The sequence below is a fragment of the Giraffa tippelskirchi genome, chromosome 3, assembly GCF_054371585.1.
Source record: "Giraffa tippelskirchi isolate mGirTip1 chromosome 3, T2T-mGirTip1v1.2.pri, whole genome shotgun sequence".
Lineage (NCBI taxonomy): Eukaryota > Metazoa > Chordata > Mammalia > Artiodactyla > Giraffidae > Giraffa > Giraffa tippelskirchi.
Window position 1 is genome coordinate 72,674,206 of NC_137277.1, and position 72,089 is coordinate 72,746,294.

At 38.1% G+C, this 72,089-nt stretch overlaps 1 protein-coding gene and 1 long non-coding RNA gene across 3 annotated transcripts; one reads left to right on the forward strand and one right to left on the reverse strand.

Annotated features, from left to right (window-relative positions):
• Positions 1-12,642: 12,642 nt before the first annotated feature.
• On the reverse strand, positions 12,643-33,529 carry ZC3H15 (zinc finger CCCH-type containing 15). 2 transcript variants are annotated; one of them, XM_081581059.1, is made up of 10 exons: positions 33,339-33,529; positions 24,767-24,868; positions 20,501-20,612; positions 19,705-19,857; positions 19,175-19,266; positions 17,854-18,036; positions 16,550-16,696; positions 16,135-16,236; positions 15,210-15,333; positions 12,643-13,461 (listed from the first exon to the last, which is right to left on the reverse strand). In XM_081581059.1, the coding sequence occupies exons 1-10, from the start codon at positions 33,411-33,413 to the stop codon at positions 13,271-13,273; spliced, it is 1,281 nt and encodes a 426-aa protein (XP_081437185.1). In that variant the 5' UTR covers positions 33,414-33,529; the 3' UTR covers positions 12,643-13,270. The 2 variants fall into 2 exon arrangements, with proteins under 2 accessions (XP_081437185.1, XP_081437186.1); XM_081581060.1 differs by having other exon boundaries at positions 20,501-20,608; positions 24,763-24,868.
• Positions 33,160-44,325, forward strand: LOC145542381 (uncharacterized). The gene is made up of 4 exons (XR_014079818.1): positions 33,160-33,574; positions 33,801-33,949; positions 36,652-36,735; positions 42,918-44,325. It is a non-coding gene; the product is annotated as an uncharacterized LOC145542381 (long non-coding RNA).
• The last annotated feature ends 27,764 nt before the right edge of the window (positions 44,326-72,089 follow it).

Consider the following 72,089-nt stretch of genomic DNA (forward strand, 5'->3'; position numbering starts at 1 on the left):
ATGGTGATTGCAGCCATGAAATTAAAAGACGCTTACTCCTTGGAAGGAAAGTTATGACCAACCTAGATAGCATATTAAAAGGCAGAGACATTACTTTGCCAACAAAGGTCCGTCTAGTCAAGGCTATGGTTTTTCCAGTAGTCATGTATGGATGTGAGAGTTGGACTGTGAAGATAGCTGAGCTATGAAGAATTGATGCTTTTGGACTGTGGTGTTGGAGAAGACTCTTGAGAGTCCCTTGGACTGCAAGGAGATCCAACCAGTCCATCCTAAAGGAGATCAGTCCTGGGTGTTCATTGGAAGGATTGATGTTGAAGCTGAAACTCCAATACTTTGGCCACCTCATGCGAAGAGTTGACTCATAGGAAAAGACCCTGATGCTAGGAAGGATTGGGGGCAGGAAGAGAAGGGGATGACAGAGGATGAGATGGCTGGATGGCATCACCGACTAGATGGACATGGGTTTGGGTAAACTCCAGGAGATGGTGATAGACAGGGAGGTCTGGTGTGCTGCGATTCACGGGGTCGCAAAGAGCTGGACACACTGAGTGACTGAACTGAACTGATCCAAGGTAAACAGAGGAAATATGGGGAAGAATTAATTAGGGGTTTGGTAGTTTGTGAACCCCCACATTCTTACCAAATTTGGTCAAGTTTCATTCAAAAATTTCCTATATTAAAGAAAAAGTACACATCTAAATTTAGATTTTACTTCCACTTCTGGCCAAGATGACACAGTGAATCAGATATGCCTCTGCATATGTGAAACAGATCGCCAGTCTAGGTTCGATGCATGAGACAGCGTGCTTGGGGCTGGTGCACTGGGATGACCCTGAGGGGTGGGATGGGAAGGGAGGTGGGAGGGAGGGTCAGGATGAGGAACACATGTACACCCATGGCTGATTCATGTCAATGTATGGCAAAAACCACCACAATATTGTAAAGTAATTAGCCTCCAACTAAAATAAATTAAAAAAATAAAAATAAAAAAATGGTTTTCAAGATATAAATATTAGACAATAGGCAATGATTTCTGAGAGATGGGAAAAGAAGAGACCCTCATGACTTTTCCAAGCTTACTGCCTGTAGTTTCTAGTTACAGGGTAAGGAAGAGGAAACCCAGAAGGATTTGGAGTCTAGGGAAGCCCAGGCAGCTAGAATTTGCAAGGCAAAGTGCGAGAGGTGAGAACCACACACCACACCAAGGGTCCCTTCTTAGGTCTTCAACTGAATACTAATGAGCAGCCCATGCATGTTAGGAAACTACCTAAGGCTGGAGAAAAAAAAACACACACTTGACAGTTTTAGAGAGAATTAATACTTGAAGCTCACATAGGCTACAACAGTTCCTGTTTTCACCTATCAGACAGGAAAATCTCATAAATTCATGGGGCATCTGGCACAATACTCAGAAAGGTTTTGCCTCACTTGTGGAAAATTAGACCTGGACTAAATCTTCCCAAGTAACTTAACTGCATACAAAACAAAGCTTAGGAATATTTAGAGAAATACAAAAATATCAGCAGTCAACAAATTAAAAATATCTATCATCCAACCAAAAATTAAGGGAAAAAAAGCAGGAAAATACAACCCATAAGGAGGAGAATATTCAGTCAATCAAAACTAGCAAAGATTATGACTAGTAAGTGAATGGAAAAAAGGGAAATCATATGAAATATTCAACCTCCCCAAAAGGGAGTAAAAATTAAAAACGGACACAAAGAAATAGAAATAGAAAACAGTAAGACATTAGACTTTAACCCACTCTTGTGAATCCTATTATTATATGTAAATGGTTTAAGCACTCCAGTGAAAAGGTAGAGAGATAAGATTGTATATAAAAGCAAGACCAACTATATGCTGCCTAAAAGAAACCCTTTAAACAAAGACACAAATAGGTTAAGTGGAAAGGAGGAAAAGATATGCCAAAAGGATACACAATGACTGAAAAACATTACTGATCAACATGACCTAACAAACACGTAAAGAACAAACAGCAGAAATGTACATGGGACATTCACCAAGATGAACTATACTCTAGGCCATAAAACAAGTCTCAATAATGTAAAAAGAATCTGAGTCATAGAAAGTATGTTCTCTGACCACAATAGAATTAAGAGTCAATTCACATGGTCAAAGGGCAATTATAAAGTATTTTGATCTGAATTAAAAAGGAAAACTTATGGGATATATCATATCAAAACATGAAACTGAAGAGTGAAAGTCACTCAGTTGTGTTGGAGTCTTTGTGACCCCACAGACTATACAAACCACGGAATTTTCCAGATCAGAATACTGGAGTGGGTAGTCTTTCCCTTCTCCAGGGGATTTTCTCAACCCAGGGATCGAACCCAGGTCTCCTGCATTGTAGGTGGATTCTTTACCAGCTGAACCATAAGGGAAAAAATATGAGATGAGATGTAGCTAAAACAGTAATTAGAGGGAAATTTATAGTACTCAATGACTAGATTCAAAAAATATCAAATCTGGGAGTTCCCTTGTGGCCTAGTGGTTAGGACTCCAGGTTTCCAATGCAGTGGCCATGGTTCAATCCTTGGTCAGGGAACTGAGATCCTGCAAAACGTGTGGTGCAGTCAAAAAAAAAAAAGTATCAAATAAATAACCTCAGTTGCCATGTTAAGAAACTAACAGATAGCAAATTAAACCTGAAGTAAGGAGAAGAAAAAAATTATAAAGATCAGAGTAAAAAAATCAATGAAACAGAAAACAGAATTACACAGAAAAAAATCAAAGAAATAAAAAGCTGTTTCTCTCAGACAATCAAGTTGGTAAGTCTCTAGCAAGACTTATCAGGAAAAAGGGAAGACACAAACTGTTAACATTAGGAATGAGAGCTAACACTGCTTCATATTCTGCAGTAGTATACTAAAAGGATAATATAGGAAACTATGAAAAACTTTATGCTAATACACTGAAAACACGGTATGTACAAATTCCTGAAAGCATACAAACAAAGCTCATATAAGAGATAATCAGAATTTGTAATAAAAAGATCTTCCCTTAATAAAGATAACTATCGGTTCAGATGGTTTCCCTGGTGAATTTCAAGGAAAATGTAATATTGAACACATACCTTCCAGAAAATTGAAGAGAAAGAAATACATCCCAACACATTCTCTGACAGTATTACCCTGATACAAAACTCAAAGACATTACAAGAAAACTACAGACCAACTCATCAATTATGAACACAGACATAAGTATTTTAAATAAAATTTTATCACATTTCAGAGTCAAGTAGGGTTTATTATAGAAATTCAAAGTTGGTTTCACCATGTTGGTGGTTGGTGGTTTATTAGCTAAGTCATATCCAATTCTTGCAACCTCATGTCAGGCTCCTCTGTCCATGAGATTTTCCAGGCAAGAATACTGAAGGGGTTGCCATTTCTTTCTCCAGGGGATCTTCCTGACCCAGAGATTGAACCCAAGTGTCTTGCAATGCAGGCAGACTCTTTACAGACTGAGCCACCATATTTAAAAAATTTAAAAGCCATATGGTCACTTCACTAGATACAGAGAACTACTTGACACAACCAACATTCAATCTTGATTAAAACAAAACAAACACCACCCACCCCCTAGAAGGGAACTTGCTCAATCTTTTATAAGTATTATATGAAAAACCTACACCTAACATCATTACTTAGTGGTGAAAGACTGAATGCTTTTATCTAATATTATGAAAAGGCAAGAATGTTTGCTCTTACCTTTTCTATTTAATACCTTAATTAAAGGTCCTAGCCAGGACAATAAGGCAGGATTTCTTCAATTTCAATTTTTTAAAAATAGAAACAGATGGTAAGTCAGGCTTTGTGAGGCCATTTGGTCTTTATGGCAACTACCCAACCTGCTACTGTAGCATGAAAGCAGGAGATAATGCATATATAAATATGTTTGAATAAAACCTTATTTATAAGAACAGGTTTGCTGACTCATGAAATAATGGAAAAAAGAAAAAAAAAAAGAAAATGTATCCAGATTGAAAAGGAAGAAAACTATCTTTATTCACAGATGGTTATCAAATGGTCGTCTATGTAGAAGACTGTTAAATCTACTTAAAAAAAAAAAGTAGAATGAGTTTAGCAAGGCTGCAGAATACAATCAAAATGCAAAAATTATATTTCTATATAGTAGGGATGAGCAATTCTAAATTGAAATTTTAAAAAGTATCATTTACAACAGCATCAAGAAATGTGAAATACTTTAGTATGACAAATACTTAAATACCACAAAAGATGTCTGAGACTTGTATACTGAAAACTACAAACCTGCTAAAATTGAAAAAGACCTAAATAAATTGAGAGATACACCATATTCATGAATCAGAAGATTCAATACTGAGATGCACATTCTTTTCAAATATGACCTATGGCTTCTTTTTGTCTGTGCTGCACTGCTTGTGGGACCTCAGTTCTCCAACCAGAGATTGCATGTAGGCCATGGTAGTGAAAGCCTGGAATCCTAACCACTAGGCCATCAGGGAACTCCCCCATCTACAGATTTAATGCAAGCCCAATCAAAATTCCAGCATCATTTTTGGCAAAAATCAACAGTCTCATTCTTAAATGCACATGAAAATACAAATAACTTTGTAAAAGATGAACAAAGTTGGAGAACTTATTCTAATTTCAGGCTTTAACAGTATAAAGCTACAGTCATCAAGAAAGTATGGTACTGATGGCGAGAGAGAGATAATAACCCTTCCAATAAGTGGTGCTAGAATGATTACATTGTTCAGTTCAGTTCAGTCGCTCAGTCATGTCCGACTCTTTGTGACCCAATGAATTGCAGCACGCCAGGCCTCTCTGTCCATCACCAACTCCCAGAGTCTACCCAAACCCATGTCCATCGAGTCGGTGATGCCATCCAACAATCTCATCCTCTATCGTCCCCTTCTCCTCCCGCCCCCAATCCTACCCAGCATCAGGGTCTTTTCCAATGAGTCAACTCTTCGCATGAGGTGGCCAAAGTATTGGAGTTTCAGCTTCAACATCAGACCTTCCAATGAACACCCAGGATTGATCTCTTTTAGGATGGACTGATTGGATCTCCTTGCAGTCCAAGGGACTCTCAAGAATCTTCTCCAACACCACAGTTCAAAAGCATCAATCCTTCGGCGCTCAGCTTTCTTCACCGTCCAACTCTCACATCCATACATGACCACTGGAAAAACCATAGCCTTGACTAGACGGGACTTTTGTTGGCAAAATAATGTCTCTGCCTTTAAATATGCTATCTAGGTTGGCCATAACCTTCTTTCCAAGGAGTAAGCATCTTTTAATTTCATGGTTGCAGTCACCATCAGCAGTGATTCTGGAGCCCAAAAAAATAAAGTCTGACACTGTTTCCACTGTTTCCCCATCTATTTCCCATGAAGTGATGGGACCAGATGCCATGATCTTAGTTTTCTGAACGTTGAGCTTTAAGCCAACTTTTTCACTCTCCTCTTTCACCTTCATTAAGAGGCTCTTTAGTTCTTCTTCACTTTCTGCCATAAGGGTGGTGTCATCCACATATCTGAGGTTATTGATATTTCACCAAATGCAAAAAAAACCCCCAAAACTTTTATTCATACTTTGGACTACATGAAGACATTAACCCAAAATGAATGAGATCTAAATTAAAACTGATCGCATCAAGTGTTACTAAGGATGTGGAACAAGCAGTACTCAACTGCCATGGGAATGTAAATTGATGCAATCACTTTGGAAAACATTGTGGAAATTTCTTAAGAAATTAAACATATGAACCAAACATTCCACTTGCATTTACCTAAAAGAAATTACATGTTCATACAAAGACTTGTATGTGAAAGTTCATAGTAACTTTTTAAAATGATAGTTCCAAACTGGGAATAACCTCAAATTCCATCAACAGTTGAATGGATAAATAGTTATATACATACAAAGGAATACCACTGACTAACAGAAAAGAATGCACTACTGATACCTGAGACATGGATAAATCTCCCAATAATTATGCTGCATGAAAGCAAAGAGAAAAAAATAGAGTACTATTGCATATTATATGATTCCATTCATACAAAATCTTAAAAAATGTAAATTAACTTAGTTATGACTATTTGCTTGGGGAGGGAAAAATTATAAAAGGGCATGAGGAATCATTTGGTGGAGATGAACATGCATATTGTATCTTGATTGTGATTATGGCTTCACAGGTATATACATCTGTCAAACATTAAATGTTACATTTTAAACATGTACAAATTTATTGTATTAATTATGCCTTCTCAATGAAGCTGTTTAAATAATTCAGTAAAGATCTATGAAAAGCCATTTAGTTTTATCTGAATCAAGGAAATAAAATGCTGGCAAAATTTTCCCACAAGAAAGCCATTGCACAACAAATTAACTGTTCTAGTGTCCAAAATACAGTTCTAGTTCTCACAGAAGGGCTTATTCTCAGTTCTACAGGCAGTTATGATGAATCATATTTATGTATGCATTTAAATCAAATATAAAAATATAAGTGCTGGAATAAACTTGTTAGTAGCCTAAGTTTGCTGACAAAAACCTCTGACATCCTATTGGTCCACTTAACTTTTCTTCTGATAAGGCAACTCATCTGTGTTCATACTTCTGTCACTTCTAATATTCTTTTTTAAGATAAACAAGGGTATCAACTTTCATCCTTCATAGTTTTGATTTTTATAAATATCATCAATCAGAAACTACTTCTATAGTAAACCTACAAATTAAGTAATCTTTTTAGTTACCTCCAATGGTGAATGATTAATAATTTAAAATAATTCTTTGCTGCCAAAGATCTTCCCGGGAAGAAAAGGAGTGAGGTGGGTATCAAGGGATGAATGGGGTCTCCTGTATATAAGCCATTCCATACATCAAATGGTTGTTGAAGGCTATGTATTAGATAGTCGAGAATCTACCCTTCCCACTAGAAGACTGCTCTGGAGAAAAAGTTAAAAAGACCAATCAGTAATTTAAAAATTGTAATAATTATTTCAAAGTAGATATAATTCTTTTTAGTTCTAGTTTTAAATTGAAGATAAAGAAGTTGAAGCTATTAGTGACCGCCTCCACCCCACCCACCACAGAGCTGAAAGATAACTTTGGAGTAGAAAAGAAGCTAATATTTACTTTTCCTTTATGATTGGTGTTCTCTTTAGACTTTCCTGGTGGCTCAGATGGTAAAGCATCTGCCTACAATGCAGGAGACCCGGGTTCAACCCCTGGGTTGGGAAGCTCTCCTGGAGAAGGAAATGGCAACCCACTCCAGTATTCTTACCTGGAAAATTTCATGGACGGAGGAACCTCGTAGGCTACAGTCCATGGGGCTGCAAAGAGTCGGACACAACTGAGCGACTTCACTTTTCTTTCTTATGATCGGTAACCAGTGCAAGAGGTGTAGGAATAGCATTATCAGACAGAAAAGGTCCAGAGAGTGAACAAACAATGTGGTCAATCAGCTGACATGCAGGTGAATGAGTGAGAGCTGGTTTACTTATGATTATCTACACAAATTAACTTGCTTCTCAATCACATGTTAATTTGAAAAGTTATCAAAAGGATTTAGTTACTAAAGTCTTAACTTTCATTATCTATTCAATATGGAGTAAAACTTCAAGGATGAATATTCCTACTAATGCAGTGGATTCTATTTCTCCCACATTTCTTAAGTGAAATATACACAATATGAGCTTCCTCAGTGGCTCAGTTGGTAAAGAACCTGCCTGCCAATGCAGGAGATGCAAGAGATGCAGGTTCAATCCCCGGGTCGGGCCTATCCCATGGAGGAAATGGCAACCCCTTCAGTATTCTTGCCTGGAAAATTCTATGGACAGAGGAGACTGGTGGGCTAAGTCTATGGGGTTGCAAAGAGTTGGACATGATTGAGTCTGCATGCATCCATGCATGCATGCACACACACATACAATATATGCAATGATGCACAATCATGAGGTGATCCACACAATTAGTGTATTATACACCTTTCAATTACACATTCTTTGATACATTTCTATACATGGTGTCAAGTTGTAAATAGATTACTCAAAATAAGTACCAAATAAACATAGTAACAGCATCACAAAATTCTTAAAATATGTAAAATAGTACTGATCTTTGTCATTGAAATACAGTTCCCTAAAAATTAGGTAAGATTAAATACAGTTTAAAGGATTCATAGGTAAAGAGAGACACAACTGCACATGTAAAATGAAACTGGTATACATATGCTCCTTTGAAAACATTCACATACCCTTTTCTCAAGATTAAGTGTCAAAAAAAGTGGTCAGGTATTAACTGTCTTCTGAATCATAGCATAAAGCTAACTAGATAGGGCTAACAAAATTAAGTCCTAGTGCTTAAGTCCCTAAGTACCACTTAATTTTACATACATTTGTTTCAAAACCAATATGTGTCTCTGGGAACCAAGTATAAAATAACCACCTTTGTCTGAAAAACGTCCATCACAATACTTTCACAAAAGACATTTTTATTTAAAAAATCTAAATACTCAATGAAATGTAAATACAAAATGACTGAAAAGTTTGCCGACAGTCTGATAGAAAAGCCATTCCTATTAACAGTTATGTACTTGCTATTTCAGTTTCATATTTCATAGCCTTACACAGCTGTGACTTTCCTCTTCTAAAATGTATACTCAAATCAGGCACAAAGTCTTAAGCTAAGTCATGCTACAGTGCCTACGAGAAGTGTCTTATTTATGAAAAGGCACAAAAACCTATTAATTGAATGAATAAATTGCCTATTAACAGAAAGCAATGCACAGCGAAAGGGTCAACATACAACATTAAAATGGAGGGGGAGTATTTGGAAATGCATTTTGTACTAATGCCATTCAGGTTTGTGTGTGTACATGTGCGCTCAGCTGTATTCAGATTTCTTTCTAAAGATACTATGAAATTTTGTGAAGTGAAGTGAAGTGAAGTGGCTCAGTCATGTACAACTCTCTGCGACCCCATGGACTATAGCCTACCAGGCTCCTCTGTCCATGGAATTTTCCAGGCAAGAATACTGGAGTGGGTTGCCATTTCCTTCTTCAGGCAATCTTCCCAGCCCAGGGATTGAACCCAGGTCTCCTGCACTGCAGACAGATGCTTACCGTCTGAGCCACCAGGGAAGCCATGAAATTCTGTGGATGGTACTAAATTCTAGCTTAAAGTTATCTTTGTAGTTTTTATTAATTGAGAAACAATGTATTATCCTTGTTCAGAAAACACTGCAATTACCAATGGGATATGAATCTGAAAAAAAGACAAAAATCCGAAACACAAGATTTTGGTAGTCCACCTACTACCTCTCACATGGTATTCCTTGTAGTAATACATTCATTGCTACATGTACCTAAGTTCATACAGTATGAACAGTGTGTACGTACCTGGGAGCTTTAACGTTAACAGTATAAGAATCAGTATACATATATGTATCTGTATAGATATCAGATAGATATCTGTATGTGTATCAGAATCCCAGATCTCCACTTTAATATATAAAGACCAGTCTGTAGCCTGTGATCCTGAAAGCTCTTTATACATTTATACAAAGTTCACTACACACAATATGAACAGAACTCATTCAGTACTATTAATTATCTGTAATAACTTCTGTCACAAACTCCCTTTTGTGCACTCTGTATGTTAAAACCTGAGGATGGATGCAATGCTTTATGATCTGCTACATGTAAATGTGCTGTAGATTCCTTTTTATCACATTCTAAACGACTTAATAGTCTGCTGCTGCTGCTAAGTCGCTTCAGTTGTGTCCGACTCTGTGCGACCCCATAGACGGCAGCCCACCAGGCTCCACAGTCCCTGGGATTCTCCAGGCAAGAATACTGGAGTGGGTTGCCATTTCCTTCTCCAGTGCATGAAAGGGAAAAGTGAAAGTGAAGTCGCTCTGTCGTGTCCGACTCTTAGCGACCCCATGGACTGTAGCCTACCAGGCTCCTCCGTCCATGGGATTTTCCAGGCAAGAGTACTGGAGTGGGATGCCATTGCCTTCTCCGGACTTAATGGTCAGGATGGCCTAATTCAAATATTAAAAAAATATAACAATTATGCAATTTTGCATCAGTCCATCCATGGTAGGTCTATTCAGTTCAGTTCAGTCGCTCAGTCGTGTCCGACTCTTTGCGACCCCATGAATTGCAGCATGCCAGGCTTCCCTGTCCATCATATTATATAAATTATCTGTGCAAAAAGAAGTTAATATTATAATTTAATTAGTTTGCATTAGAAAGATTTTGGCAAACATGGGATCATGATAGCAACAATTATTGAGTACAGGATAAAAAGCGTTGACTGATGTAACCTCCTAGATGTTAAAGAAAATAAAAAGTTCTTATGTTTGGGAAAATGATCTCATTAACAAACTAAAGGGAAACAAGGGTAAAGCCACAGTTCTTCTGTGAAGGGCTTACATTATAAGTTCCTAAATCACACATCTTTAAAAATGAAGCTAAGTCATCAAATAATTAAGATTAGATTACAGAGACTACTGTGTTAACAACAGAAATTATACAAAAGAGCAATGTGTAAAAAAAAAAACTAAAGTTATGTGTAAATGGTCTTGAAAAACAAGTGCCAGTGTCAGATTTGTTGTATCAAGACAGCGTAACTGCACTGTCAACAATACAGGAACACTTTGGAGATACTGCAGGTTCAGTTCCAGATCACCACAATAAAGTGCATATTATGATAAAGTGAGTCACACAAATTTATTGGTTTCCCAGTACATACAGGTCTTCCCTGGTGGCTGAGACCACAATCTGCCTGCAATGCAGGAGACCCAAGTTCAGTCCCTGGGGGTTGGGAAGATCCGTGGGAGAAGGAAATGGCAATCCACTCCAGTATCCTTGCCTGGAGAATTCCATGAACAGAGGAACCTGGCCGGCTAGTTTATGGGATTGCAGAGGTGGACACGACTGAGCAACTAACACTTTCACTTTCAGTACAAATAAAAGTTTACACTGTAGCTTATTAAGTTATTAAGTGTACAATAGCATTACATCTTAAAAAACAAAAACAGACATTAATTTAAGAATAACATGTGGAAAAATAACACTGATAGTCCTGTTTGATGCAGGGAAGCCACAGGCCTTCAATTTGATAAACATCCAGTATCTGCATTTTTAAATGTACTTCACTGAGCAAGTCTATCGGCGCCATTTTTCCAATAGCATTTGCTTGCTTTGTGTCTGTCTCTGTGTCATGCTTTGATAATTCTTGTAACATTGCCAACTTCTGCATTATTATATTTGTTTTAATGACCTGTGATAAGAGATATTTTATATTAATACAGTGACTTCCTGAAGACTAAGATGATGGTTAGCCCTTTTTTTTTAGCAGTATCTTTAAGGAAGGAATGTACACTTTTCTATAGACATAATGGTACTGCACACTTAACAGACTTCAGTACAGTGTAAATAAAACTTTTTTATGCAACAGGAAAAAAAATTTGTGTGACTTGGTTTAGTGGAATATTTTGCTGTACTGCACTTGTCTGAACTGAACACTCAAAGTATCTGAGGTATGCCTGTATATGATTTAATTTTGCATTCTGATTTTTTTCAGATTAAATTTTTTTTTTTGCATTCTCTGAGTATATTTTATTTTCTAATGGAAGACACAGGCAAATTAGATGAACGCTGTCCTAAACGTAAAGTATTGTGGGTAATGAAAATTACTTTCACACTATAGCATTTTCCTTTTAACTCACTGATTAAAGAAAACTGGTTTTCAAAATCAAATGCTTGCTGTAAGGAAATAATACTTCAAATTGAAATGTTTCATTATTAAAGTATTTAAAGCTTTTAATAAAAAGAATGAAATAAATCTTTCATAGAAAGTATGAAAGTATACTTCCACTGTAGATGGGAAACTTGGCTCCTGATAGTCTAAACCTCAATAGTACTGAACTGTCAAGAACTCAATTTCTCTATCAACTTTGATGTTATCACTGATAAGATTTACAATCATGTTTTCTTAGCTTTCACAATTCAGAAACACTTTAACTTCTCTATGCAGACAAAGAAACTAAGGTTCAGAGATTTAAAAATTATATACTTAGGGCCTAGGTCACCTGACCTTTTGCCGCTATTATCTTAATTGCCTTAAAGTCCATTAGATTAGCAAATAACAAAAGCAGCACTGTATTCATATTTGAAAATATATCAATGTCAAAGGCCCCCAAGCCCACTTTTCTGGTGGATTTCTTTACACTCTTTCAAACAAGGTTATCAAACTTCATCATATACTACTATAACCCAATGGATCTCCAAAATGATGCTTAAGTAGTATTTGGTACAGGTACTGCTTTACCTGCACTGCTAGCACATATGCATGTAGGTGATACTTAATTAGGTTGATGATCTATCAATTCAGTAATTACCCTTTCATATTACACCATCAATAGTCTCTTTTTGAGGCTAAGTAACTGTGTTACTAAACGCATAGTAGTGCTATCAGCACTCAGTCCTGTAATCGGTATTAAGAGAATCCTTTAAGTGTCTGTGTCTTTTGTGATAGTTAATTCTAATAGATATTTAGTAAAAATTCTCAAGCTAGAAATAGTCAGAAGACTTTCATAGAAAAACATTAAAAAAAAAAAAAGGTCTGTATTTGGAATTTATTGTATCACTGTTTTTATTTACAACTTTATTGGCAAAAAAGAAAAGGGAGTAGTTTCAAACAGTTTAACATAGGGCATTGCAGTTGATCCTGTCAGATTAATGAAGTTTCATTTTAAATGTCCATCTAATTGTCCAAAGATATACAATACTGAATCTGCATATGCAGTTTCCTTGATGAAGTACAGGCTCATATCTTAGGCAGTCTTTTAAACATATAAATACAAAGGAAATAGAATCACTCATTAAAAATTGCATTAAATGAAGGATAATTTAAATTTATGTTGTCCTTGTAACAACACATGCCCAATGAAAATCAAAAGCTGGAAAAGCAGTTTACACTTCCTACTTGAGTGGACAATTACAACAATCAATCATTTTCTGCAATGACCATTTATCTTTAATTTATCATGAACTACTCTGAACTTACTATGAGATGTAGCCAAAGTCAGAAGACAAGATGTAGGGAGAATATTCCTTTTTTGGAGGAAGTAAGCCCTACAGAATCAGCATGGGAAACAAACATCCTGTTGAAGAGTTTTAGGTGGAAAAAAATTATAATGTAGTCAATTTCAACTCATGCTGAGCTGGCTCAATTTTTTCACTGACTTGTTTGGTGTCATTCTTCTAAATCAAGTGTGTTTAATTCTTCTTCTAGTTCATCCAAATCTTCGCCAGTAAACAGATTTTCATCAACAGGAACAGCATCAATGGCTCCATTTTCCTGTCCTTCCCCTTCGTTGTCCTCTTCCAAATCACTTCTCTCACCATTTTCAGCCCTACCTCCGGAAGCTTCACTTAATTTGTTTTCTAAAAATAAAAATTAAAATCAATAAGGCCTAGAAAAAGAAAACACTAGTCAATTAGGAACAGTTACAGACTGATATACTTCTTTTCCTTTTTCCATGAAAGCCTTCCTTAAGATTACTCTAATAAGAACTGATTTTTCTTTGAGCTTATCTGTATCACTTTTCTAAACCTACTATAAAATATGTCTTTAACTGAAGACATTTAATACATTAATGATTATTTAATACATCTGAGGGCAAGATTTAGCTTATACAACTCTGTATTCTCTACATGACCCAACAATTAGGTTTTTAAAGTCAACTTCCATGTATTTTGAAACGATTATGTGATCTAAAAAATGTTTATGATACAAGCAGCTACTGACCTTTTGGTTTTACAAATAGTTAAGTCACACAAGTTGTAAAGGTGTAAATGAGTGTGAATGCAGGAACATTTCATCTTGTCATCAAATTGTGGGAAAAAACCCCTGGGGCTATGCAACTACTTCTTTCAGGCTATAGTTATTAAGACTGACAAAACAAAATGCTTCCCTTTACCAATAATGAACAGAAGAGAATTTTCAACAGCTTAAAGTTATTTCATACTCTCTGATGACAAATTCTTAGGAATTAAAACCTCTGAGGTACTTGCAATTGTGCCTATTACCAACAAAGCCCTACTTCTAAAAGGAGCAAATTAGTTTGCGATTGGCATTAAGACAATAGTCTGACAGCATTCTCAAATCTCAGGAGGGCAGGCCAGTTTTTCCAGTTATAACTTGTATTCCTTTACTGTAAAAGTAAGGTTTAGTTTTTTTCTCCCCTCAACTTTTGTCTACGCTTTTCTTTCACAGCAGCTGTGCCAAACTTTATTTTTTAATTCTCACTCAAGGCACAATTAGATATAAATTGTATTAGCAATCTTTTATTTCCAAATATACGTAAGCCAGCCTCCTTTCCATTCTTATTCTTAATCAAACTTAACTACTTACAGTTCCAGATGTTGATTCTATATCTAGCATGGTTTCATCTTCAATATTTCTGTCTTTTTCAGATCTTTTTTCTCTGGCCAACAGATAATATTTACATTTCCCATATTCTAAAAGACGCTTCTCTCATGACCATGTCTCCCTCTAAAAGTTCTTATAAGTGAGTGATTTATATTCACTTTTTCTGCTCATTCCTCATACCACTGTAGTCCCAGTGAAAACTGTGTCCTCTATTCTTACAATTCTTTCCCTAGTCATAATTATTTCTAATTCTCATCCGACTTAATCTTCCTGAAATTCTGTTCTTCTCAGTATCTTTCCCAGGCTTTTTCCTTTCTACTACTGTAAAACATTAATGTTTTCAGCAGTCTGTTCTAGAACATTCTTATCCTACGTATTGTGCCTGGGTGAAATCATTCACTGTTAGCTATGAATGCAGATGACTTTCAAACCTTTTCCTCCTGGGAATGTCTACATAGTATCCTAGACAACGCCACTTTTGATAACCAAAATATGTCATACTCGTGTGCTCCCAAACTGAACTCATTAGCTAAATGTTCAAACTCATTTTCATTCCCTTCAAGTTTCAGTTAATGGGTTCAATATCCAACCAGCCACCCATTTCCACAGTCTCCACTATTTACTACCTTTATATTCAGCCAAATCATACGTTTATGTTACCAGTTTGGTACCTGCAGCCATCTAAGTTTGCCAAGACTAGTCTAACCTCCTTTAGACAGTTTCTTAGTTTGTAGAATTACACAAAAACTAGCATACTTACCATCCTTTTCTGAAGTATATGTGCTGAATCTTTCAAGACTGGCTACAGTAATACCTGTCTCATCTACATCTCGTGGGATGTACAGGCTTAAATCTATGTCATTTACGCTCACTGAATCATCAACCTTTAAAAACACATAGAAAAGGAGTGTTACTAATAAAAATATTTTTCATAAATTACTTGTCCTTTACCTCTGACATTTATCTTAATAATAGAAAATTAATAGTGCCAAGTGAAAACAAATGACTATTGCCAAAATTCACTTCTTTTATAAACTTTCTGAGAAAGGAATAGAAATGTCATACTTGAAGCTTCTTCCTGACATCATAGTTTTACATACACATTTTAATTTTTTAACTCAAAGGCAGAAGTCAGAATTTTATGATAATCATATGAAAAATCAAACGCTATTTGCTATTTTATTAATCAATATAGTTTATAGTTAAAATATTAACATTAATAATACTAAGTTTATCTATCATCAATAATTCTGCTGCTGTCTTCTGCTCCCTTCTCTGTACTTTTTAGTGTCTCTAATGATTTTTTACTATAAAGTATTAAACGAAAACCTTTTTTTTTTGAGAGGGAGAGTAAAACATTTTACAGCTAATACACTCAAGCATTTAACACTATATTAGGCACTGTCCCAAGCTGTATAAAGAAGTATAATCAAATATGAACTCACTAACTCATTTAATTCTCAGAAGTAGGGATTATCGTTATGGCAGTATGTGACTGGAAGGATTATCATTATGGCAGTATTACGGATTAGAGTGGAGGCCTAGAGTGTAGCTAATTTCCCAGGGTACAGTAGGGATTTGAACCAAGGCCTCCAAGTTAGTACTTTTAACTATACTGCTCCGTTGTCACTCTCTATTGTTTCTCTCAATCAACATGAGAAGATAAAGTGCCAAAGCGTCCTTACCTCATCACCACCTGTTCCCTGGGTGTAACGGGTATCATCTGCTTCCTCATCATCATCGTCAACCAGTTCAGGACGAAATTCAAACACCTCACGACCACTAATCTATTCAAATACACACATATATCAGCTCAGGAGAAACTTCAAACATTTCTTAGTCACTGATTTTATTTTTAAAAATCCTTTGTTTTTTTGGCGGTCCCACACAGCATGTGGGATTTTAGTTCCTCCATCAGGGACTGAACCCAGGCCCCTGGCAGTGGAAGTGTGGAGTCTTCACTGCTGGACTGCCAGGGAAATCTCTGCTGGTCATTGATTTTAGACAAATACATAATTAAATAGAGATAAAATCTTCCATAATACAGAAATTATAAAATCAACAAAAGAATAGAAGCCTATTTAGGAGTTTGGGACATACCACTAATGCTTTTCCAGCTTTGAAGTCTGCTTTTCTTCTTTCTATATCTTGCTCAAGTTTATCAATCTTTTCTTGTCTTTTTCTTTTTTTCCATGCAAGAAAAGATTCTAGAGTGATTTTGGTAACATTTGGACCTAGGGCAGAACGCTGCAAAGATAAAAAAGTTAATTTTCTCCCCCTAAAATTATCTATGATAATATCTAATCATTTTCTCTTAGTTCAATTAAGTCCTTGCTATGACTGTTATGAAGACATTAAATCTGGAGTTAACTGCTTTATCTTTACTTTACATGGCAAGGAGCAAAATGAGTGTCCACAGATACAAACATTTCTAAACACTATAAAATATATTATTCTGAGCTAGATGTCTTTTCAAAATCGAAGGTGAATAAAACTTGTCATGAGAAATAGTCTTAAAGTCAATTGATGAAAACAATAAATACGAAAAGCAGCAATATATCCAAGTTTCATTTGTGATTCTCAAAAGATGAGGTTTTAGATAATATGCAGCAGAACTAGGATACAAATAATTCCAAATATATCTGACTCCAAGTCTACATTTTTTATCACAATATATTGCCTCCTGTGTGAGACACCAAATGATATGTCCTTTTAAGAACAAACATATATAACTTCAAAGTTAGACATTTATAAAACATATTTAGACCACCCATAGCAAGGCAAAATGGATACCGTTTGAAGCATACAACCCTAAATCTAATATTTCCAATAATCTCAACATTTTCATGTCACTGCCAGGAGCCTTATCTGTTGACTCAGTAACCCTATCTGCTAGCTCAAAGGATAAAATTCTTGTGCTGAACCAGAGATGAGCAGATGAAGAGTCCTTGAGTCCAGGAATGATGAAACATACTTGAAAAGCTGTAGTGGAGCTGTCTCCTTTCACATGTTAAAATAACCAATAAATAACTAGGTAAAATGCCAAAAAAATAAAGACATCAAGGAAAACATCTAAAACTTCAAGTTCAATCATTCTGAATACTGACTAAGCATTTTCATGAATTGATGTACCAGTAAATGAATCTTATGAAAACAATTTGATAAGCCAGTGGCTAGCACTTAACAAAATTGTTTCACAATCCTAAAATTAATATCATGATTATGGCTAGGGTTACATTTTTGACATGTAAGAGTAATGAAATAAAAAGTAAGGAAGCTTTGAAAAAAATTCATATTATTTTTTCCCTTTCATAACAACATGCTATTGTTGCCCCCAAGTGGTAAATATTAGAATTTCACAATACTGCTTTAGAGTTTTATGGTAGGAAAAAGAGAACAGCTACCTCTCTTTCAATTAGATCTTCTAAGGAAATTTCATCTTCTTTCTCTTCTTTCTTTTTATCTTTTTTCAAGACAAATCCGGGAGGAAGTGCGTGACGATACATGCAAATATCACCCCCTCCAGGACAGACCCAAAACCAGCCGTATTTGTTGTTTTCAATAGCTTCAAGGAAATGCTTGCATACCTAGAGAGACATTATTATTCACAAGTAGTGGCTCAGTGTGGTCCGTTTCCAAGGTAAATGCTTAGGTATATGGAACAGGTATATTCAAGTTACATCTTTTTTAAGCTAACCACTTAGGTACAGAATACCTTGTGTACAGAAATGTAAATATACATTAATCTTAATATCTAATACAATGGTAACTTTCCTTTAGAGAGGATTTGTATAACATATTTATTTTTGACCTTCTCTAAACTGAATTATACAAAAGGATTTGCTGCCATTTAGTCTTTGTAAATGCAATCCAAAGAGTGGTTTTTAAATATGAGAAATTAAAAATGGTTACAAGAAAATAAAAACAATAACTTTGTTTTGGTTTGATCTTTTCTAAAAACCACATGCAGTAAAGATACAAACATTATTTCAATTATCTGAAATTATAGTCAATTTTATATAAGAAGGGAGCAAGGCATGAATGGGTGCAAGATGCAACTGTACTGAAGCTTTAGGTAATACACTTTACAAATAAGTAGAAAAATTAACTAATAAGCAATATTCTTTTCCTAAAAGTCTACAAGAGATAAGTAAAAACAATATTCAGAATTTTTCTAACACAGCAAGGTTTTTCACTTGCAAATATACTACAGAATGAGTATGTGGACGTGAATGTAGCATCTGAGAAATAGGGCACTGACTTGTAAAAGTACATTTCCTAGAATAATACTAGAACCATTATGTACCAAAAACTCATTTTGCAATTCATACGTAATATTTTTACCTTTACGATTAAATGTCTCCCTACCATTAAAACAGAATAAGTTATGAATTAGACAGGGTAGTTTAACAGTTCTTCCTCCATTCATTTGGCACAAAAAGTTAAGAATTCTTAGATGAAAACGTGTATTCATCCACGTTTGAGAAAGTAAAACCATCTCAGAAAATAGCATTTGAAGAACTTTAGTCACATGATTTTCAAGTCACTTTTGAACAAGAATTATGTGTAACTGACACTTGTATATTCCAAACATAAAGCTTGATCACCTTATCTTTATGAAAAGATCCAGTATAATCATCTAGTAGAAAACAGCAGAAATATATTGCCACATAACTCTCCCTAATGATAAATACCAAAGCAACTCAATTCAAGAAAAGGACATACTATTTGAGTTTTTGGTTTTTTCTTTTCCGCCTCACCGTGCTTCTTGTTCACAACTTCTTCCAGTTTTTTCTCATCCCAATTATCCATAGTATCTAAATAGAGAGAGACGTGGAGACTAAATACTGTAATTTTGTTTACTGTCCCCAAAATACATTGCATATATCCTTACACAAGAAAGCTGTATTATAAAACTCATGACCTAACACGTTTCCTTTAAAACACCAAAGGTAAGAATAAACAGTGTTGTGAGATTTTCACCAAATCTAAGTAGTTCAGGCAAATGAGAAGGTAGTACCAGAAGAAAGGGTGAAAGAAGAATACTAAACAAGCCACTGGTTTTTAAATATCTTCATTTTCTTAATCAAAGGCCGTAATATGATAAATTCAGATTTTGCATAAAACAACAAACTATTCTTCAGGACAAACACAGTCCTACTAAGACCGAAATGGTTTTCAAGCTACTAAATATTTTAGTAACAACAAATCAAAAATACATTTACTGTTAAGAATATATCTTAAAAAAAAAATACCTTTTTCAAGTTCTTCATCTCTTGCATCAATGTAAACACTTCGCTTTTCACATTTTCTCTCCAGAGTCAAATCATGAGAGAACTTACACTTATCTCCTTTAGTACACTGTCCTTGCTTGAAGAATGCACATACTACGGATTTGGGATCTGCACCTAAGTCAAATAGCACATGGTATTTACATTAAAAACTTTCAGATAACAAAGTACAGCTTCTTTCTAAGATATAATTACTTTTGGTTAATTTGTTATTTTCTGTTCACTGGTTTGAGAGGAAATACCACACATATAGGTGAATATTAAGACATTTCTTTGAAGTTCTTTCTATAGCCTATTATATCTGTATTTGTTTCCTTTATTCTTACCAAAAAAGAGAGCAAGGGGGTAGGAAATCAAGTAAGTGCATATGTTATTCTATAGTTACTTGTCTAGTTGGAGTCAATGAGGTAAGAGGCAAAAGAGAAATATAAATATAAATGTACTTGCAGTGTCAAGAGTTTGGGATTTGCAGTTTTTATAACCATAGGTTTGCTTTGTCTACTACCAAAGATCAGAGATTATAAATCAACTAGTAGACTGCCAAAATTCTTAATTTTCCCTTATGGGGGGTGGGGGCGTTACTGGCTGGACTTAACAGTTGTATGACACAGCTATGCACATATAAAAAGGAATGATAAGAATCGACATCGATAATTTTGACAGAGTATTATTTTCACAGCATATACAACTGAAGAAAACATTTAAGAGTTTTCAAATATGAATCACATTGGTAAAAACACTTCTGAAATTTAAAGTTTACCTTTACTTATTTTTTGAGCAGCAACTACAGGTTTGAACAACTCATTTAGCTCTTGCAATTCTTTCTTCTTGTCATCTTTCTTCAACTTCTTTTCAGCTTCACTTTGTGCTACCTATAATATTACCAGGTGTGACATAATAAATTTGATGTCATATAATAAAACTGTTTTCACTACACAGTAATATCTATATCACTGACATAACAAAGACAATCACATATTACATGTATATAGTTCTTACTTAATATCAATGTTACAATGGCCTTCCAGTATATATTAAATGGTGTGTCAAACTAGTAAATGAAATTGCTAAATCTTGTAGAGCAATTGACTCATAAAAAACCTATACATGGTACCATGCTGAGTTAAGAGCATACTCAAAGCTTATAGCGATAGCATTTATTAAGCATATGCTACATGCCCAGCATTTTTAGCAAATGGTTCTCACCTGGGAATTTCTTCTTATGACAACAACCTACTCCTCAGAAATAAGTAGGTGCATTTTGAAGATCAGATATAAACATCCTAAAATGCCCAGTCCCACACAATAAAGAATTGTACCAACCCAAATACCTGTAAGTACCCTTGGGAAAAACACTGGGCTAGGTCAATGTGGGAGACCAAACAAAACAAAACAAACATGACATATGACATAGTCCCAGGCACACAATTTACATACCTAATATGATTAGAGGTTTCATCCAAACATTTATATGTCAGGTCCTATGTTAGATGACAGGGGATACAAAGATGAAAAGACAAAGATGCTTATTTAAAGAAGCTCAGAATCTAGTGGGAAGACAGACATGTCAGCAACTATAAAATAATACACCGTGCTCTGGAAACAAAGAATGTTTATATGCCTAAGAAAATTAGACTGAGCTAATACTTTATGGATGAATTCTTTTGATAAGCAAGAAATGCAGAAACAGAAGCTCCAACCAATGCATAGATGAATCGGGTATGATAGACATCAATGAAAAATGTGGACTGTATCAACAGGTGGACAGGGTGAGATTCAAGAGTTTAAAGTAAGCCAGTGACACAATCAGACTGCATTTCATAAAGATCACAATAACAACTTTATGAAGAGTGGACTGAAAGGAGTCCAAGAATGAAGGCAAGGAAAATTAGGAGGCTAATGCAATTGCTGTAGCCAAGAAAGCACAGGAGCTTAAAACAGGCATTAGTAGCAAGGATGGAGAAAAGGTGGAAGAAAGCTGTTAAGGAGGTAAAACTGTTAGGACTAAGTGACTGACTGGACATGAAGTATCAGGGACAGGGAGGAGTCTAGGATTATCATTTGTATGGTTAGTGATGCTAAACAAGACTGGGAATACAGGAGGAACAGGTTTCATGGCAGGAGGTGGAGATGAGCTCAGTTTTAGACATACTTGGTATGAGATGCTGACAGGGCAGAAAGGTGGAATTATTTAGAAGGCAGCTGGACATGGATCTTGATTCCTGGACAGAAGGTCTGCTTTGAGATAAAGATTTTAGAAATAGCTGCTTAGAGATAATAAACTTTTGGTGTGTATGAGATTATGCCCGGACACCATAAAAAAGTATAAGAGCAGAGAACAGTACCCTGAATAATATCAATATTAAACAAGCCAAAAGAACCTAAAAAGCCTGTTAAAGGAAGAAAGAAACATCAAAGAAATAAGTAGAAATCCAGGACAATAAAGTATTAAAGGGAAAGGAAATTTTAGGAAAGAACTGGCCAAGTATCATAATAGGGTTAAAGACATTCTAAATCCTGGCTTTGATGATGTGGTCAGATATGTTTAAACAGAACAATGAAAAAAGTTTTCTAAAAATAAAAATTTAAGTCACTTATTTTTAATAAAAGTATTCTTTGTATCAGACGTTTGTGGGGACCAGAACCATTTTTGTAAGTATTTATGTTAGAAATCAAACTATTGTTAAATAAAGTATGATTTGTGCCCCTACTTGACAAACATACCTTGTGACACGGAAGAGCAGGTTCAAATTTAAAACACTCAGGTTTCATGGAGTTCCACATGGAGCATGGCAGTAAAGCAAGAATCAATCCCTGGCTCCTCCTCTTTCCACCCTGAGTTTCATCCCACCACATGTGTGCAGGGAGACAGAAGGTACAGAGAAGGACATGGTTTGGATCCAGACTCTGTCCATACTCCCAGCACATACCCTCGCTTTGACTACTTCAGCCACACAGGCAGTGAAGTATATCCTAAGATGGACTCAGACTAAGTGACTTTGAGGCCCTGAGCTGGTGTGGGGAGAAATATGTCTAGAGGAGACACAAAGTAGGGTCATCCTCTGCAGCACACGGTTTGTGGGGATGGGGTGGAGGGGGAAGGATCTTTTGCCTGGCTCTAACAGTAAGACTGCTGCTCATTTCCAGTGTTAAGTATGGTGGTTAGATACCTCAAGTTCACAGATAAAAGGCCAGTTACCCAAGAGATTATCAAAAATGTATTAATGAAAGTACTCTCAAGTCTACAAGACATTTTATGGCTTTCTCAGGTTGATGAAATTTTAAATTACCTGTCAATATACTTCCCACTGGAAGAAAAAACAGGAAGAAGCATCATGTTTGAAATGAATCCTTACATTATGCCAGAAGATTTACATTATCTTCTCATTTAACTATCACAGAAACCCTACAAGGGTAACTGTCCTTTCACTATACTACAAATTGAAGATCAGTGTCATTAAATAATTTAAGATCATAAAACAAATAAGATAGAGGGATGCACACTCAAGCTGATCTGATTCCGAAGCTGAGCATACATTTTTATTAGACCAGGCTACTCAGTCAGCAATGTAGAAGATCAAGCTTTTGGCTCTTGAGTCAAACCATGTATAAGAGAAAGAAAAATGCTGGAAGTACTGATCTGTAGACAGAATCAGTGATGGAAGTTAACCATCTTATGAATATATATTCTGGTATTTTCAGATGGAAAAAGTGTTTCCAAATTAAGGAAAAGGAGATAGGGTGGTGAAAAAAGTACTTTTTAAAATGTTTGTGTCTATAAAATCCTAAACTCAAAGTGAAAGATCTACATTAAAAAAAGAAATGAGAATACAGAGATTTGAAGAAAATGTGTCTAAAGTTTTTTGAATGAGTTGCTAATTTATCAAAATAATTCCAAAATTCATCTGGAAAAATAAATGCCTAAGAACAGCCAAGAAAAACAGAAAAGGAGTAACATCTTAAACAAAAGGACTTGCCTTATCAGCTAACAGAATATGTTACTAGGCCACTATAATCAAAATCGATGTGGTACTGGTTTAGGGAAAGACAGAAAAAAGAATCTAGAAATAGATCTGAATATATATGAGACTTTAATGTATGTCAATAGGGTTGTTCAAATTCAGTGAGATAAACGATGCTATTTATTTGAAAGGAAATATCATGCAAAATAAATTTATATGATAAATTACAGACTGTAAATAGCCAGGAAAAAAAATCTAGGAAAAACACATAATCTAATGGCAGGGGAGACCTCTTCAACCATATAAAAGAAAAGCTAGACATATCTGACAGTACAAAAACTCAAAACTGTTGCACAGCAAAATGTAACAGAAACATCACAAATTATATCTCTCTTACAAGTTGACAATAAAAAGACAAAAAACCAAAAAAGCAAAAGATTTGAATAGAAAAGTCAGAGAAGTACAGACTCAAACAGTCAAAAAGCTGAAGAAAATTTTCAAACTCACTAGGAGTAAGGAAAAGAAAAATGAGGTATCACTTTATACTTAATCAGATTGGAAAACATTAAAAAGAGCTTTAGTACCTATAACAGATGCACTACAAATGAAACTGTGAAGTATTACAATCTCCATGGAGAACGATCAGGCAAACTTCTTATTAGAAGTCCATTTCCCTTTATTTAGAAATGTGTTACCAGATAATTTAAGCTACATAAATAAAAAGCACAAATGCATGTAAAAACACCTGTATAAGAGAATTTCTTGTAAAACTGTTCTTAAAGTCAGAAAGCTGGAAACAAAGTGATTACTTATAAAGAAGGAAAAGATAGATATAGTACATCCACATCATAGAACAGTATGCAGCCATTAGAATAAATTAGAGCTATATAAAAATGGTTTGAAAGAATATCTAGAAGGTATTGCTGAGTAACCAAGACAAGATACCCGTAAGTTTACAGAGTAGGATTCTGTTCTGAAACACAATTATAGCATCAAACATTTTTATCTGCAACAGTGTTGCATTACATCCATATGAAGAAAATGCAGAAATTTAAGTTACTTACCTGACGTGGATTCTGTTGACCAAATTTAACTTGATGAGTGACAGCCTTGATAAATTTCTGTTGCTTTGCTCCTTTCTTATTCTTCAGACCAAAAGTTTTGTCCTAAATGAGAAACAGTATTGCAATGTTAGCAATTTATATTAACGATACATTAAGATTCAATACATACATATAATTATCATCATTAAACTTGTTAGTCTATGATGCTTTTTCTGAATTGTTTTAGATATGCCGAGTTGTTACAGCGGGATAATTAGTTCAACAATCAAATTAGTTTAGGAAAATGCTTATTCAACAGGGTTTCTAATTCTTAAGCACAGGATATCTGAAAACCTTTACTCAGAGGGGAGGCAGCCATCCTAAATCTTACTTTACCTCAGAAAGCATTTTTCTCACCAAAAAGGAGGGATTATGAACTTACTAACACATTTGGGGGAATACTGCATAAACAGATACATTAAGTTTTGAATTCGTTTCTTGGGTAATAGAACTATCCTCTCTAAACAATTAAAGAACTCAAATCTAAAATGCATGCATTACTAGCTGTTGCTAAAATGGAAATATTAAAACTGAAGTATCCCTAACTAAAAAGCAACACTTTAAATTTGGAATATCATCAAATAGTACTTTGGGAAAGCTATTAATACAACAGCAGCTATCACTTGTGGAATGCGCATTATGTGCACTAAATGATAGTCTTTGACTACTTATGCCGCAGTAGGGTGAATAGTGTCCCCCTCAGATTCATGTCTACCCAGACTTCAGAATGTGGCTTTATTTGGAAAAAGGTCTTTGTAGGTATAATAAATTAAGACGAAGACACACTGGATTACATATCCAATGACTAGTATCTTTATAAGAGAAGAAAAGGGTAAACAGGTTTAGAGAGAAGGCAATGTGCAGAAAGAGGCAAAGAGATTACAGTGATACAGTTTCCAGGCCAAGGAATGCGAAAGACAGCTGGAAGCCACCAGAAACTAGGAAATGGCAAAGGAAGATTCTTCCCTAGAGTATTTAGAGGGAGCACTGTCCTGCCTGCACTGGATTTCAGATTTCTAGCCCCCATATCTGTGACAGAATAAATTTCTGTTGTTTCAAGTCACCCAATGTGTGGTAATTTGTATGAGAATCCTAGGAAAGTAACACAGGAGACTAGACTGAGTGAGCTTCACCCTGAGGTGAAAAGCCTATCAGGAAACCACCAAACACTGGTATCCGAAAGTCTTTTTTTCCTGTCTTCTCTTGAGAAGGATCTTTCAGCTAGGACAGCAACAAGCCTGGCTAGAGGACTGGAGAAGAGAGCAGGTAGGAGAAGGTGTCTCTTAGTTTACGACACAGACACCTTAGTGGCTCTTTTCAGGCTCACATTTTAACCATGCCTTCCACATCCTTTGTGCCTAGTTACAGAAGCAGAGAGGCCTCCTGATTTATAACCTCCACCCTCTTTCTTGCAGGGGTAATAAATAAAAACTATCAGCTACTTCTGTACTTTAAATCCTCAATTTTCAGCCACTTGCCTTCTCCATTACCTAGTACCTGCCATGGTTGAGTTTCTGCAAAATTTTGCAGAGCAAATCCACTTACTTCTCAATGGCACACTCCTAGGTGGGCACTCAGGCCCAACTGCTCTGTTCTACAGTTAACCAATCAGTTAACCAATTCATCATCCATTCACTATCAGTTTTCGTATGCTGAGATTCAAAATTATAGATGTCTCCTAATTTCAAGTCGGAGTTTGGATTTCTTTCATACTCTTGTTTATAAGTGAGTTTCCAAAAGGAAGAAAGAGGCAAAAAGGTCTTAAATTCACTTGAGATCTTTTGAGAGGCATTCAATCTGAAATAAATTAAGTGGCTATTTTAAAGCCTTTATTTTATTTCTAAGAGCAGGGACAGGGTAGTGAGAAGAAAGTTATTATAGGTAGAGAATACTTATATACCTATGCGAACAAACTGGGAAGTGGAAAAAACTAATAAAACATATCTTTCAATTCTCTCAAGATCACAAAGTTCAAGAGGATTTTAGTTCTAAAAGATTATTTCTCGTTGGGAAACAGCATTTATCTCCTCTATATCCATCCATATAGCAAAACTTCAGGTTTCCCACTTAAATGCCTATGCTTTAATATTGCATTATATTACAATATTCTACATGAGTTTCCTACAGCCTATGCATATAAAAAAAGGTAGTAGGGGGCATATACAAGCTGATATTCTCTGTATTTTTTTAAAAATATGGTTGCCTTCCCTTGTTTTTATAGAGTTTAATACACAATCCAATTAGAAGAAAAAAATAGTTAACGGTAAAGTGACATATGGGGAGATGACTGCATACAGTAGCCAGGTGTGAAATGTCATAAAGTACTTTCCTTTTACAAAAAAATGAGGTCTCATGAGAGGATGGAAAACCTCAGATTAAATTATTACTAGCATGAAAGTGCAACACCATCTACATATGCCTCGCCAGAGAAGAGCCTATCTGGGGTTCAGTTCATGCTTTCTGTATTAATACAGAGGAGAAGCAAACTAAGAATTAAGCAAGGCCAAACAGAAAGATAGATACTGATATATGAAGATTTAGGAAAGAAAAAAGTCCTCTAAGGGGTGCTGGCCAGCTAGAAAGTAAGTACTCATGACAAAAGCTTCTGGTAGAGGTGTATAGGCTCCAGATCCCAGAAGAAAAACAGTTTTTCAGGTTTAATTACACTGCTTTAGCACATAATCAACCAGTCTAAAGAGATAATGAATGAGTTGTATTTTGAAAGTCTCTAATTAGAACTTGGAAATTATTTTTTCCAGAGATAAAGGACACTTATTTACATCTAGCATTCACTAAACATAAACTCCTGAATATATAACTTTATTGAATCCTCTTAAAGATCATATTATCTCATTCTGCAAATGTGGATACTGAAACTCAATACTTTTGAAGTAACACTGCTAATAAGGGGCAGGCTGTACAGTGTAATGATTTATAGAGTATAAGCTCTGGAGTTAAGAGTGCCTAAGCTCCAGTACCAAACAGAACTGGGCAAATTACCTTTGCCAGTTTTCTTATTTGTAAAGTGGGTCTCAACTTACTAGCATCTCAGGACTGCAGTGCAAGTCAAAAGACTTATTACAAGGAGGTGGAGCACAGTGGTTAACAGGAAGGACTTGGGAACCAAAATCCTAACTATGCCACTTGCTGCCTTAATAATAACCTTGGGCAAGTAATTTAACCTGTTCCTCTTTCTTCAAATGCAAAGAGGTTAATAATACTTACTTCAGTGAGGGAATTAAAGCAGCTGTGTAAAATTTATCACTTGTAGATGGCTTGCTTCTCTTCCTTTCTTTCCCCCAAACACTGAGATCTGTGTCTGGTTCAGGTATTATTTGAGTCTAAGCAAAATTCTTGTTCTTTCCACCACGAAAAACTACTTCCCAGAGAAACCAGTTAAGTTACTGGGTCGGTTGGTACACAAAGTTTTCTGAATACTACACTGTGGACCTGATATACCAACAGTACCTCTTGAAAACAGGATAGTTTGCAATTTGGAATACTTAAAGCCTCCCTCTCCCTTCTTCTGGAATATAAGAGAGACCCTTATCTCAAGATTAACCTGGATTTAAGGGTTGAGGGATAGCAGATGGGAAGACTAGAGGTTACACTCAACCCTAGGGAAATAGTGGTTCTCATTAGATTAATAAGGTCCCAAAGGTAAGGTGATAAGGAACAATGTGTGTTTCAGGCATGGGAAATAAAATATAAAGGAGTTTAGAGATCAGGCAGTAATTCTAAAAGGATGGCTCCCAGAGGCTTCAAAAGCCTTAACATTCAGTGAACTCCAAACCTGACTTAAAACTGACATTTTTCCCCCCTTCTTTCCCTTAAGTAATCCTACTTCTTTTACAGACCAGCCTCTACATCTTAAATTAAGATATCTGAAAAAAGGAAGAAGGTGTGAGGGCAGGTCAATAATAAACAGTGCTCAAAGATAACTGGAGTCGTCCTTTTGTTCACCAGTGTGAGCAAAGTCCAGCACTGGTCTACCTCATTAGTTTCAGCCCCACATGCATTCTCAGTATATTTTTTTTGTCCATCTATGCAATGGATATTCTGCTTCTGGTTAATCCAGCTTCAAGTAATAAACAGTTGACCTTAGCTGAAGTTTTTCACTGGCAACAAGAATCACTTCTCTTTCTCCATCCTTTACACACCTGGATCCTGTCCCTCTAAGTCTCAATTACTACTTCTTTGCTGCTACAAGGCCTTAGCTGGACATCCTTTATTTGCTTGCCTTAACCCAGATTATCTCCCCCTTTCCATTAACAAACCTTCCATTTCCCAAAGCTGACTTCAGTTTATTAAATTTTAGCCAAAGAAAGCAAATAGTATATGCCATTTGAGACAACTGTATGAATGTTTAACAGAACCATAACCCTTTCTGATATACTCATTTCAGAAAGAAAGCGAAAGTTACTCAGTCCTGTCTCTTTGTGACCCCACAGACTGTTAGCCAACCAGGGTCCTCTGTCCATGGAATTCTCCAGGCCAGAATACTGGAGTGGGTAGCCATTCCCTTCTTCAGGGGATCTTCCCAACCCAAGGATCAAACCCAGGTCTCCCGCATTGCAGGCTGATTCTTTACTGTCTGGGCCACCAGGAAAGCAAATACTTATAAATGCAAATGAATTCATGAAATTTTGGGGAGTTTAAACAGGGAAAGAAAAAAAATGCAGGCACTATAAGTTAATTATTTCAAGTGACAGAAAGTAAGCACTGTATAAACAGTGCAGGTCAATCTGATTCATTTCCCTAACTAGTTCTTTTTATAGTAATGAATTAACAACAGCTGTTATTAATTGAACTTATGTCAGGTACTTTACATGTCATCTCATTTAACCCACAGTTCTGGAATGATAGGAATTAGCTCCAAATGAGAAATTGTGGTTTAGATAGGTCAGGTAACTTGCCTAAACTAGTTTGAAATTTTAGTGCAAAATATGGGACTCAAACCCAGGTCTATTTGGCCTCAAGCTGGTGCTTCTTTCATTAAATTAGGCTGCCTCTCATGCCTCTTTTTACTTCTTGAAGTTCTCAAAACCTATGTATGCTACTGTTCTACAGTGGGTGTCTAAGACGGTGGCAGTGGAAGCAACAGAGGTTCGATGCATGAGACAAATGCTCAGGGCTGGGGCAATGGGATGACCCAGAGGGATGGGATGGGGAGGGAGGTGGGAGGGGGGTCCAGGAAGGGGAACACATGTAAACCCATGGCTGATTCATGTCAATGTATGGCAAAAACTACTACAATATTGTAAAGTAATTAGCCCCCAACTAAAATAAATAAATTTATTAAAAAATAAAAAAATAAAAAGGCATCACCATAAAAAAAAAAAAAACAAAAACTGCTGCTTAAAAGCATATGTTCTACTTAACTATCAATTTTTGGTGAATTTAGAATTTCTGGTCATATGCCTATAAACTTTCCAAAATTAACCAGACTCTGAAATGTTACTAACCTTTCACATGTCAAATATAGGCAATACTTTTTCCACAAATATTACAGTAATAAAAATCAATTATCAGTAGGAACCAGGTTTCAACTGCCACATGTTCATTGTAAGTTTGTTGCAAAGTATACTTTACTGTCACTAAAAACAGAACTATTATATGACTCAGCAATTCCTCTCTTGGGTATACACCTAGGAAAAAACCAAATCAAATAACTAATTTGAAAAGATACATGCAACCCAGTGTTCACAGCAGCATTGTTTACAATTGCCAAGGTGTAAAAGCAACCTAAGTGTCCATCACAGATGAATAGATAAGGAAGATGTGGTATATATACTGTGGAATACACCTCAGCCATAAAAAAGAATAAACTGTTGCCATTTGTAGCAACATGGGTGGGCCCGAAGGATATTATACGAAGTGAATTAAGACAGAGAAAGACAAATCACTTATATGTGGACTTTAAAAATACAAAAAAAAAGACTATAAAAAAAGCAGACTAGTGGTTAGGGGGGCCATACAGGGGTGGAGTGTGAGGTACAAAATATTGCGTGAGACAGGCTCAAGGATGTAGTGTACAACATGGGGAATAAGGTCAATATTTTGTAATAACTGTCAATGGAAAGGAACCTTTAGAAGTTGTATATAAAAAATGTAAAATGTATAGAATTAAAAAAAAACATTTTACTTCATCTTAACTTTTAAAGGCTTTGGTAATAAAAAGCCTATTAACAGTATTCAAATTGTACAAAAAAATGAAAAAATTGCTCTTCCGGATGACATGGAATATACTGTGCCCTAACCAGGCTGAATAACATAGTATTCTCTACAAATCTAGTTTCGCAAAAAAAAGATAAAACTTAACCTACAATTTACAATATTGTGGTTCCTCTCTGGTGGTAGTAAACATCTAAGCAGCACACTACCATTTAAAAAAAATCACTCATTGTATATCAAATGTGGGCAGAAAGGCTTAATCCCACTATTCTAGTATTTTTGGCTAAAGATTACAGCTATTTTCCATTTTTCTTTGGTTAAGTCTTCATCAGTGAAACTAAAGTCCTCTTCTCTTTACCTTAAAAGTAATCTTGTTACAAGATGAATAAATCCATAGCTATCATTTTTAGTTATGGGAATACTATAATTTTCAAATACAACTGCTTAAAACAAAATTAAATATTTATTTAAAAATAAAAATGTACACAGATAAAACTCAATAATGCATAAAGTATACTTAAACTGTCATGTAGCATTTAATTTCATGTCTATATGTGAGTTTTTCATGGTTGAATGTGTTAATTCAACCTCAGTAAAGGAAGCTAACAAGTGAAATGTCATCCCTAAAATGCCCTTGGGTTTACATAGCACCAAATGCCATCAGGTAACCATCCCCAGAGATTTACCAAGTGTCAAGAGTCCAGATTGTTCAAAAAGGTACAGCAGACACAGGTATGATGGTGACAATGACTGTTTTCAAATCGCTAACTACGCTATTTCATGACAGTTCTTAAATAGCACAAAGACACAGATGTGAAGGTGACAATGACTGTTTTCAAATCTCTAGTTATGCTACTTCAAGACAGTTCTTAAATGGCACAAATTGGCAGTAAGAATATATGTTCTGCTTCAGAGCTGGGGCCTGGCCAAAGCTACCAGAATTCTAAATAAGCATGTTAGTTAAATCCAATAAACACACTAAAAATTTTGTGAAATTTTGACAAACACAAGTTCTGATTAGGTTTACACAATGAAACCCTGGGGGCTTTCACTGCTATTATTTTTCAAGGCTATAAATGCTGAATATTAAAATAATCATTTACAAATAAATATCTCATTTCAAAACACCCAACATGTTTTCGTGTTCTAATGAAAAGTTAACTATTCCAGAAACGGCTCTCCATTAATTATTCAGATATATCTCATGTAGGAAAATGGTCATGACTTTTCCAACTACTTCTAACACACACAAGGAACTGTTTAATTATGAGAGTGATTAATAGCAGGAATTCGGGGAAGAAATACCTTGTTGTTTAGTAGCTATGTCGCGTAGGACTCTTGCGACCCCATGGAGTGTAGCCCGCCAGACCTCTGCCTATGGGATTTCCCAGGCAAGAAACTGGAGTGGGTTGCCATTTCCTTCTCCAGGGGATCTTCCCGAGGCAGGGATTGAACCCGCGTCTCCTGCATTGGCAGGCGGGTTCTTTACCACAGAGTCACCAGAGAAGTCCATACGATACGTTTATGTTATCTCAAACACAGTTCACTCTCTTAAGGAAATTCACTGATACAGTCGTTAGACTACAAATATAAAACATTTAGGAACGTCAATAGCGTCCCTCTGCCATTAAAACGCAATAGGATCAGCGAACTAAATGAATTTACATATATATATATATATACATAACAAATTCAGATACAACACAACACAGCTAGTGATAAGAAACCTCATCTCCCTTAAAACGTCTTTCGATTTAATTTAATCCAGAACCTATGTGACAAGGGTCAGGTACAAGACGGTGTGATACGATATGAAAGAAATCTCCTCTCTTCAGGTAACCTGAAACTGTTTAGAGGTGGATCGAAAAATGTCACGAAGAAGTAATCTGTTGGCTTGAAGGAAGTAACCAATACTCCTAGGTGATGGGTAAAGAAACACAAAACACAAAGGCTCGTAATAAGTCGACCTTCCAGAAAGAGTGTGGTCCGAGACAGTTCAGCGTGTTTTTCTTTTTTAACACAAGCCTAGAAACGTCTTCAATTTCGGTGACTAGAGAAGGACACAACCCTGTGACGGCACTGGGGTGGGGGTGGGGGGTCGTTTCGCACGGGAGTCGGTGAAGGCGGCTGTGTGGGGCGGAGAAGCAAAGGCTAAGTGCGGGGGCGCCCGCGGCGTCACTATAGCGATGAGAGGCAGCGAGCGTCAGCAGGAGGCTGGAGAAGGGGCTGTGGGCACACAGAGCCAAAACAAGGGGCACGTGGGCCCGGAAGACGCGAACAGGAGTCGGGGAGCGGGGAACCGGGAGGCTGCTTTCCTGAGAACTCGCGGCGTGAGTGGGGGAGGGGAGTAGGTACTCACTTCGATAATCTTCTCCTTCTTTTTCTGCTCCGCCTTTTTGCTGCCCCCGGCCTGAGCCTGTTTCTTGGGGGGCATTGCGGAGACAGGTCGCGCCGGCCAGACTTCAGCGCAGCTGGACTCCCTCACGGACTCTGGCCCAGCGGTAGGAAGAGGAGGAAGACGCGCGCCGCCGTTGCCGCCGCACCGCACGTAAAGCTACTCGCTCACCCGCCGCCGGAATGCGGCCTTTGCGACAGGTTGGTGCTGCAGAGCATTGTGGGTAGTGAGGAGCGGAACCCGGAAGCGAATCTGCGCCTGCGCTTATGCAGCGGCGGGCCAGGAGGGGGCGGAGACGAGACGTGGGAAAATGCGCGTTATACGTGGTGTCGCTCAGCCGCCTGGCCTTTGCTAGATTGCCACAGGCTCGGTGATAGTTGATGGGAACAGATTGGAACCCACAGCGTTTGTGTTGTCCCTACACAGTCTGTTTCGCTGACGATGTGCGACTTTTGCCCATCTTCGTCTCGGGTGGAGGCTCTTCCTGCCGGCTGGATTAGCAGTCATCTGTATTATCCCCATCCTGGATGACTACCGAGCGTCAACAGCAACTCAGGGCTGCTTGGAGGGCCAGGGTACGGAGTTACCTTCTTCTCGTTCTCAGGTGGAGCAGGGCCAGCTTACTGGCGAGTGCGGCCTGCTTCAGATTATTGTGAAGGTTTATGGAGAAATGGAGAAAGATTCCTTTTATTTGAGGAGTGCGTAACCGTGAACTCCTTTGGTGTATTAGGTTTATCAAGTTAATTTCAGGCTTTAGGAAAGTGTTTAGATGATTCCTAAAATCTTATTTGTAATTAGAGCTTACCACGCCTAGTTTGAGGGTGGAGGGCACATGTCAACAACTTTCTTTAAATGCTTCAGTTCAGTTCGGTCGCTCAGCCGTGTCTGACTCGTTGGGACTGCATGGACTGCAGCATGCCAGGCCTCCCTGTCCATCACCAACTCCAGAGTTTACTCAGACTCATGTCCATTGAGTCAGTGATGCCATCCAACCATCTCATCCTCTGTTGTCCCCTTCTCCTCCTGCCTTCAATCTTTCCCAGCATCAGGGTCTTTTCAGATAGGTCAGTTCTTCCATCAGGTGGCCAAAGTATTGGAGTTTCAGCTTCAACATCAGTCCTTCCAATGAATACTCAGGACTGATTTCCTTTAGGATGGACTAGTTGGATCTCCTTGCAGTCCAAGGGGCTCTCAAGAGTATTCTCCAACACCACATTTCAAAAGCATCAATCCTTCAGCACTCAGCTTGCTTTATATTTCAACTCTCACATCCATATATGACTACTGGAAAAAACCAGTAGTTTTTATATCTTCGACTAGATGGACCTTTGTTGGCAAAGTAACGTCTCTGCTTTTTAATATACTGTCTAAGTTGGTCATAGCTTTTCTTCCAAGGAGCAAGCGTCTTTTAATTTCATGGCTGCAGTCACCATCTGCAGTGATTTTGGAGCCCCCCAAAGTAAAGTCTGCCACTGTTTCCCCATCTATTTGCCATAAAGTGATGGGACTGGGTATCGTTTAAATGCTTGGTAATCTAGAAACAGTGACAGACTTTATTTTTTTTTTGGGGGGGGCTCCAAAATCACTGCAGATGGTGACTTCAGCCATGAAATTAAAAGACGCTTGCTCCTTGGAAGAAAAGCTATGACAAACCTAGACAGCATATTAAAAAGCAGAGACACTACTTTGCTAACAAAGATCTGTCTAGTTGAAGCTATGGTTTTTCCAGTAGTCATGTATGGATGAGTTCGTCTATAAAAAAAGCTGAGTGCTGAAGCACTGATGCTTTTGAACTGTGTTGTTGGAGAAGACTCTTGAGAGTCCCTTGGACTGCAAGGAGATCCAATCAGTCCATCCTAAAGGAGATCAATCCTCGGTGTTCATTGGAAGGACTGATGTTGAAGCTAAAACTGAAATACTTTGGCCACCTGATGTGAAGAACTGACTCATGGAAAAGACCCTGATGCTGGGAAAGATTGAAGGCAGGAGGAGAAGGGGTCAACAGAGGATGAGATGGTTGGATGGCATCACTGACTTGATGGACATGAATTTTGAGCAAGCTCCAGGAGTTGGTGAAAGACAGGGAAGCCTGTGTGCTCAGTCCATGGGGTTGCAAAGAGTTGGGTATAACTGAGTGACTGAACTGAACTGAATCCAGAAACTAGTTGGCATAGTATACACGCTATTTCATTTGGTTATCACAGTTACATTGAGATAGAGGAGTTGTTACTGTTAGCATTTTAAAGCGAAGCACAGAAAAGAAGAAACATTCAGGATTCTGAAGAAGGCTGAGCTAGAAATTCCAACCTTGGCAGTTAAACTTCAAATGAGGGCAGGAGGAGGCAGGCCACAAAGTTTAAAAGAATGCCATAGATGGAGGACTTGTGCCAGAAACTGATTAGAACCCAATAGGTCCAAGATGGTGGCTAACTCAATGGTAACAAATCAGCTTGCTAAATCCCATCAAAGACCAAAAGTGGGTGTTGGCTCAATTCTGGGAAATCCCTGCCCCTTCCCACAAATGGGCTTCCCTGGTGGCTCAAATGGTAAAGAGTAGTCTGCCAGCAATGCGAAGACCTGGGTTCAATCCCTGGGTCTGGAAGATCCCCTGGAGAAGGAAATGGCAACCCACTCCAGTATTGCCTGGGAAATTCCATGGACCGAGGAGCCTAGCGGGTTACAGTCCATGGGGCCACAAAGAGTCCCACATGGCTGAGCAACTACCGCTTTTCCCCCAAATAATGGAGTAATCCTCCCACTCATTTGCCTATGAAATTACCCAGCCCATAAAAAACTAACCATGCTGTATTTTGGAGCCACTCTTTCTGATATGGCCCACTGCTGCACTCCTGTGGAATGTATTTCTCTCTAGGTAAATTCACTTTTTACCTATCGCTTAGTCTTTCACTGAACTCTTTCTGGAATGAGACATCCGAGCTTCATTACGTTCTGAAACCAGGTGAGTGATTTCAACTAAGACACCATGGGTTCAAGTCCCAATCTCAGTTACACAGCTTCCACTTCAAAGCCTAAATACATATCACTGATAATACAAAAATAGATGAATAAATGGGGCCTATTAATATTTATACAAATCAAAATTGTTGTTGTTTAGTTGCTAAGTCCTGTCCTACTCTTTGCAACCCCATGGACTGTAGGCTGCCAGGCTCCTGTGTCCATGGGATTGCCCAGGCAAGAATACTGGACTGGGTTGCCATACTCTTCTGCAAGGAATCTTCCTGACCCAGGGATCAAACCTGGATCTTCTGCATTGCAGGCAGATTCTTTACCATCTGGGCCACCAGAGAAGCCTGAAGGGCAGAACAATTGCTAATCAAAGGAGAAGCAGCAACCACCTGAGGTAAGATTAAAGAGACCGAGACTCATCAAGATTAAGGAGACAAGAGCACCTAAGATGCTGCACACACACTAATCTTCTCAGCAACCCCACTCTTGAAACTGCAGAAGGAGGAATGAAGAGTGTTACTGCCTTGATCCTTACACATACCCTTGCCTGACGATATAACCTCTTCCTGCTCACCAGGGAGGAAAGGGAAGAGAAAAGAATAGAGACTCAATATCCAAAACAAACAAAACCAAAGGTCCTTGGTGCTGTGTGTGTGTGTGTGTGTGTGTGTGTGTGTGTGTGAGAGAGAGAGAGAGAGAGAGAGAGAGATTACCCATTATGTTAAAATTCCCACTTTAGAAACTAAAGGGGCAGGTTTCTCCTTTTCCCTTATCCCACAGAACCAGATTCTAGTTACATAGGATTTGACCAACAGATTCTTTCTGCCACCTCCGTACCATGCCTAAGCTTTTAATCTCAAAGAAATGAGACAAGACTCAGAAATAGTTCTGGAGTCCTTCAGAGCATTAGAATAATACATTTTATTACAAATACAGTGGTGATAGGCTGGTGGCAGCATCTGCTCTATACTTGAATTCCATCCTTTGCTACTATCTCTTGCTCTTTTAGTTTTCCTAACCTGAATTCTCTAGGTTTCCCAAAATTCTGGATATCCTTAGATTGTCAGATTCTTTAGATTCTGTGGACAACATTTCCAATAATTTTTGTTTTAACTTAAATTTGGCTTGACTTTAGTTGTTTGCACCTAAAGCCTCTTTTATGGGATGAATTATATCTGCCTTTCCAAATTTATATGTTGAAACACTGATCTTTAGAACCTCAGAATGTGACTATATTTGCAGGTAAGGCCTTTAAATAGGTGATTAAATTAAAATGAGGCTCTCAGTTTGAGCTCTAATACAATCTCATGGATGTCCTTTTAAGAAGAGGAAATATGGACACACAGAGACATTAGGTATGCATGTGCAAAAAGGAAATACTACATGAAGACACAGCAAGAAAGCAGCCATCTGCAAGCCAAGGTGGGAGGCCTCAGAAGAAACCAAACCTGCTGATACCTTGATCTTGGGCTTCTAGCCTTCAAAACTATATGAATATAAATTTCTGTTGTTTAAGCCACCAAGACTGATACTTTGTTATCACAGCATGCCAATACAGACTCTAACTGATAAAGGACCAAAGTGTGCTGTGGGTGTTGCTATTATGGTGAGCAGAGGCCAGACTACTACTTTATCTAAATTCTTTTTATTAAGACAGGATTAATTTGACTGGTCATGTAAGTTGCTGATCTACTTTGTGGCTTGAGGCAGTATATATTAGAAAGTATTTTGATTTGAATATTGGATGCTTCAAAATGCTTCTGACATGTCAGCAGTTTCCTTTAAAACATTTTTTCCTTCTCCAAAATAATAAATTATTACAAAAGATTTGCCATTATTTCAGTAGCGCATGTAAAATCTCTTTTAACTTGTCAGTGTGAGTTTCAGTTCTATAAACCTTCACTTCAGCTACACTGACATAAAATTTTCTTAAATGAGTGACTTACATGGGTGACTTATCTGTTTCTGTTTGAAATATTTCTTGGTGCCATTATGATAATAGTTATTATGGCATTTGTCAAGAAATCAAGATGTACAATTTCCAAATATTTTTTTTTGCTTCACTGAAGCTAAAACCATTTCCCATGATTCTCATAAATCATGTCATTTTCCTAGTAAGAGCTTTCTGATGATTTCCTGTGCCTTTTTGAATGTAATACAAGGGATTCCATGCTTTCCTCAGCCCAGTAATGTCTGCTTTTTATCTTCTACTAGTTTATGCTCCCCATTTTAGGTCAGCTTTTCCTATCTCTCACCTCCACACCCCTATTACTCTCCATTGCCTTAGAGCTTTTCATAAATACTGTAGTCTCCCCTTATCCATGGGGGATATGAATATTCCAGTATCCCCAGTGTATGCCTAAAACTGCAAGTGGCACCAAACCCTATATAGACTATGTTGTTTTTTTTTTCTATGTGTTGCTAATGGGCAAGTAGTATATATAGTACAGATACACTGGACAAATGAATGATTGAAGTTCTGGGGGAAATGTAGGGAGATAGTGCAAGATTTCATCATGCTACTCAGAATAGCTACTCAGAATGTTGTGCAGTTTAATACTTACAAATACAGTAAGTCCCCTGCATAGAAACTTTCCCTTACATATGAAGCTTCAAGTTGTGACCTTTTAAAGATGCACACGTGCTATAGTGTGTCCAATCACAGAAGTTAGTTCAAGTGTCTGGTGTACATTGTCACGTGCATGCATCCTCTACAAGTGGTTGTGCTTTTGTGTCCTTTACAGTACTGTATAGAGTACAGTACACTGTATCTTTATTTTAAGACCAGGATGTAGAGAAGCAAGTAGAAAAGCAGCGGTGATGTAGCTGGTGCTGCTAAGAATCGCCAGGAATTGGAGGCCCAGAGAAAGGATGAAGAGAGACAAGACGAAGAAGAAGTAACTGAAAAACAGAGGTTCATAATGCAGGAAATGGCAGATGGCAGGGGGCTTTTCTTTATTTGAGGAGACACTGTTAGCTTTTGAGGCACAGGACCCAAACATAGAATGGTACATGGAGGTTCAGAATGCAGTCCAGTGCTACCATGTGTCATCTATGAAAAAAAGAGCTACTACCCAAACATCACTGGATCATTTTTTTAAAGAGGGTAGATAGAACTGAACCCAGCAAGGAACCAAAACCTGTGCCATCACCATCAGGCATGAGTGAAATTGAGGCTTGCCCTCTGTCTCCTATTGCTGACAGTCCTTCAGCTCTACCATCTCCGGCTTCCCTCCTCCAGTCAGTAACTCTTCTTCCTGTTCACCTGCTGCCAAACCCTGTGTGCCAGCTCTTGTGCTGTGTTCTGTGTGCTCTGCTGCTGCTGCTGCTAAGTCGCTTCAGTCGTGTCCGACTCTGTGCCGACCCCATAGACGGCAGCCCACCAGGCTCCGCCGTCCCCAGGATTCTCCAGGCAAGAATACTGGAGTGGGTTGCCATTTCCTTCTCCAGATGCTCGGTCGTGGCCAACTGTTTGCGACCCCATGGATTGTAGACAGCGAGGCTCCTTTGTCCATAGGATTTTCCAGGCAAGTATACTGGAGTGGGAGTGGGTTGCCATTTCCTACTCCAGGGGGTCTTCCCCAACCATGGGTCGAAACAGTCTCCTGCATCTCCTGCATTTGCAGCTGGATTCTTCACCACTGAGCCACCGGAGAAGCCCTCTTGTACTGTACTACTGTACTTTGCAAGATGCTGTATTGTAAGATTAAAAGTGTTTTTATTTTTTGTGTTTGCTTCTTATATATTATTTGTGTGAAAAGTGTTATAAGCCTATTTCAGTACAGTGCTATATAGCCAAGTGTTGGTTGTATGACTAGGCTAACTTTGTTGGACTTACAAACAAATTGGACTTACAGACACATTCTTGGAACAAAACTTATTTGTACGTAGGGGACTTACTGTGGTTCATTTCTGGCATTTTCCATTTAATATTTTTGGACCAAATTGACTAAAACCATGAAAAGCAAAACTGGATAAATAGGAATTACTCTGGTTTTATGTATACAGCTTCAAACAAAAACTATCTACCTTCCATCTATCATACATAGAAACTTTGATGAGTCATCTTTGATTCCTTCTTCAACCTCCAAACCAGTCAAGTCTTACTGATTCTACCTCTTAATCTTTTAAATTATGCTCTTCCTATCTCACTACTTTACTCTGGGGCCACATCTCTTGCTTGGGCTATTGAAGAAACTCTTTTTTCTCAATTTCAAACTTTCTCCTTCACATTTGTTCTTAAAAATTAGTAGGCTGCTAGCATTCTTAGTTATTGGGTCATAAAACACATGAACAAGGAAGAAACAAGTAGTAATGGATGGATAAAATGTTTCATGTAACTGAAAGTGTTTCATATACATTCCACAATAATGTGGAGCTATTTATGTAAAATATAGTCTTATTTTCTGTTAGAAACATATCTAGGCTGTTGGTGAAATTCACCATATCATTTTTTTGGTTATTACCCAAATAACACCACAATTTTCAGATGTCTGCTACTGAACACATTTCAGAATAACTGATTTAATTAATCAAACACTATGTCACCTTCATAGCTAGATTTAGTGCCTGTTATCCCAGAATCTTAAAAATCTTTGAAGTGGTAAATTTGTTCCTAGAAAAACTGTGAAGTTAAATGCTTAATTTTCCTGTTATGAAAGCTAATTTTTTACTTTTATGACATAATGTTTAAAAGATCAGATTTTAGAGTCAGAAATGTGTAGGTTAAATCTTATCTCTTCCACTTCCATATGGGACTTAAGGCAAATTGCTGAACACTTCTAAGCGTTGGTTTCTTTACATATACAAGAGAAATAATCATACTGTTCATAGCTCACAGGGCTATTTGAAGGAGGAAATGACATAGTGCATGACTCAGAGTGCCTGACACCTAGTAAGCACATCATTAGTTTATATTACTATAACTCCAGGTTGTAGTGTAAAGAAGTAAAGAATTTATTTTTGACCTGTTAATTTCTGAGGGAACTCACACCAAAGAAATGTTAAGTTTGTGAAATTTGGAGATTGGGTGACTATGCATAGGAGCTGAGGGGGTAGAAGTCAGAAAATAGAAGATTTTCAGATATCAAGCATGGGCAAATGATCACTGATGGTGCTAGAAGGTTATGTGGGGAGTGAATGGAGTGTCTGGGGAGGGCAGGGGGTAATGTGTCCAGTTTTGGCTCTGTTGAATTAAGGAAGCTAGTGGGACATTCATGTGTAGAAATCCAGTGGAATGTGGATATTTGACGTGGAAACTCAGGAGAGAGTTTGGAATATATAGGTGCCAATGGGAATGGAGAACTTTGGAGAATTGCACAGAATGAAAAAAAAAGAATGTGAGGGATAAAATTTAAAAAGCAAATATAGAAAAAGCAGCTCAGGAAGCAAAGTGAGAAGAGGCAACTATGATAGGGATGCTTAAGGAGAAGAGCTTTTCAAATTGGAGGTTGTTGGCAGAGTAGTTTTGAGTCTGGAGTTGGCTTGAAAATGTCGCTACTTGATCAGAATTAAGGTGACATACTGGACATCCAATTTAAGACATAGACATCTGAAATTAGTAGATATTTCAAGCTGTATTGGCCTGTATTTCTTATATATATGGATATTGCCATTTGCTAATAACCTGAATTTTTGTTAGTTTTTTGTTTGTTTTTTGGTGATTAGGATACTATATTTAGGGTATGGTAACCCTTGTTCCCTTTATAGGATATATTAATCTCCCAAATCTCCACATGTCTGGCTTGCTTTCATCCTAGAGGTCTCAGCTCAAGTGGCATTTCCTCTAATGACCAGCCCTGACCATTATATCTAAAGGGCCTCCCTCCCTCAGTCCCTGTTTATCTCATCACTCTCTTCACTTCTTAATAGCATTTATCACAATCTGTAACTACTTTGTGATGTTTCTTTATTTCTTTTTTTTTCATATATTTAAAGTATGTATTTTTATTTATTTGTTTGTTTATTTTTTTAAATAAATTTATTTATTTTAGTTGGGGGCTAATTACTTTACAATATTGTAGTGGTTTTTACCATACATTGACATGAATCAGCCATGGATTTACATGTGTTCCCCATCCTGAACCCCCCTCCCACCTCCTTCCCCATCCCATCCCTCTGGGTCATCCCATGCCCCAGCCCTGAGCATTTGTCTCATACATCCAACCTGGAATGGTGTTCTGTTTCACATATGATAATATACATGTTTCAATGCTATTCTCTCAGAACATCCCACCCTCACCTTCTCCCTCAGAGTCCATAAGACTGTTCTATGCATCTGTGTCTCTTATTCTGTCTCGTATATAGGGTTATCATTACCATTTTTCAAATTCCATATATATGCATTAGTATACTGTGTTGGTGTTTTTCTTTCTATAATGGGCTTCAGTTTCATTCGTCTCAATAGAACTGATTCAAATGTATTCTTTTTAATGGTTGAGTAATATTCCATTGTGTATATGTACCACAGCTTCCTTATCCATTCGTCTGTTGATGGACATCTAGGTTACTTCCATGTCCTGGCTATTAAAAACAGTGCTGTGACTTTGTTTCTTAACTGGTTGTCTCTTACCCCAGCATGTAAGCTTCGTGGGAATAGGGACCCTGGCTCTCTTGTTTACTGCTCCATTTGATGGTGCCTAACAAACCAGAGGAACCAGAGATCAAATTGCCAATATCCGCTGGATCATCGAAAAAGCAAGAGAGTTCCAGAAAAACATCTATTTCTGCTTTATTGACTATGCCAAAGCCTTTGACTGTGTGGATCACAATAAACTGTGGAAAATTCTGAAAGAGATGGGAATACCAGACCATCTGACCTGTCTCTTGAGAAACCTGTATGCAGGTCAGGAAGCAACAGTTAGAACTGGACATGGAACAACAGACTGGTTCCAAATAGGAAAAGGAGTACGTCAAGGCTGTATATTGTCACCCTGCTTATTTAACTTACATGCAGAGTACATCATGAGAAACGCTGGGCTGGAAGAAACACAAGCTGGAATCAAGATTGCCGGGAGAAATATCAATAACCTCAGATATGCAGATGACACCACCCTTATGGCAGAAAGTGAAGAAGAACTAAAGAGCCTCTTGATGAAGGTGAAGGAGGAGAGTGAAAAAGTTGGCTTAAAGCTCAACGTTCAGAAAACTAAGATCATGGCATCTGGTCCCATCACTCCATGGGAAATAGATGGGGAAACAGTGGAAACAGTGTCAGACTTTACTTTTTTGGGCTCCAGAATCACTGCTGATGGTGACTGCAGCCATGAAATTAAAAGATGCTTACTACTTGGAAGGAAGGTTATGGCCAACCTAGATAGCATGTTTAAAAGCAGAGACATTACTTTGCCAACAAAAGTCCGTCTAGTCAAGACTATGGTTTTTCCAGTGGTCATGTATGGATGTGAGAGTTGGACGGTGAAGAAAGCTGAGCGCCGCAGAATTGATGCTTTTGAACTGTGGTGTTGGAGAAGACTCTTGAGAGTTTCTTGGACTGCAAGGAGATCCAATCAATCCATCCTAAAAGAGATCAATCCTGGGTGTTCATTGGAAGGTCTGATGTTGAAGCTGAAGCTCCAGTACTTTGGCCACCTCATGCGAAGGGTTGACTCATTGGAAAAGACCCTAATGCTGGGTAGGATTGGGGGCGGGAGGAGAAGGGGACGACAGAGGATAAGATGGTTGGATGGTATCACCGACTCGATGAACATGGGTTTGGATAGACTCCGGGAGTTGGTGATGGACAGAGAGGCCTGGCGTGCTGCAATTCATGGGGTCGCAGAGTCGGACACGACTGAGCGACTGAACTGAACTGAACACAACCTGCCTCTTAGAAGGATCTTAATCAATGTGTTAAGAAGTGAGTGATGGGCAAGAACTAAGGGGAGAGCTGAGGGTTCTTTCCCATTTTCTCTGCAAGAGTGTATTTAGCTTTGGTATTTATCTTATCTATTGAGGATGAGTTTAATAAAAACCTCTGTGCCAAGATATGAGAATCCAGATCCATCTGGGGAATTTTCTAGCAATAATGAGGATGTGTGTCACTGAATGCCAAGATTCTACAAGAACAGGAAAAAATTATAGGTGAGACTTCTGAGGATAAACATCTTTAATTAGATGTACAGACACACTTGCAGGCTTCCTTTCTTTTGGTTCTCCTGATTCTTCTGCTTATTGTGGAAGTGGGTTTGTAATGGTGTTCTGGGGATTGTGGTGAATGGGGAATGGGCAATGTAGAGAAGGATATAAACATTGGTAAAATATTTACTTGTGCTCTGGGCTTTAAATGACATTCTGCCTTATTCGATGATGCAGGTTTGCAACATAAAATCAGAAAAGATTTCAAAAATTCTGTAAGAGACAAGTAAGCCTCTTCCTGTAATAAGTTATTCTGGAATTCCTAGAGGGGACAAGTAGTGTCACTAGTAATCGTATTTTCTGCATTAAAACCAGGAAGCATACTCAGATAAATTTACTCATGTTCTTATATGGACATAAAGACAGAACATTTGAAACCGAAACAGTTCTAAAAACGTCCACAATATATAGGTGACAAAGATATGCCATCAGTATATGCAGGATGATGTGAAACCACAGTAGATGAAAATGACTTCTCGCCTAGAGAAGTCAGAGAGAGAAGCTTGGAGGAGATGCTGTTTGCACTGGGAATATAGGAATTTACCAAGCAGAGTGGAGCTAGTGGGTATGCCAAGCAGAGAAGACAGCATATGCAAATATATGAATATCTGAAAGTACATGACATTTCGGGGGAGTGACAATGATTTGGGGAAGATGTGTTGAGACAGTGACAAAAGATGAAGCTAAAAATATATTAGGATCAGATTTTAAAGGGTCTTATATATCATTTTAAACGACTTGGGCTTTAAATTGAAGTTATTAGTGAGTCATTCAAGGTTTTTATAGAGATATATGATCTCAGATATATATTTTGGCCACGATAAATCTGACAGAAGACAAATTAGAAAAAGGAGAGACTAGACATAAAGATCAATTATGAGGCTAGTGTAGTAGTCTTAGAAATGGTGACAGCCTGTACAAAGATAGTGCTGATGGAGAGAGGAAATAAATTGAGAGTTATTTAGGGGGCATAAGCAATGAGGATAAATCTACATCAAAGATATGAGGTAGGTATTGAGGATAATTTTATGTTTTCTATTTTGGGTAACTGGGTTGAAGATAAAAAAGGAAACGCTGAATGGGAACAAAGAGACAGGAAGACAAATATTTGGTTTTGGTTAGGCTAAGATGGCTTTCTAGGTGATGTGTAACAGGCAGTTGAAAACATAAATATGGGTTTTGGAAGAAAGATGAGGACTAAAATAATGAACCTGAAATAATGGTTTGAGATTCAATATAGATGAATATATTCATCAATATAGATGGCGCTTGGAACTAGGGGAGTAGTTGAGATCACCCAGGGTAAGTGAATAAAGTGAGATAGTAAAAGTTACTGGTAAGATCTCTAAGTAGCAGTAACATTCAAGGAATGAAGTGTAGTATTCTGTGGTAGTAAGGAAATATGTCCACAATTTAAATGATACTCTTTAAGAGGCAGAGCCTAATTCTTCTCTTCTCCAGTGCTGGGAGGAATTTAGTGCTTACTCTCAGCAGTGTACAGTTTCATAGCTGCTGCTGCTGCTGCATCGCTTCAGTCGTGTCTGACTCTGTGCGACCCCATAGACGGCAGCCCACCAGGCTCTCCCGTCCCTGGGATTCTCCAGGCAAGAACACTGGAGTGGGTTGCCGTTTCCTTCTCCAATGCATGGAAGCATGCTAAGTCGCTTCAGTCATGTCTGACTCGGTGCAACTCCATAGACAGCAGCCCACCAGGCTCCTCTGTCCACAGGATTCTCTAGGCAAGAATATTGGAGTGGGTTGCCATTTCCTTCTCCGACAGTTTCATAGATGAGGGCATAAAAGGTACTGCAACTTTTCTGTCTGTCTGTCTGTCTGTCTTTGCTTGATTGGGTGGGTGGGAGTGCCTATCTTTCATACCGGTTGAAGACACGCAGCCCATGGAGAGACCCATACAGTGAGGAACTGAGACACATGTAACAAGTTAGGAACTGAGGCCTTTTGCCAACAGTCATGTGAGTGAATCTTCCTGGAAGTGGATCCTCCTGCCCTATTTGTCTTTAAATAATTGCAGCCCCAGTCAATGCCTTCACTGCAACCTCATCAGAGACCCTGATCCAGAATGTCCCAGTTTCCCCACCCCAAGCTGTGCCTGAATTCCTTGACCATCAGATACTTTGAGAAGCAATGCTTGCTGTTTAGATGCACTGAGTTTTAGGGTACTTTTTTACATAGTAATACATAACTAATACAAAGATATTGAAGGAAAAAAGAAGTTGTCAGAGAGATAGAAAGGCAAAAAGCAGAAAGAGAAGTGTTGAAACAGCCATGAGAAGAAAGTTTTTAAGAGGAGTTATGTCAAATGCTATAGGTAAGCACTTTTTGACTATTTTTTTAAAGCAACGGCACCCAAGAGTTCTAGCAGTCATTGTATTCTTCACTACAACATGCAGAAAAAGGCAAGCTTCATTTAAGAATGTCCCTGATAAAGTAGTATAAACTTAATTTTATTAAAATTTGGCCCTTAAATACATCTTTGTAGCATTCTCTGTGACAAAAATCAGAATTATTTATAGTCATTATTTTTGATGCACATGTAAATATAATGGCAATCTCAAAGAAAAGCATTTGTGAAATTGGGTTGGAAACTGAATTAGTTGCTTTTCTTACAGAACAGAATTTTTACTTGACAGAGTAATGAATGAACTATGATTATTTAGACTTGGGTATTTGGCAAATGGTTTCTTGAAAAAACAACTGGGTGAGACTATCACTTCAAGAAAAACCGTTGATATTATTTGTTGTCAATGATAAAATTTAATCTTTCAAGCAAAATTCAGAATTTTGAAAAACTTGGTCATTATGGACTTGACAGCTTCATAATATCTAAAGACTTTTCTGATGCTGCTGCTGCTGCTGCTGCTGCTAAGTCGCTTCAGTCGTGTCCGACTCTGTGCGACCCCATAGACGGCCGCCCACCAGGCTCCTTCGTCCCTGGGATTCTCCAGGCAAGAACATTGGAGTGGGTTGCCATTTCCTTCTCCAATGCATGAAAGTAAAAAGTGAAAGTGAAGTCGCTCAGTCGTGTCTGACTCTTCGCGACCCCATGGGCTGTAGCCTACCAGGCTCCTCCGTCCATGGGGTTTCCCAGGCAAGAGTACTGGAGTGGGGTGCCATTGCCTTCTCCGTTCTGATGATGAGGGTGGTGATAGCAACAGATGTGATTTTTTAAGAGAATCATTTTATAATAAACATTTGGTAAATCTATATAACTCATTGAACTGATATTTTTCTAAAGATCAAAGCATGAATTAACAATGAAATGTGTGGAAGATCCATTCAAAGTACAAGATGGGTCATTTTAATGTAACAGAGTATGACAATTTATTGATATAGCTGCAGATTCCTCATCTCATAAGGAATTTGTATTACCTGCTATAAAGCAGATATTGCTTACAGAGAGATTTTTTTTTTTTTTTTTAATTTTTGTGTTATAGAGAGACCCAAGTTTCTGAAGGATATTTAGGGCAAAGAAGAGAGTTGAATTCCTTTGAGGGAAGTGAACAAGGAAAGAGGACTTCCCTAAGACTGATTGGAGGTTTATGAACTTCAAAAATAATAGTGATCCTCACTCCATTCCCTGGCAATACCTTTAGGACCTGGCAAGACATCTGAGTGGATTTACTGTGTGGTGTTCCTAGAGAGATTGGGCAGGGAAATGGGACTCCCAGCCTTGACAGAGTTTCCAGTGCTCAGGTTTGACATGGAATGGGCAGAGCCATCTGCCTTCAGGAACAAAGTGGTCTTGAAAAATAAGATATCAAAGGGGAATTCGATAAAGCTGAGAAGATGTTTGTGAACTCTAAAGGACCTAGGTTGAATTTCTTCCTAGTCTGTGGAATGGAAACTTGGAATTAATTTGATTTTAAAGAAATAATGGAGTTTGACATTTCTTGCACACTTGTTTGTAGTTGAAGATACAGTATATACTCACTATGTATGTGTGCACACTCAGTCACTCAGTCCTGTGCAACTCTTCAACCCTATAGACTGTAGCCCGCCAGGCTCCTCTGTCCATGGGGTTATCCTGGCAAGAATACTGGTGTGGGTTTTCATTTCTTCCTCCAGGGGATCTTCCCAACCCAGGGATCGAACTCGCATCTCCTGTATCTGCTGCGTTGGCAGGTGAATTCTTTACTTTTGAGTCACCTCATATACTCACTATATCAGTTAGAATTCTGCAAAGAACTTGTGTGTGTGTGTGTGTGTGTGTGTGTGCGTGCACATACACACATGTGTATTTATTTATTATAAGTGGTTAGCTCATATAATTTTGGGAGCTAGCATGTCTAAAATTTGTAGAGCAGGCTGGCACCTGGAAACTCAGGCAGATGTCCGTGTTGCAATCTTGTTACTATCTTGAGGTTGCATTCCTTCTTTTCTAGGAAACTAGTTTTGTTTCATAAACCTTTTATCTTTACAATTACCTGTGTATTTGCTTTTGTCATCATAGACAAAATAAAAAGGATATCAAAATGCCCATAAGGAAAAAGTAGAGAGAATAAAAATATCAAATATGTTTCTAGTGTCAATTACAGTTCTAGTGTAAATTAAAATACCTAAAAACATTAATTCTAGGAAATAAGCATCCAAAATCATACTTTTGTTTCTGGTTTTATAGAAATCTGTGTGACTGTTTCATGTGCTATACATCTGATTTATTCACATTCCTCTGTTTCCCTAATATTTTTAGGAAATACTAATAATAATTGATATTTGAAAAGTCTTCCATCAAACAGAAAGAAATCATATATGAGAAAATATATATATTTAGAATGAAGTTGGAAATAAAAATTGTATGAATTAGTTAGAATTACAAAGGGACATAAATAGATTGCTTTTGGTGCTTTCTTTTTACAGCCATCCCAAGGTCCTTTTGGTCTTCATAATAAGACAAAAATAAAAGTTTAATCAATAGAAATGAGCTTGGTTCCAAGATAAGAGTTAACCTTGGATTTGAATGATCCTATTGATTTGGCTTTATGAACCTGAGGCAAGATTGCATTTAAAGATTGGGCTGTACTTTAGTTTAAAATAAGTGCTTCTAAGATGTTGGCAAATAGAGTGCAATTGCCAATAAAGTTGGCTGAGATAGGCTCAAACAATAGCTCAGTTCATACAGAGATAATAACTGAGATAAATATAGAGTCACAAAATGTTCATTTAAAAAAATTTTTCTACACTATAATTATCAAAATCAATATCACCAGTAATGAGATATGAAGCTAACCAAAACACCTGAGGGGTACTCATGACCTTCAGTGTGGAAAAGTGGAGCAGAGTTTTAATTTTTTTCCCCCCTTAGGAGGTATGTCCTGCTATCCATCTTTTCTTATTTCTTCTTCTTTTGTAATCTACAACATCAACTTCACCTATAGGGAAGTCACATTTTAAGCAAGTTAAAAAACACTTGTCAAAGAAGTTCTGGCTCTGAAATCTTAGATAATGACAATGGTCTAGTCACTGTGGGAGCTGGAAGGGAAGGAGGCGGTTGCAGTCTCATGGTTGTTCCTCCATCTTCCTCCCCGCCCTCCACTGGTTCAGCTAGCTGAAACATCAGCTTATTGCTTTAACAGAGGGATAGGAAAATTACTATCTGTGATAGCACAAGTTTGTCTTAAACGTTTCATTTAAGCTAAGTTAGTGTTTTATTTCAATTTGGTTTATAATAAAAAAATAAAGATAAATAAGTTTTTATTTTATTTGTTGCCTTTTGGAGATTAAAGATGCCAGATTAAATAAGGTATGGCCCCTATTGTTAGTAATGGTGGATATAGACATGAAGTAGTTATGATACAACATTGTAAATTCTGTAACAGAAGTCTGCAATGTGTTCTGAAATCAAAGTGCCAAGAATAATGAGCTGTATCTTGGGGTGACAAGAAATGTAAGGTGATGTAAAGGTAGGTTTTATAGTATTTTGGAAATGTGTTGACATAGTAAAAATTAAGAAAAAAAGGCCTCTTTCAAAAATCGGAAGTGAAAATACAAGGATAGTGAGGAAACAGATCCCATTGGCTTAATACCAGCCGGCCTTAGGGAGAAATAACAAGGGGACAGGTAGCTCCCTGTATTATTATAATATGCAAATAGGAGGAGGCTGGGATCTAATGAAATCCCTGGGTGAGTGGTCAAGAGAGGAAACAAAGGGAAGAGGAGAAGGTTCTTTTTTTTTGTATATATATATATATATATTCAAGCTTGTATGCCTGAGAACTTTTTGAGTACTACAAACCTGTAGTAGCCTCACTCACTGACTCTGACAAAATCAGTGTAGATAGTAAATCACAGAATGGTCACATAATCTTACCACTCTTGTCCTCCCAGTTGAACTCACTGAATAAAAGAAACTTTTGGCTGGGAAAAAAAGCAAAAGCTACCCAGAAAGTCAACAGAAGATAGTGGGAAAAGTTCTCAAGAAAAGTGCTCTTTCCCAGACATGGAAGCAATGGAAAATTTATTCCAGGAAAAGCAAAATGTATGTACAAAGGCTCAAGAGCATAGAAAAATTATGGTGAGTTTGGTGAACAGGAAGTTGATTGGAGGAGCTAGTGACAGCTGTCACCTTTAGAATCATTGGCAAGGTCACAGGGCACAAGTCTTTGAGTGCCACTGTTCTTTGAGCTAATCTTCAACTTGAGGAACTTGGGTCAAGAGTATGCTATAAATTTCAGGAATTCAAAGCAGTAAAGTGAAAGGTCTCTGATAATGGATGAAATTTTATATACTAGGAGTTCGTTTAAATGTCCCAGCTTAGGTTAGAGGATTGGTTTCACCTCTCTATGTATCCAAATTTTCCTGTACTAGCACCCCTTTGTCTCTTCAGCATTAGAAGTCAAGGGGCCTTAAATGTCAAAACTGCACGAGATGATGAAGGAAAAAATGCATCACTGCTTAAATTTAAAGGAGCTCTGGGCTGGAGTTACCATGATTTATATGGCAGCACAGCTCTAATGAGAAGTTTATATTAGCCTTTCTATTATTTCCTTGTATTTATTTCTGTTTCAAGTGTGCTTACTATGATAAAGTACCTGCTAGAATGAAGTTACAGTAAAGTGTATGTTATAATACAGTTATGGCTTTCACCTCTGATTTTGACTTCTTGTGATGAATATGTCAGGTGAAAAAAGAACAAAAAATATGAACTATAATAATGTACACAAATAAATAAACTAAAAAAACTCAAAGGCATAATGTATTAGTTTTCCATTGCTACACAACAAATTATCATAAGCTTTGTAGTTTAAATTGACACACAGTTGTATCTTGCACTTTCCATGAGTCAGGAGTCCAGACACAGCTTAGCTGGGTCCTCTGTCTCAGGGTCTCAGAAGGCTACAATAAAGCTGTCAGATGGAGCTGCCACTCATCTGAGGCTTGGCTTTTCTTTCAAATTTGCCAAAGTTGCTGAGAATTCAGTTTCTTAGAGTGGAAGGACTAAGGCCATTAGCTCCTGGGGACTGCCTGCCATCCTTCCCCTGACTCCACAACATGGCAGCAGTTTGCTTCTAGACCAGTATGATGGTGTCTGCTGTTGCTTTGCGGAGAAGGCAATGGCACCCCACTCCAGTACTCTTGCCTGGAGAATCCCATGGACAGAGGAGCCTGGTGGGCTGCATTCCATGGGGTCGCTAAGAGTCGGACACGACTGAGCGACTTCACTTTCACTTTTCACTTTCACGCATTGTAGAAGGAAATGGCATCCCACTCCAATGTTCTTGTCTGGAGAATTCCAGGGACGGGGGAGCCTGGTGGGCTGCCGTCTATGGGGTCGCACAGAGTCGGACACGACTGAAGCGACTTAGCAGTAGCAGCAGCAGCAGCTGTTGCTTTGAGCCTCTTTTAAGGGCTCATCTAATTAGGGCAGACCACCACCCAGCACAGTTTTGATTAACTGACAGTCAACTAATTAGTCACTGTCATTACATCTGAAAAATGCCTTCAGCCTTGCTGTATAGTGTAACCAACCAAACGGATGCTATCCCACCATATTTGCAGGCCCTGCTTACACTCAACGGGTGGGGATTATAGAAGGATGTGGATCACTGGAAGTCATCCTAAAATTCTGCCTACTACATATATCGATCTTAAATTACAAATGTATTTCCTATTTTCACAAAGAAGTTGAGAAATTCTGTAATACCTATACAATATCTAAGGCTTAGATGCTATCACAGCACTGTTTAGTAGAAATATAATGTAAGCCACAAATGTGAACCACATAAGAGACTTATTTTTAGTAGCCACATAAGAAAAAATAAATAGAAACAAGTAAAATTAATTTTGACTCAGATGGTAAAGAATCTGCCTGAAATGCAAGAGACCTGGGTTTGATCCCAGGGTGAGGAAAATCCTCTGGAGAAGGGAATGACTACCCACTCCAGTATTCTTGCCTGGAGAATTCCATGAACAGAGGAGCCTGGCGGGCTACAATCCATGGGGTTGCCAAGTTGGATATGACTGAATGACTAACATTTTAACTTTCAAAATAAATTTTAATGATATGTTTTATTTAATCACTATGCCCAGAATATTATCATGTCAACATGTAATCAATATGGAACATTATGGGGCAGATATCATGTGTTTTAAAAACACTGTCTTTCAACATCACATCTCAATTTGGGCTAGCAACATTTCAAGTGCTCAATGGCCACAGGCAAGTGGCTGCTGTATTGGAACCAAACTGCTGTTAATTGCCTTTTCAAAAATATCCACCAGGTGTCACAATGAGCTTATTACTTTAAGACAGTGACATCAACAACTTTCTTCTCTTGATATCAGTTGTTAGGATTCTATTTCTATTGATACATTTTTGACTTTCCATTTATTCAGAATTTCCCTTGAATTTTTTGCCTAATTAAGAAATCAAGCAAAGTAGATTTTACTACTTAAATGAGTCAGAATTCAAAATGCTGCGCATGTGAGAAGCATTATTCCTTACTTGTTCTGTAATCCTGAGATGATCTGCCCAGTAAGAGGGTGAATAATTCGTAATTACATGCACTTGCAATACTCAACATAATAAAAATTATTTTCATGTTAGATCATTTTAAATACTTGGGCAATTTCCACCTCCTCAGGCACAATTAAATGGTGTTCTTTTTACCTTTTCAAATTGTTTAGTAGAACACATTAAAAATAGAAAACCAAATTTTTTAAGTGACAAAATGTTCTTTAATTTTCATACCTATTACTGCAATTTACTTATTGCCATAATTTTTACTTTTCTCACACACAGTAAGACTAAATAGATTATATTTGAGCTCATTAACACTTTTACTTTGAAAGGCAGAATCATTTTAAAATGTTCATTTACTTATTTGCAGGTTGTTTTAGGATTTCTTTTAAAATTAAGGATAAATTGCTTTTGTTTTAATATTCCGTGGTTTTAATTCTCAGTCTTGTACTTTTAAGTATTTCCTAGGTAAAACTAAATATACATATTTAGAGATTGAAGCGTCTCAAATATGTTCTCCTTAACTTTTAGAAAATCATTAATCTGTAAAATATTAAAAATACAGATATCATACAGAAGCACTAAGTAACTAAAAGATTAAAGTGTGCGTTTTTATCACTAACTTCTGTAAGGTGAGTATAATTTAGATGTACTCTAGTTTTATACGAATAATTAATCCTACTCTTTGTCCTGTTAATTCCAGCTATATGATGTCCGTAAAATAAAAATAAACTTGATCCTAATGAGAAACAATAATTATCTCTTGACAATTCAATTGTCAACTAGCTTCAGGGGAAACTAATCAGCCTTGGCATCTTAATAACCAATATTTTAAGGAGAGAAATGACCAGTGTTGTAGCTATAACTATATGAGAATATAAAAGAATCACTGAGTGGAAATATGTGACTGCTTCTGCTGCTAAGTCGCTTCAGTCGTGCCCGACTCTATGTGATCCCATAGATGGCAGCCTACCAGGCTCCTCCGTCCCTGGGATTCTCCAGGCAAGAGTACTGGAGTGGGATGCCATTGCCGTCTCCAAAATATGTGACTAGTATTTAAAAAAAAAAAAACCCATAAAGCTTAAAGTTAGGATCATGTATACTTTGTGTGTGTGTGTGTGTGTGTGCGCGCGCACACACGTATGTGCACCTGTTTGGATAAATCTCTTTTAACGCAACTAGGAAAATTTAACTACATATAAATATTTTAGAAGCCAGATTTTTAATGAAATAAGTATATGCAAATAATATTTTTTGCTGCTCAACTCTTTACAGTTTTTGTTATTTCCTTCTTTTTAAAAATTTACTTTTAGCTGCACTGAATCTTCATTGCTTTGCACCAGCTTTCTCTAGTTGTGGTGGTCAGGGGCTAATCTTTGTTGTGGTGTGCTGTTTCTCATTTTGGTGGCTTCTCTTGTTGTGGAGCACAGGCTTTAGGTGTGCTGGCTTTAGTACCTGCAGAACATGGGCTCAGCAGTTGCAGCTCCAGGGCTCTAGTGTACAGGCTTAATAGTTGTGGCACATGGGCTTTGTTGCTCTGAGGTGTGTGGAATCTTCCTGGACCAGGGATCGAACCCATGTCCCCTGTATTGCAAGGTGGATTCTTATCCACTGTGCCACCAGGGAAGTCCTCTTATTTCCTGCTTGAAGAAATACTAGCCATGTAAAGCCTGAAGCTGAAAAGACCCTGATGCTGGGAAAGATTGAAGGCAGGAGGGGAAGGGGATGACAGATGGTTGGATGGTATCACTGACTCAATGGACATGAGTTAGAGCAAGCTCTGGGAGATGGTGAAGGACAGGAAAGCCTGGCGTGCTGCAGTTCATGAGGTCACAAAGAGTTGGACCTGAATGAGTGACTGAGCAATGAAAAAAGCCTGAAGACCTAATTTGTTTGCTCTTTTTGAAAGTATAATATTGACATAGTCCAGGAGATGGCAGCCAACATCTTTTGTGAAATAAATGAATTATGTTGATGCTTTATTATGGTAATTTTAATGTGATTTCTCTATTTTAATAACATCACCATTGAAGCAATCACTAAAAGCCTAAAACTGTTGAAATTCTAAATATGGATATCTCATTGTGTAAGTGTGCTTTAAAGAGATTCTTCATAGTATTTTATAAGGTAAACTGAATACATTTCTCTCTCATCTTTCTCCCTTCCTTCAGAGCATTGGTTTCTGCCAGAATATTGACCTAGAATTACCTATAGAGCAGTAGGATTAATGAATAAATTGTAATATTAATGAATATCTCAGAAGTGGTAAAATTAAGCACATAAAATACTAATGATATTATTTAAGAAATATATCAACTGATAACTGAGGTTTTTTTTGGAAACCACACTTTTTTGGTTAAATTCATAATTCATAATGCACAAAGCTAGAAAAGAAGACCAATACAGTGAAGATGCTGCATTTGTGTTAAAGGGCTATTTTAATCTCTGAATACATTACCTTGTATAATATTAAAGCTGTTTTGTTGTGGGAGCCTACAGGAAAAGGAATGGCATAATTTTGTCCCTTGTCCACATATATGGTGTCCCAGATTTTATGGCCACTATCTAAGGGATAAGTCCCCAAACCATATAGCTTTGATAGCCAACAGTGTTTGTATTTACAAGTCCCACAAGACTACAGCCCAACAGAAAAAGCAGTTTTTAAGTGGGCACAGAAGCACTCTGTTTCAACCCTGGCTATACACCTGGGTTCGGCCTAAGGGGAGCACGCCAAAATGCCCATCTCCCAGTTTCTCCCTGGAAAGGGTTTAACTGCATACTTCCCCAGCTGTTACTTGAGGGTCTGGATTCTATGCAGCCTGCATCTAGGTGCTGACTGCCATCCTCCCCTTTAGGACACTGCTGAGTCTTGGCACATCCTTAAATATTAGGAACTATTAAGAACAAAGATGCCAACTTGCACAGTTACAAAGATCTGAGAGGAAAACAGAGCTCCAATCAAACTGACTGATGAGATTCAACCCCTATAGAAGTACAGAAGTCTGTCAAGGCTGGGAGAGGTGGTTGTTTTATCTAATATGCAGAAAGCAACACAGAGAGTCATGGAAAAGGAAGAAACAAAGCAATACGTTTAAAACTAATTATCAAGATAAATATCCTGAAACCAATATCAATAAAACAGAGAGGAATGATTTACCTAGAAGTTCAAAATAATGGTCATAAAGATGTCCTCTTTGAAGTCAAGACAACAATGCATGAATAAAACAAGAATTTCATTGAAGAGAAATATAAGTACTAGACAAAATAAGGAGAGAGATAAATAAAAATATAAATATATAAATAAAAGTAACATCCTGAAATCATAAAGTTGAAGGAACCCATAACAACTGAAAAATTCAGCCGAGGAGTTCAAGAAAAGGATAGATAAACTAGAAGAAAGGAACAGCAAACTTGAATAAAGGAAGTGAAATTCATTCTATTAGAGAAATGAAAAAGATAAACAACAAAGAAGAGTGAAGATAGCTTATGAGACTTAAGGGGCACCATAATCTACTGTAAAGGGGCCTAAGAAGGAAAAGAGAAAGAGGGGCAGAAAGCTTATTCAAAGAAAAAAGGGCTGAAAATTTCCTTAATTTGGGGAAAGAAATATACATCCATATCCAGGAAGCCAGAAAAATCCCAAAAAAGATAAATCTAAAAGACCCACACTGAGACACATTATAATTAAAAGCAGTAAGAGAAGAGCAGCTTGTTACACACAAGGGAACCCTCATAAGACTGTTAGCAGGTTACTTAGCAGAAACCTAGTAGGCCAGAAGGGAATGTAGTTAAAGTGTAATAGGGGTGGAGCAGGGCATGCAGCCATTAGCTTGTGACTGTTATCGCGAGATCCTGTGTACTACGGTTAGAGGTCCTGCTTAGCCAACAGTCAGCTCGTAGTGGTCCTCGCACAAAGAGTATGGTGACAGTCCACTTGTGGCGTTATCCTCAGGGCCCTCCAGGCCCTCTGACTGTGGGGATGGTAGGTGAGCTAGGGGGCTATATCCTGCAGGGCTCCCGAGCCCTTGCTATGGCAGCCCACTGGCCAGGCACAGGCCGTGAAGCACCAGTGAACCTGTCCCCCATCCCCACCTCTGCCATGGGGCACAGTTCTTGGAGGTCTCAGCAACTGAAGTACACTGACACTGCCATGAAGGTAACAGCTTCAATCAACTTCACTCTTTCCTTTCAAGTTTCAAAAATTGGTATGCTTAGATCAGCTGACTAGATCAGGTGGCCAGAGAATCAGGGTTAAGTTGCAACGGCATTGCATATCATTACTGCAGACCCACCTCTGTGATTGGGGCTATTCTCAAGAAAACAAAAAAGGGCAGTTGTTGTGAGTTGGGAGTTAACCTGATTGGTATTTGCTACAACATATGTTCCTACTGGGGCTTCCAAGGTGGTGTTAGTGGTAAAGAACCCACCTGCCAATGCAGGATATGTAAGAGATATGGGTTCAATCCCTTGATCAGGAAGGTCCTGTGGAGGAGGGTGTGGCAACCCACTCCAGTATTCCTACCTGGAGAATTCTATGAACAGAGGAGCCCCGTGGGTGGGCTATAGTCTACAGAGTCGCAAAGAGTCAGACACGACTGAAGTGACTTAGCTTGCATGAATGCACACACATATTCTTATTGATCCTATATAAATGTTTCTCTCCAGTTAAATGAAAAGCCTGAAGGCTGGCAGGGTCCTGGGTGCCTGGTCCCTCAGTTCTGATGACTGGGAAGGGTCTGGGGACCTGGTCCTGAGGGCACCATCAACTAAGATTTGCCTCTTCAGATGGGTCTGGACTCTGGTGAGAGGACTGGGATCAGGTGCTGGATGAATGCTCCTGGGCAGGCTAAACAGCTTCTGCAGGACCACTCTCCTCTTAGCCAGGGCCTGGACCCCAGAGGGCAAAAGTTGAGCTTTGGGATCTTGCTCTTTCTTGTCACAACAGAAAATAACATTTGTTTTGGACCTGACCTCAAGACCAAAGGATCTGACCCCAAGAAGTCTGTAACAACTAAACATGCTCCTTCCACAGTTGTCCACTTTGCTGAAAGCTTCCTAGCAATTTAGGCTTTTTAAGGCATGAATCACCTGTCTCCTCGTACATGTATGCTGCGTGCTAAGCCGCTTCAGTCATGTCCAACTCTTTGTGACTCTATGGACCATAGCCTGCCAGGTTCCTCAGTCCATGGGATTCTCCAGGTAAAAATACTGGAGTGGGTTGCCATTCCCTCCTCCAGGGGATTTTCCCAACCCAGGGATCAAACCAGTGTCTCTTCTGTCTCTTGCATTGGCAGGTGGGTTCTTTACCACTAGTACCACTTGAGAAGCCCTTGTATAGGTCTGCAGTAAGAGACTGACCCAGACTTGGCTGTGAGTATCCAGGAGTCTCTAGCAGAGGTGTGGGTTGGTGGTGGCTTGCTGCAGGGTTGGGGGCTCTGAGTGTAGGCGTACATGCATGGGATCTTTTGAAAGAGGTCACCATTATCTTCATTACCTCCACCATAATTTGGCCCCAGGTAAGTAGAAGGGAGGGAACACAGCTCCACCCATCAACCGAAAATTGGATTAAAGATTTACTGATCATGGCCCTGCCCATCAGAACAAGACCCAGTTTCCCCCTGAGTCAGTCCCTCCCATCAGGAGGCTTCCATAAGCCTCTTATCCCTCTCCATCAGAGGGCAGACAGACTGAAAACCACAATCACAGAAAACTAACCAATCTAATCACATGGACCACAGCCTTATCTAACTCAATGAAACTATGAACCATGCCGTGTAGGGCCACTCAAGATGGACAGGTCATGGTGGAGAGTTCTGACAAATTGTCCACTGGAGAAGGGAGTGGCAAGCCACTTCAGTATTCCTGCCTTAAAACCCCATGAACATTATGAAAAGGCAAAAGTATAGGACACTGAAAGATGAGCTCCCTAGGTCGGTAGGTGCCCAATATGCTGCTGGAGATCAGTGGAGAAATAACTCCAGAAAGAATGAAGAGACAGAGCCAAAGCAAAAACAACACCCAGTTGTGGGTGTGAGTGGTGATAGAACCAAGTTCTGATGCTGTAAGAGGAATCTTGCATAGAACTTGGAATGTTATGTCCATGAATCAAGGCAAATTGGAAGTGGTCAAACAGGAGATGGCAAGAGTGAACATCGACATTTTAGGAATCAGCGAACTAAAATGGACTGGAATGGGTGAATTTAACTCAGATGACCATTATATTTACTACTGTGAGCAAAAATCCCTTAGAAGAAATGGAGTAGCCATCATAGTCAACAAAAGAGTCCAAAATGCAGTACTTGGACAATCTCAAAAATGACAGAATGATCTCTATTCATTTCCAAAGCAAACCATTCAATATCACAGTAATCCACGTCTATGAACCGACCAGTAATGCTGAAGAAGCTGAAGTTGAAAAGTTCTGTGAAGACCTACAAGACCTAGAACTAACACCCAAAAATGATGTCCTTTTCATTATAGGAGACTTGAATGCAAAAGTAGGAAGTCAAGAAACACCTGGAGTAACAACAAAACTTGGCCTTGGAGTACAGAATGAAGCAGGGCAAAGGCTAATAGAGTTCTGCCAAGAGAACACACTGGACATAGCAAACACCTTCTTCCAACAACACAAGAGAAAACTCTACACATGGACATCACCAGATGGTCAATACCGAAATCAGATTGATTTTATTCTTAGGAGCCAAAGATAGAGAAGCTCTATACAATCAGCCAGAACAAGACCTGGAGCTATCTGTGGTTCAGATCATGAGCTCCTTATTGCCAAATTCAGACTTAAATTGAAGAAAGTGGGGAAAACCGCTAAACCATTCAGGTATGACCTAAATCAAATCCCTTATGATTATACAGTGGAAGTGAGAAATAGATTTAAGGGACTAGATCTGATAGACAGAGTGCCTGTGAACTATGGATGAAGGTTTATGACACTATAGAGGAGACAGGGATCAAGACCATCTCCAAGAAAAAGAAATGCAAAAAAGCAAGATGGCTGTCTCAGGAGGCCTTACAAATAGCTGTGAAAAGAAGAGAAGTGAAAAGCAAAGGAGAAGAGGAAAGATATACCCATTTGAATGCAGAGTTCCAAAAAGAGCAAGGAGAGATAAGAAAGACTTCCTTAGTGATCAGTGCAAAGAAATAGAGGAGAGCAATAAAATGGGAAAGACTAGAGATCTCTTAAAAAAAATTAGAGATACCAAGGGAACATTTCATGCAAAGAGGGGCTCAATAAAGGAAAGAAATGGTATGGATCTAACAGAAGCAGAAGATATTAAGAAGAGGTGGCAAGAATACACAGAAGAATTGTGCAAAAAATATCTTCAAGACCCAGATAATCACGATGGTGTGATCACTCACCTAGAGCCAGACATCCTGGGATGTGAAGTCAAATGGGCCTTACGCAGCATCACTACGAACAAAGCTAGTGGAGGTGATGGAATTCCAGTTGAGCTACTTCAAATCCTAAAAGATGATGCTGTGAAAGGGCTGCACTCAGTATGCCAGCAAATTTGGAAAACTCAGCAGTGGACACAGGACTGGAAAAGATCTATTTTCATTCCTGTCCCAAAGAAAGGCAATGCCAAAGAATGCTCAAACTACTGCACAATTGCACTCATTCACAAGCTGGCAAAGTAATGCTCAAAATTCTCCTAGCCAGACTTCAACAGTTTGTGAACCGTGAGCTTCCAGATGTTCAAGCTGGATTTAGAAAAGGCAGAGGAAGCAGAGATCAAAGTGCCAACATCCACTGGGTTACTGAAAAAGCAAGAGACTTCCAGAAAAACATCTACTTCTGCTTTATTGACTATGCCAAAGCCATTGACTTGTGGATCACAACAAACTGGAAAATTCTGAAAGAGATGGGAATACCAGACCCCCTGACCTGCCTCTTGAGAAATCTGTATGCAGGTCAGGAAGCAACAGTTAGAACTGGACATGGAAAAACAGACTGGTTCCAAATAGGAAAAGGAGTATATCAAGACTGTATATTGTCACCATACTTATTTGACTTATATGCAGAGTACATCATGAGAAACGCTGGTCTGGATGAAGCACAAGCTGGAATCAAGATTGCTGGGAGAAATATCAATAACCTCAGATATGCAGATGACACCACCCTTATGGCAGAAAGTGAAGAAGAACTAAAGAGCCTCTTGATGAAAGTGAAAGAGGAGAGTGAAAAAGTTGTCTTAAAGTTCAACATTCAGAAAACTGAGATCATGGCATCTGGTCCCATCACTTCATGGCAAATAGATGGGGAAACAGTGGCAGACTTTATTTTTGGGGGGCTCCAAAATCACTTCGATGGTGATTGCAGCCATGAAATTAAAAGATGCTTACTCCTTGACAGGAAAGTTATTACCAACCTAGACAGCATATTAAAAAGCAGAAACATTCAGTTCAGTTCAGTCGCTCAGTCGTGTCCGACTCTCTGCGACCCCATGAACTGCAGCACGTCAGGCCTCTCTGTCCATCACCAACTCCCGGAGTCCACCCAAACCCATGTCCATCGAGTCGGTTATGCCATCCAACCATCTCATCCTCTGTTATCCCCTTCTCCTTCCGCCCCCAATCCTACCCAGCATTAGGGTCTTTTCCAATGAGTCAACCCTTCACATGAGGTGGCCAAAGTATTGGAGTTTCAGCTTCAACATCAGACCTTCCAATGAACACCCAGGATTGATCTCTTTTAGGATGGATTGATTGGATCTTCTTGCACTCCAAGGGACTCTCAAGAGTCTTCTCCAACACCACAGTTCAAAAGCATCAATTCTTCAGCGCTCAGCTTTCTTCACCGTCCAACTCTCACATCCATACATGACCACTGGAAAAACCATAGCCTTGACTAGACGTACTTTTGTTAGCAAAGTAATGTCTCTGCTTTTAAATATGCTATCTAGGTTGGCCATAACCTTCCTTCCAAGGAGTAAGCGTCTTTTAATTTCATGGCTGCAATCACCATCAGCAGTGATTCTGGAGCCCAAAAAAATAAAGTCTGACACTGTTTCCCCATCTATTTCCCATGAAGAGATGGGACCAGATGCCATGATCTTAGTTTTCTGAACGTTGAGCTTTAAGCCAACTTTTCCACTCTCCTCTTTCACCTTCATCAAGAGGCTCTTTAGTTCTTCTTCACTTTCTGCCATAAGGGTGGTGTCATCTGCATATCTGAGGTTATTGATATTTCTCCCGGCAATCTTGATTCCAGCTTGTGTTTCTTCCAGCCCAGCGTTTCTCATGATGTACTCTCCATATAAGTTAAATAAGCAGGGTGACAATATACAGCCTTGACGTACTCCTTTTCCTATTTGGAACCAGTTTGTTGTTCCATGTCCAGTTCTAACTGTTGCTTCCTGACCTGCATACAGGTTTCTCAAGAGACAGGTCAGATGGTCTGGTATTCCCATCTCTTTCAGAATTTTCCACAGTTTATTGTGATCCACACAGTCAAAGGCTTTGGCATAGTCAATAAAGCAGAAATAGATGTTTTTCTGGAACTCTCTTGCTTTTTCGATGATCCAGCGGATATTGGCAATTTGATCTCTGGTTCCTCTGCCTTTTCTAAAACCAGCTTGAACATCTGGAAGTTCACGGTTCACGTATTGCTGAAGCCTGGCTTGGAGAATTTTGAGCATTACTTTACTAGCATGTGAGATGAGTGTAATTGTGCGGTAGTTTGAGCATTCTTTGGCATTGCCTTTCTTTGGGATTGGAACGAAGACTGACCTCTTCCAGTCCTGTGGCCACTGCTGAGTTTTCCAAATTTGCTGGCATATCGAGTGCAGCACTTTCACAGCATCACCTTTGAGGATTTGAAATAGCTCAACTGGAATTCCATCACCTCCACTAGCTTTGTTTGTAGTGATGCTTTCTAAGGCCCACTTGACTTCACATTCCTGGATGTCTGGCTCTAGGTGAGTGATCACACCATCGTGATTATCTGGGTCGTGAAGATCTTTTTTGTGCAGTTCTTCTGTGTATTCTTGCCTCCTCTTCTTAATATCTTCTGCTTCTGTTAGGTCCATACCATTTATGTCCTTTATCGAGCCTATCTTTGCATGAAATGTTCCTTTGGTATCTCTAATTTTCTTGAAGAGGTCTCTAGTCTTTCCTGTTTTATTGTTTTCCTCTATTTCTTTGCACTGATTGCTGAGGAAGGCTTTCTTATCTCTCCTTGCTATTCTTTGGAACTTTGCATTCAGATGGGAATATCTTTCCTTTTCTCCTTTGCCTTTCACTTCTCTTCCTTCCCCGCTATCTGTAAGGCCTCCTCAGATAGCCATTTTGCTTTTTTGCATTTCTTTTCCATGGGGATTTTCTTGATCCCTGTCTCCTGTACAATGTCACGAACATCTGTCCATAGTTCATCAGGCAGTCTGTCTATCAGGTCTAGTCCCTTAAATCTATTTGTCACTTCCACTGTATACTCATAAGGGATTTGATCTAGGTCATACATGAATGGTCTAGTGGTTTTCCCTACTTTCTTCAATTTAAGTCTGAATTTGGCAATAAGCAGTTCATGATCTGAGCCACAGTCTGCTCCCGGTCTTGTTTTTGCTGACTGTATAGAGCTTCTCCATCTTTGGCTGCAAAGAATATAATCAATCTGATTTCGGTGTTGACCATCTGGTGATGTCCACGTGTAGAGTCTTCTCTTGTGTTGTTGGAATAGGGTGTTTGCTATGACCAGTGCGTTCTCGTGGCAAAACTCTATTAGCCTTTGCCCTGCTTCATTCTGTACTCCAAGGCCAAACTTTCCTGTTACGCCAGGTGTTTCTTGTCTTCCTACTTTTGCATTCCAGTCCTCTATAATGAAAAGGACATCTTTTTTGGGTGTTAGTTCTAGAAGGTCTTGTAGGTCTTCATAGAATCGTTCAACTTCAGCTTCTTCAGCATTACTGGTCGGGGCATAGACTTGGATTACCACGATATTGAATGGTTTGCCTTGGAAATGAACAGAGATCATTCTATCGTTTTTGAGATTGCATCCAAGTACTGCATTTTGGACTCTTTTGTTGACCATGATGGCTACTCCATTTCTTCCAAGGGATTCTTTCCCACAGTAGTAGATATAACGGTCATCTGAGTTGAATTCACCCATTCCAGTCCATCTTAGTTTGCTGATTCCTAGAATGTCGACGTTCACTCTTGCCATCTCCTGTTTGAACACATCCAATTTGCCTTGATTCATGGACCTAACATTCCAGGTTCCTATGCAATATTGCAGCGACATTACTTTGCCAACAAAGATCTGTTTAGTCTAGGCTATGGTTTTTCCAGTAGTCATGTATGGATGTGAGAGTTTGACTATAAAGAAAGCTGAGCGCTGAAGAATTGATACTTTTGAACTGTGGTGTTGGAGAAGACTCTTGAGAGTCTCTTGGACTGCAAGGAGATCCAAACAGTCCATCCTAAAGAAATCACTCCTGAGTGTTCATTGGAAGGGCTGATGCTGAAGCTGAAACTCCAGTACTTTGGCCACCTGTGGAAAGACCTGAATCGTTTGAAACGACCCTGATGCTGGGAAAGATTGAAGGCAGGAGAAGAAGGGGAAGACAGAGAATGAGATGGTTGGATGGCATCATTGACTCAATAGACACGAGTTTGAGTAAATTCTGGGAGTTGGTGATGGACACGGAAGCCTTGCATGCTGCAGTCCATGGGGTCGCAAAGAGTCGGACATGACTAAGCGACTAAACTGAATTGAAACATTTCTCCGCTCCAAACTCTGGTGTTTTGGTACTGTTTTGTCTCACCATGTCTCAGGCACACCTTTGTGTTTCATAACAAAAGTACTGATATTCAAAAGAAAAAAGCTGCTAACCAAGAATTCTTTACCTGGGGCAAAACTGTCCTTTAGAATTGAAGGAGGGATAAAGAGTTTCCAGAAAAAACTGCTGAAGAAGTTCATCATTACTGGACTCGCCCTACAGAAATGTTAAAGTGAGTTCTTCCAGCTCAAATGAAAGGATACAAATTAGTAACATGAAAACATGAAAGTATAAAACTCATTGGTAAAGGTAAATTCAAAATACTCTAATATAATAGCAGTGGGTAAATCACTTATGAATGAGTTATAAAGGTTAAAAGACAAAAGTATTAAAATAAAACTGTATCTACATAATTTGTTAATGCATACACAAGGTATAAAGATGTAAATTGTGACATCAAAAACATAAAATGGGGCAGGAGTGTAAAATGTAGAGCTTTTGTATGTGTTCGAATTTAAGTTGTTCTCATATAATAGACAAAATATGCTACATATCTGATAAGATATTAATATCCAAAATATATAAAGAACTTGTATAAATCCACAGTGAAAAACAAATAATCCAATTAAAAAATGGGCAGAGGACCAAAATAAACATTTTCCCAAATGGCCAAATGATGTGAAAATGTGCTCAACATCTCTAATTATCAGGCAAATGCAAATCCAAACCACAATGAGATATTACCTCACACCTGTTGGAATGATTATCTTCCAAACGATAACTGATAACAGAACCTGGGAAGGATGTAGGGAAAAGGTAACAATTATACACTGCTGAGGGGCTTCCCTGGTGGCACTAGTGGTAAAGAACCTACCTGCCAATGCAGGAGATGAAGAGATGCAGGTTCAACCCCTGGGTTGGGAAGATCCCTTGGAGAAGGCATGGCAATTCACTCCAGTATTCTTGCCATGGAAAATTCCATGGACAGAGGAGCCTGGCGGGCTGTACAGTCCATAGGGCTGCAAAGAGTCTGACATGACTGAAGTGATTTAGCACAGCACAGCCTGTACACTGCTAGTGGAACTGTAAACTGGTACACCACTGTGGAAAAGTTAAAGTTTTCTTAAAAACAAAACAAAACAAAACTTAGAGTAGAGTTTTTCTTACTTAGTGTGGAGTTTTCTTAAAAAACTTAAAGTAGAACTACCATATGATCCAGGCTTCCCTAGAGGCTCAGCTTTAAAGAGTTCGCCTACAATGCAGGAGACTGCCTGTAAAGCAGGAGATGTGGGTTCAACCACTGGGTCAGGAAGATCCCCTGAAAAAGGAAATGGCAACCCACCCCAGTATTCTTGCCTAAAAAATCCCATGGACAGAGGAGCCTAGTGGGCTACAGTCCATGGGTTCTCAAGAGTCAAACACGACTTAGTGACTAAACCGCTACCACCATATGATTCAGCAATACCACTTCTGGGTATATATCCAAAGTAAACAAAATTACTATGTTGAAGTGATATCTGTACTCCAACGTTTATTGCAGCATTGTTTTCAACAGCTTAGACATGGGAACAACCTAATTACCCATTGATAGATGAATGGAAAAAAGATGTGGTATAATTTTATATATATAATACATATTATATATAAAATTCAGCTTTACTAAAGAAGGAAATACTGCCATTGCAACAACATAGATGAACCTAGAGGACATTATGCTAAGTGAAATAAACCAAGTGGAGCATGACAAATAGTGCATAATATCACTTGTATGTGGAATCTAAAAAGCCAAAGTTGAATTCGTAGAAATAGGTGAATGATGGTTGACTCTGAAGTGGAAAATAGGGAGATGCTTCTGAAAATGTACAAACTTCATAATTGAAAAATTTGCTAAGAAAATAGAACCTAAGTGTTCTCAACAACAACAAAAAAAGTGAAATGATAGATGTGTTAATTAATTCAATGATGGGGCCCCTTCCACAATGTATATTGCAATTTTGTTATACTTATCAATTATACATCAATAAGGTTTAAAGATTTAACTCATAACACTCCTCCCTTCACCTTTTTTCTCATCTAATATTAAAGTAGTTTTATACTTTTAAGTGTCATATTGTGCTTTATCAGCGGTTTTAGGAAGGTAATATTGATAATAATCTAGTTAAAAAATTAAAAAGTGTTTATCATCTATATTATGTTACCTTCCATATATTAATCAAATTCATGTAATCATTTCATTTGATCTTTATAACAACTGTAGGAGATGTTTTTAACTTAATTTTACAGATAAGGAGACAGAAGCAGAGATGATAAGTAACTTTCTTAAAGTCACACAGGTAATAAGTGTTAGAGCATTATCTAAAGCCCCGAGTCTAACATCAGAGTTATTTTGAATACATCATTCTTTATCACAACCATCTCTGCATCCATAAGAAATCAAATCCTGTAAAAGCAGATCTGACAAATTCTTGCCACATTTTTCTTACAATCTCCCCTCTCAAAAGAACCAAAGAGATTAGGGGACTTGCTAGTCTTTGATTAATTCTAAATAAAGTATTGATTGATGATGTGGAACTGATGTGCATTTTGAGAGAAAAGTCTATGTGACACTGAACTTAGTCAAGTATATACAGTGGATTTAAGAAAATAAAATTTCAAAAACTTCAGGGAAAAAAGATAGGCATGAACCTGTGGGGGGAGACTAAAGTGGAAGTGTGGTTCTAGATGGTGAGGAAGTTTGAAAATAAATGCAGAATGTACCATGGACTCTACTGATAATATGTAGAGAGCTACAATGGAAGAAGCCAGTGTGAACAAAAGGCTGAAGGGAGACTTTTAAGACCACATACAGAAGATGGGAAGAAAATAAGTACCAAAAGAGTGGAATGGGCCAGCAACAGTGGTGGTAAACTGGATAACAAAGGTTCATGAAGCTTTTGAAATATGCTACAAATAATTAAAAATGGAATTAAAATCTATTTTGAGATAAGAGCAGGAGAATGAGAACCCTGACATCATAGAAAATAGTCTCTCCAATAATGAAAAATCAAAAGTAATATGAGAACTGCAAGGTTTTGATTGTGCATAAACAAATGACAACAATAATCATCTTCAAGTTTAATTTGAATATAACCTACAATCACACATTCTTTCCATGGAGTCTTTTCAGAGGTAAGTGTTTAAAATAACAATCACTTTAATGATATTTCTGTTTTTGTCTTTGTTGATTTATTTACTCAACAGACCTTTATTAAATTCACTTCTTAAGTGCCAGATTATGCTACATTCTCAGAACACAAAGATGAATGTTGCCATAAACCTCGATGGTCCAATAGGTAATGGTGGGGATAAAGACATAATTATGGAAATATTATAATAAGTATAATAATATAATTAATAAACTATGTTAACAAATACTTATATAATAAGTATAATAAAATTATAAGGGACCATGGGAATACAGAAAAGGCAGTAATTAATTTTGCCTTATAATCTGGCAATTATAGAAAAGAAAATTTCAAAAAGTTCATAATAAAAGGTAGCCATGTAATCAGGTGGGAACATTTATACTGAGTCTTGAACTGTAAAAGGAAAATTATAATTGCAGGGAAAAGGACTAGGCTGTGAAAACCCACAGCTTGAGAAAGAATTGTGTCATCAGTCACCTACAAGTGGCTTAGTATTGCTGGAAAATAATGTGCATGTGAAGGGGAAGGCAATCAAGGTAATGCTCAAAATCCTTAATGCTAGGCTTTAACAGTACATGAACTGAGGACTTCCAGATGTACAAGCTGGATTTAGAAAAGGCCGAGGAACCAGAGATCAGGAAAGCATCTACTTCTGCTTCACTGACTATGATAAAGCCTTTGACTGTGTGGATCACAACAAACTGTGGAAAATTCTTCAAGAGATGGGAATACCAGATTACCTGACCTGCCTCCTGAGAAACCTGTATGCAGGTCAAGAAGCAACAGTTAGAACCAGACATGGAACAATGGACTGGTTCCAAACTGGGAAAGGAGTACGTCAAGACTGTGTATTGTCACCCTGCTTATTTAACTTCCATGCAGAGTACATCAAGCAAAATGCTGGGCTTGATGAATCACAAGCTGCAAACAAGATTGCTGGGAAAAATATCGAACACCTCAGATATGCAGATGATGCCACTGTACTGGCAGAAAGTGAGGAGAAACTAAGGAATCTTTTGATGAGAGTGAAAGAGGAGAGTGAAAAAGCTGGCTTAAAACTCAACATTATCTTTGTCACACAGCAACTTCCCACTTGCTATCTATTTTACATACGGTAATGTGTATGTTTCCATATACTATTCTCTCAAACACAGGGAGCTCAATCCGGTGCTCTCTAACAACGTAGAGGGGTGGGATGGGGTGGGAGATGGGTGGGGAAAGAGAGGAAAGAGAGGACATATGTATGCCTGTGGCTGATTTATGTTGATGAATGGCAGAGGCCAATACAATATTGTAAAGCAATTATTCTCCAATAAAAAAAAAAGAAAAATGTTTCAACATTCAAAAAACTAAGAACTAAGATCATGGCATCCGATCCCATCACTTCACGGCAAATAGATGGGGGAAAAAGTGGAAACAGTGACAGGTCTTATTTTCTTGGACTCCAAAATCATTGTGGACTGTGACTGCAGTCAAGAAATTAAAAGATGCTTGCTATTTGGAAGCAAAGCTATGAAAAACCTAGATAGCATATTAAAAAGCAGAGACATCACTTTCCTGACAAAGGTCCATCTTGTCAAAGCTATGGTTTTCCAGTAGTCATGTACGGATGTGAGATGTGGACCGTTAAGAAGGCTGAGCACCAAAGAACTGATGCTTTCCAACTGTGTGCTGGAGAAGACTCTTGAGAGTCCCTTGGACAGCAAGAATGTCAAACCAGTGAATCCTAAAGGAAATCAACCCAGAATATTCATTGGAAGGGCTGATGTTTAGGCTGAAGCGGCAATACTTTGGCCACCTGATGCGAAGAGCCAACTCATTGGAAAAGAACCTGATGCTGGGGAAGACTGAGGGCAGGAGGAGAAGGGGGTGACAGAGGATGAGATGGCTGGATGGCATCACCAACTCTTTGAGCATGAGTTTGAGCAAACCCCGGGAGATAGTGAAAGACAGAGAAGCCTAGTGTGCTGCAGTCCATGGGGTAGTAGAGTTGGGACAGGACTTAAGAGACTGAACAACTGAACTATGAAGAGGAAACGGTGATGGGAATTGTGGTAGGAAATGCTAACCAGTAGTGAATGTCTGACATTGAATATTAAGTAGAGAAAAATCATCATTTGGTTTCTTTTATAGAAACTTCACTCTGACTGCAGAGAAGAGGTTGGATTAGAGGAGGCCAAGAAGGAAAGTAGAAGTGAAAACGAGAGTGGCTCAGTCATGCCCAACACTTTGCGGCCCCATGGGCTATACAGTCCATGGAATATTTATAAAAGATGAGTTAAACTAACATAGTGGAAGGTGAAGAGGTAGGGGTAAATTTAGTTTGGAAAATCCACTGGTTTTATTAACTAACTGGAAACTATATATGATGGAGAGGAAAGAGTATAAGAAAACATGTATATTATCATATGTGAAACAGAACACCATTCCATGTTCGATGCATGAGACAATTGCTCAGGGCTGGGGCAATGGGATGACCCAGAGGGATGGGATGGGGAGGGAGGTGGGAGGGGGGTCCAGGAAGGGGAACACAGGTAAACCCATGGCTGATTCATGTCAAAGTATGGCAGAAACTACTACAATATTGTAAAGTAATTAGTCCCCAACTAAAATAAATAAATTTATTAAAAAAAAAAAGATAACCACTAGGTTCTTGGATTAAGTTACTAGTTAGACAGTGATGCTAACCAGGTAGGGTACATAAAAGAGAATACTATCTTTGGAAAAAAATAAGAAATTTATTTTAAAAATATTTAATTTGAGGTACTTGTGGGAAATTGAGAAGGAGTTGTTCATACTGGAAAATACAGGTCTGGAGCTGAATATAGACTTCGGGATCATCACCATATCAATCCATAGAGATGCTGTAGAATGGGAAAAATATCAAGCTAGAAGCAAGCTGAGTGTGTCCATTTGTTTGGTAATAATATTCTAACGTCTAAAATGTTTAAAATAGGTATATTGCATTTTGGATATGTCTCTTTTTCTTTAATATAAAATTACTTATGTTAAGTAGTAAAGTCAATTTGAAAAAATATCCAAACATGTGTGTGTTCTTAGTTGCTCGGTTGTGTCCAGCTCTTTGTGACCCCATGGACTGTAGCCTACCAGGTTCCTCTGTCCCTGGGATTTCCCAGGCAAGAATATTGGAGTGTGTTGCCATTTCCTTCTCTGGAAGATCTTCCTGACACAGGGATCGAGCTCATGTCTCCTGTGTCTGCTGCATTGCAAGAGGATTCTTTACCTGCTCAGCCATCAGGGAAGACCACTTAAGGATGAATAATATAATATTGCTTTAAGACATATTTTATAACTATATATTGAAAAATGAACTCCAAAACAAAAAATTTGTGGATAACAGTTATCGTATAACTTTATTTTCTTAATTTGATTAAAAGACATGTTAGTGTAATTTGTGAAGTCTTTTTTTTTTTTAAATAAACTTATTTATTTTAGTTGGGGGCTAATTACTTTACAATATTGTAATAGTTTTTGCTATACATTGACATGAATCAGCCATGGGTGAAGTCTTAATATTTTAGATGTATATAAAAAATATAAAAATTATAAAAGTATTTCCAAGAACAGTACTTCAACTTCTTTTTTACATAATATATTAGAATTTTACATAACAAATGAGCTTACATTGTTGAATAGTATAACTGGAAATATTTGCATTTATTTCCTTTGTAACGATTCTGTTTCTTTATAGGCTGGCTTAAAT

Coding starts and splice junctions, on each gene's coding strand:
- ZC3H15 (XM_081581059.1), bottom strand. CDS start 33,413: ATGCCCCCCAAGAAACAGGCTCAGGCCGGGGGCAGCAAAAAGGCGGAG. Junction 24,869..33,338: donor AGAAGGAGAAGATTATCGAA/GTGAGTACCTAC, acceptor TTTCTCATTTAG/GACAAAACTTTTGGTCTGAA. Junction 20,613..24,766: donor GTCAACAGAATCCACGTCAG/GTAAGTAACTTA, acceptor GTAATATTATAG/GTAGCACAAAGTGAAGCTGA.